The sequence below is a fragment of the Nycticebus coucang genome, chromosome 12 (genome assembly GCF_027406575.1).
Source record: "Nycticebus coucang isolate mNycCou1 chromosome 12, mNycCou1.pri, whole genome shotgun sequence".
NCBI classification, from domain to species: Eukaryota; Metazoa; Chordata; class Mammalia; order Primates; family Lorisidae; genus Nycticebus; species Nycticebus coucang.
Window position 1 is genome coordinate 105482969 of NC_069791.1, and position 72089 is coordinate 105555057.

A 72089-nucleotide genomic window follows, 5' to 3' on the forward strand; every position below is an offset into this window, starting at 1 on the left:
ACAGTTGCAAAAGGCTTTCATTAGCCTCATCAGTATAACTGGAATGGGATAGTAAGCCCAGAGTACCACCTGGGTCTCTTCTCTAGTTTGGGTTAGGATTGTGGGGTATCCTTTGGGTCAAGATCATAGAAAAATCCTTAGTATGACCAGGATCTGGGTAGAGTGTTTCCAGGAACTCTGGTCTTGAGGCACTCCAGGAGCCTGAGGAGGAGATTGCTGGTTTCTGACCTGATTTTCTAAAATGGCTGCATTCCTATCAGAGTTATGAGAATTCTTTTCCCACAACTCCCCACTTTTTATTTTAGGAAATGGGGGGACAGAAGATTTTCAAAACTGCTTCTTGCTGGATTCTAAAGGCATGAGAGTTACTGGGTTAGGAAGGTTTTGGTGTTGTCTTGAGTGAGCCTTTTTCAGAAGGAGGACTTGGGTGACATTGTTGGGTTAAGCCATGAATGGTGGCTTATGAATGACCTGGATGAATGACCAGGATTTCAGTTCGTGTAAGGAGCAGACCTAAGGAGACACAAAGTAATAAAAGAAGTAAAGGGGTGATTAGAGGTAAGACCCAGGGGAGCCAACTTTGTGAGTCAGACCATGATTACCAGCTGTTTTGTCTTTGCCTTCAGAGGTTAGAAGTCCATTCAGCTATTGTCTGCATCTTTGATTGAGTCCAGACTGGTTGACATACAAGCAGCATTCTTCGTGGAGGAACACAGACAAGTCCCTCTTTTCCACAGGGAGGTCAAAGCCACATCTATTTCAGAGAGTCATAGCCATTAAGGAATCTACTTAGTCTTGTAGATTAAAAATGCAGAGAAGACCCCATGTCCTGACCCCAATAGCTCTTCAGGGTGGTGAGGAGTGGGATGAAGATGGGGCTCTTTGGGGGCTTTTTGGGCCTGACATGTGTTTTTATTGGAATGGATCGAGATTGTTCAGGAGGAGCCATGTTGATACTAGGAGACAGACAAGCAAGAGTACAGGTTGGTGGGTAGGCAAGAATGTTTTGTTTCCTATACAATTTTAACATTTCAAATGAGCCTAATATGTCTCTTTTAGAATTTTAGTGGTGTTAATATTTTAAAAATTAGTTTGTGGCCAAGAAGATTTAATTTCACAAGATTTTTAAGGGCAAAACAGGAGGTTATAGGGGTACAAACTTTAACTTTTTTACTGAAAAGGTGAAAAAAAAAACTCCTGTAATGTGACTTTTTTTAATTAAAGGGAAACAAGTAACCAAATTTTATACATCATCAATAAACCCCCCCAACCTCAAAAATGGAAGAGCAGTGGCCCTGAAAAATCAAGCAGTACCAAGAATGTGGTCTCCAAGTACAAGAAGGACATTCTCTTACTGGCAACCAAAAGACAAACCCAAGGCTCTGTGAGATGACAGCAGTGGAGGCCTGATAGCCTGGACCCCTTCAGTCTTCAGTAGCTAGTCCCAGGAGTTCAGGAGGCTCAAATCCCCGCTCAGTCACTGTCTTGAAAAGGGTGGCTCCAGGCCCTGCAGCCCACAGACACTCATCCTTCCAGTGACCCTGAACACCACAGACCAGGGAGGGTCAGTGCTCAAGGTTAAGGCAATAGCAGGCCCAATGTCCCCATTTGGCACTCTTGTAGCAAGGACCTGGAGGCTGTGATGAACGAGACAGATATTTATGTTGCCTGGTGGAGCCCTTCCTCTCTGTCCCTGGAGGGCAGTGGCTCTGGTACCTAGCCTGCTTATCCTTGGGCATCTATGATTTCACAAGTTTCTTCCATATTTCTACTGTTCTGAAGATTTTCATGCCCTTGATATCCTCAAACAAATACTCAAAATGATTATAATGTTGTGCCCAGGAGTTCCACAAAGACCACACTGCCAAACAGGTCCTTGGGGAGATGCCTCTGAATGTTTCATAAAATTTACAACAGAGTCCTTTTATTGAAGAGCCAGCCAGCGACTGCCTCAACCTGGGGTTTCTGAGAGCAGCCCCAAGTCCTTAAGGGGTCAAGTTTTTAAGGCTTGGTCTGCATGGAGGCTGTCAGGTGCATTTGGGTGGGGTAGCAAGCAAGCATGGTACAGAATTTTGCAGTTAGTTAGCTATACGTCGTATATCTTTATTTTAATAGTTTCCTCTATGCATCTCAGTTTTAGTACTTATCCTCCATCTTCATCTCACCTGTTGTTGTCCAAAGGTTAGTCCAGGGAGAGTTGGTTTGTTTCCCCGGGGAGTTAGCTAAGCAAGAAACTGGGAGTGAACTAGAAGCAAGAAATCAATTAGTACTTTTTCATTTATCTTGGGGGTGAACTAGACTTATTTCATTTTTTTCTTAAAGCTTGCAGTCTGGAAATTTTCCAGGAGTTAATTGGTATTTTTCCATGATAGCCTAGGCCTAATAATAAGAGCATAAATGTTCAGAAATATGTACAATTTGGCATGATGTTTAAAATGGATTGTGTATCCATTATAGGATTTCTCGATTCATTTCAAAGTAAATGAATGCATATGATTTGCACTGGCTCTACTTGTCACCTGTCCTCACATGTAAACATTTATAAATGAAGAACCAGGACCTTCAAGTGGTCACTCTAACTGGAGAGACAGAAGGTACAGACAATGGCCAGATACGTACATAGAAATACAATTCCAACCCACAACCTGCATCAGCCAACCCAGAAAACTAACCCATTATCTGCAGTAAGGAGCCCAGGGAGCCTGCTAATCTCTGGAAGTGAGACCACTTATCTAGCAACAGGTTAGGGAAGCCACAGCCACCCGTGTCAGGTCCCTCTGGAGGAGGATGCCCCCTGGTCCTTGGCTCCCACTGACAAGAATGAGCACTGGTGCCTATCCCACGAGGGAGTAATCACAAACAGAGCACTCACCATCAACACGCACTTATTAGAGAACACGGCACACAAACTACATGAAAAATACATCTCAAGAGCGAAATGGGTCCCTCCGCAGGCTCCGCCAAGAGCCCGCCTCTGTGCACGCAACGTCTCTAATAGGCTAAGCCGCCTAGGGTGTCCCGCCTCTCCCCTGGCAGGATTGGCTTTTGGAATAATTGACAGGTTGGTGTTATATAACAAACCTCTTTAAATGCACGTGTTTTCCCCAGGAATCTTCCAGAAGAACCTGGGGGGGGGGGGGAGGTGAAATTTACAAGTTTAATTACATGATAATGAGTCTGGTAGGTCTGAACCCTTTATTATGGGCAGGTCACCAGGGGCTCCTCACTATCTCTTCCGACTGGGAACAGTCCGCAGTCAGTACCTTGGTTCCTATCCCTGCCCCAGCCACCCTGCTCAGTCCTGTCCTGTCCAGCAGAGAAGCTCCCTGGCCCAGCCTCTCCTGCCCTACCTGTCAGGGAGAGAAGCTGAGGGCCTAGACGGCATGTAAAGCAAAAAGAGGGAAGCCGGGGGCCAAGGCTGTGTGCTGCCATGACTGGCTGTGGTGGTGGCAGCCGCACTGGCTGGAGCTGCAGGCTGCTGAAGCCCCCTCCCTCACTGACTGCAGAGCCACCTCCAGGGTCGCCCCACAAGCCGAGGCCGGCGAGGGAGGCGCCTTTACAGGCTGCCTGCGCCCTGGAGACGTGGGCCTGCTCTGTGTGACCCTGGCAGGGATCTGGGGCCTAAGGCCCCTGCCACCATAAGCCCCAAACGGCTAGGACTCAATTGATAACTGACAGCGTCCCTAATTTTTGGCCCCTGTTTCCAACTTGGGATTAACCAGACAAAGCTAAGTAGGTCCCCAGAGCCAGTCACGTAGGATGACCACTTCTAATCATCCCCCCACATTTCCTTATGCCAACGCCTCCCATCAGAGCAGACCTGGAGCCTTCCCTTTTCATTCACTGTAAAGCTTTCCCTCTGCTCCACCTATCCGTGAGTCTCTATTCAAGTGATGCTGGTGGCCTCCCCTGGGGCCAGAAGCTCTGAATAAAAAGCTTTTGCTTGTGCTCATTTGGTCGGTTGTTTGTTTTCAAAACTAGCTAGGAAAACAGGGGAAAACCACATCTCACAGGTGCTCAGGTCCTCGGGGAGATGCTTCTGAGCGTTTCATAAAAGGCATTTTTGTACAAGATCCATTAGCATGTTGGGCCCATCTGTATGTAATGGTTCTTTTGTCTATGTGCTCTCAGGCTCCTTCTCATAATTCTGGGGCAGGATCCTGTGGTCTCAGTGATGGCAATTAGTGCTGGGGACAAAGGGCGATCGTCAGGGAATTTTTGAGCTGAGATATGTCATGATTTGTGCATTAAAAACATCACCCCCTCATGCCTGTAATTCTTGCAGTCTAGGAGGCTGAGGCAGGAGGATCACTTGAGCTCAGGAGTTTGAGACCAGCCTGAGCAAGATCCTGTCTTTAAAAATAGCCTGGGTGTTGTGACAGGTAACTTGTAGTCCCAGCTATTAGGGAGGCTGAGGCAGGAGGATCACTTGAACCCAGAAACTTGAGGCTGCAGTGAGCTATGATGATGCCACAGCACTTTAGCATGGGTGACAGAGAGAGACCCTGTGTCACAATAAACAAAACGTAAAAAAAAAAAAAAGACATCAGTGTGGTAGAAGATGTGCAGTGAGGAAGCAAAGGGTTCATCAATGAGTGTTTCTTTAAGAGAAAGCAAGGACTGTAACAACCTATACCCAGGAGGCCTTTCCTTGTCCTGAAATGCATTCCCACTGCCCCAAGGGAACCACATTTTCTTTTCCCAACACAAAAGATGGCATTGTTATCTTCCCAATCAAAAAGTAAAGTCATGGCAGGGCATTGGGCCATAATCAAGGTTATTTAATTAGCAGGATAGACTCTAGCCAGAAAGCCAAGGGGCAAGTTCACAGCTGAGAAGCCCTTCTTAATTGCTGGGCTTGGAAAGCCCCCCATTCCTTCAGGAGGCCTGCCGCTTGCTCTTTTGACCTCCAGCATCTGGATTTGCTGGGGCTCTGGAAATGATTCCCAGTCTGGGTGATAGGAATCCCAGGAAAAAGACTCTGGCCAAAACATTCAGCCAGAACTTTGTTAATTTCAGGAAGAAAGAAAAAAATGCAGGTTTCTTACTCCCAGAGCTGTTGCAAGCAAAACCCCTCAAAAAGCCTGATCTTCAAATGAGTTAATCAGATGCCCTGCATTTGAATCCAAGCCCCAGCCCTTAGTTAACGGTGGGACCCTGCCAGAGCAAGCACCTTTGGCATCTATGCCCCTGACTTTCTCACTTGTGAGAACATGAAACAAACACCTGCCTCCCAGGGTTGCTGTGAAACAATGCAGCTCAAGGGCTTGGCAGCGTCCCTGACATGGAGTAAACTCTCAAAATTATAACACATGCTTCCTGAGTTCTCGGTGGTGCTTCTACTGTTTCCTACAGTCAAGGTGAGTCCCAAATACCATAAGGATGGGCCGCTTTGCTTCCCAACCTTTTATTCAGTATCAGCTCCCTAAAGAGCTTTTTAAACTTTTTTTCCACCTAATCCCTGCCTCCCTACCCATGAAATTTTAATAGCACAGGTACACTGTGACCCTTTGAAGGGCCACAAACCATTGTAATATCCAAGATCGTTTTTACCCCTCTCAGAGCCAGATAAAATTTTATATGCATTTTTTTGTTCTTTTTCTTGACATGAGCTAAAAGTCACTGTGTACACACGTATATGAAAAATATACACACATATATGGAAAATGGTTAGTTTTCCTTTAATTAATGGGTATGACCGTGTGAAATTTTCATTTTCCTAGTCAGAGTAGGAACTAGTGTTGAAAGAAACAAAGCACCTCCTGATTTAAAAAATTAAAAAGACAGAGGAGAATGGGAGCTCCACCTGTCGCCTGTGTTAGGAACACATGAGATCTGAGTGAAACTGAGAAAAATAAGAAAGTCTACCTGTGTTTGTTTTAAAGTTCAACTTTTTACTCAGAGATACTATATTTCCCTTCAAGGGTATATGTTTGTGTGCATGAGATAGATGGTTACCACAGGAAATGGTAGTGATTAGTTCTTTTTGTTTCTTACCCAAAACATCTCACGAAACAGCCAAATACACCTCTATAAAGAAGGTAAAATAATGCTAGTATTGTGAATTATTCTTCTTCTTAGCTCACAGCAACCTCAAACTCCTGGATTCAGCTCCTCCTACCTCAGCCTCCCCAGTAGCTGGGACTACAGGCACCTGTCACCATGCCACCAGGTAATTTTTCTGTTTTTAGAGATGGGGTCTTGCTCTTGCTCAGGCTGATTTTCAGCTCCTGAGCTCAAGTGATTCTCCCACCTCATGCTCCCAGAATGCTAGGATTATAGGAGTGAGCCACCATGACCAGCCATGGTTAGCTTTTTTGTATGCTGGTGTGTGTGTGCGTGTGTGTGTCCAAGTGGCTGTTTAATGGATGGATGTACTCAGCATGATAAAAAAAAAAAAAAGTAGGTAACTAGTTCGGCACCCATAGCACAGTGGTTATGGTGTCGGCCACATGCACCAAGGCTGGTGGATTTGAACCCAGCCCGGGCCAGCTAAACAACAATGACAACTGCAACAAAATTATCCGGGTGTTGTGGCAGGCACCTGTAGTCCCCAGCTACTTGGAAGGCTGAGGCAAGAGAATCGCTAAACCCAAGAGTTCAAGGTTGCTGTGAGCTGTGACACCACAGCTCTCTACCAAGGGCGACAAAGTGAGACTCTGTCTCAAAAAAAAAAAAAGAAGGTAACCTTGAACCTCAGAATATTTTTTCTAATCTGGAGAATCTGAAACCAGGATCCTTTTAACACTCCCGATCTTGAGGCTCTGAAGTTTCACTCCCACTCACTCTCTCTCCTGGTGGCTGCTAGAGAGATTAGTCCTCGTCCTCACCCTGTGGTCTTAGCTACGCCCCAGGACACGATGTCCAGTGATGAGGGAACCAGAGTAGAAGCTTGAATAGGGCACCACTGGGCACCACTGTTCTGTAGCTCTCCCTGCTTTTGGCTCTCGGAGCTACAAGGATGGACAAGTGGAGGTTCTGACAGTCAGGAAACTCAAAGTCTAACAAGGGAGACTGAGCTCTCCCGCTGTCCTCACACTTACACCTCTCTTACTCTCCTGAGCACCCACTGTGCGTCTCCTGGGAAACGTCTCTCTCCAGCACTGGTGGATTTTTCTCTCCAAAGAGGGGATTTCTTAGAATTCTGGTAAAATTCTGCATGCTATTATACTTAAAATAATATTTAAAGTAAAAAACAAAAATGAAAAAGTCCAGGCCAACTTAAATGAGAATTGCATAAGAAAATGAAACTGGAGGATTTCACAGATAATCTCTTGGCACCAAACTCAGCTCCCTGGCAACCAAAGCAAAGAGAGAAACTTCATTGGCAATAAGATGACCAATAACTTTGGATTAAAACACACTAAAAGTTGACAAGTGACACTTCCTTTCTGTACCTGAGTTATGACAGAAATTCATCTTCTCAAGAACTCTGCCAGAGACTGAGTTTAGTAGCTCACTGTTATCCTAGCAGTCTGGGCGGCCAAGGTAGGAGGATTACTTGAGCTCAGAAGTTCAAGACCAGTCTGAACAAAATCAAGACCCTGTTTCTACTACTAATACAAAAACTGGCCAGGTGTGGTAGCAAGTGCCTATAGTCCCAGCTATTTAGGAAGCTGAGGCAAAAGGATGACTTAAGCCCAAGAGTGTGCGGTTGCTGTGAGCTGTGATGCCACCATACTCTACCAAGGGCAACGAAGTGAGACTCTGTCTCAATAATCAAATATATATAGTATATGTAGTGTGTATTAAATATATATTTATAAAGTATATATATATATATATACTTGGGAGGTTGAGGCGAGAGGATCGCTTGAGCCCAAGAGTTTGCAGTTGCTGTGAGCTATGATACTACGACGCTCTACTGAGGACAACAAAGTGAGAGTCTGTCTCTAAATAAATAAATAAATAAACAAAACTCTCATAAACTAGCACAATTGATATTATGGAAACATTTAAAACAGTGCCTTGAAATCAAATTCAGCTGTGAGTTCCTCAGGGGTGTCTTACTGAACCTTTGCATTGAAGGTCATGTACTATTCAGTGACAACAACAGACAACATTGTGTAAAGGCTGATAACCACTCAAAGGTCTTTCATTGGGTGGTGGTATAAGCAAACTGTTCTGCCTCTGAACCATGGAATACCACTCAGCAATGATAAAGAACAGACCACTGGTACACACTCAGGCAGGATGGATCTCAAAGGCACTATGTGAAGCCAAGAAAAGCCAATCTCAAAAAATCACATACTGTGTGATTCCATTTACATAAGATTTTCAAAATTTAACAAAACTCCAAAGATGGAAGACACTGGTCACCAGGGGTCCCGCCTGACTACCCAAGGGTAGCCCGAGGGAGCTCCTTCAAGGTGATAGGAAAGTTCTGTGTCTTGGTCCTGGTGGTATTACCAGCCGCTGTTCACCTGAATGGCCATCTCTTGCAGGGCGCTGCCGGCCAGGCCCTAGCAAGGCCAGATGAGCATTATGTGCCGACATCGGGAGATGGTTCATTCCCTTCCAAGGCCTGCTGTCCACTGTCAGAGAGAAGTAAGGGAACTGGACCTTACGATACTGATCAAGGACCCAGGGCACTCTGCGAACCCAGTCAAGTGTTCACTAACTATAGATTTAGGCTGTAAGAAAAATGCTTTGAAGATATAACCAACTTAAGACAGGAAGATAACGTGTAACTTTGTAACCGACGAGGGGGAATCTGCCGTGTACCGTGATTACATCGCTGATGTGCACTTGCGCTGTGATAATAAAAGGTAACAATCGGTGCCTGTGGCTCAGTGAGTAGGGTGCCGGCCCCATATACCGAGGGTGGTGGGTTCAAACCCAGCCCCGGCTGAACTGCAACCAAAAAATAGCCGGGCGTTGTGGCGTGCGCCTGTAGTCCCAGCTGCTCGGGAGGCTGAGGCAGGAGAATCGCGGAAGCCCAAGAGCTGGAGGTTGCTGTGAGTCCTGTGACATCATGGCACTCTACCGAGGGCAGTAAAGTGAGACTCTGTCTCTACAAAAAAAAAAAAAAAATTTAAAGAAAAAAAGGTAACAAACGGAAATGAGGGGGCAGAACAGCTCTTTGAGGAGATAACCCTCGCTGCTCTCTGGAATCCTGGCTTTTCTGGGAATAAAAGTGAAACTGTTAATCTCTCATCAGAGTCTTCACTGACTGGCTTGGGTGACAGAGGGACAGACTCTGTGGTAGTTCCACATATCTATCCATGGCAGAAATTTCTGCAGAACAGTACACACACACACACACACACACACACACAAAGATAAGATCTGCAGTTTAATTAGTAATATTGCAATGTAGATTTCCTGGCTCTGATTTTGCACTGTAGTTACATGGATGTCACCCTTGGGGAAATATGAATGAAGGATTCATAGGACTTTATGTACTGTATTTACCACTTCCTGTGGGGAAGGCTTGTCGAAAGATTGTTTCAAAATAAAGAGGAAAGACAGAGACAACAGCCGTTCTCATGGTCCTACCCGCTCCTGAGTGCTCTCACTCAGGGACTCCTGCCCCAGCCTCCAAGGTGAAGCTGTGCTGTCTCAGCACAACCCCACCGCAACCCTGGCCTTGATTTACAGGCTTACGCAGCTCCCAGGCCCACCCCCCAAGCTGTGATTCTGAAGTTCGCCTTTGATCGCTCACTTTAAGTCTCTTACCACTTAGGCTGCCTGAATTCAAACTCTCCCTGAGCGCTCTCCATCCTTTTGTCTGGGTCTTTTAATGGCTTCGTTCTGGTCACTTGCTAATCCAGCCAGGGTTCTTGCTTCCTGCCAGGTTTTTCTCTGCCTTCTCATCCTTCCCTTTGTTGCTGGCCCTTTGCTTGGCTGAGAGGCCAGGATGCAAATTCCACTAGGGAGAAAGCTTACAGGAGTGCTGACCACACCAGTACATCCTTCTGTTCTGAGAAACACAAAGCTGGCCCTGGAGCAGCAGCTCTGAGACTGTGCTTGCCAGACCAAGAATCAAAACCTGCACTTTAATGGGTGTTGTTTCATATGACTTTGAAATTGGACTTCTGGAAAATCTGGCAACAGGTGGTCCCTGTGGGTATCTGTGCCAGAGAACTCTTTCAGGAAGGAAAAGATCTTTACAATTCAAAGAATCAGAAGATGAGGATTCAAGTACATCTTTTTAACCAACAAGTCTCTTCCTCTGCTTGAGACAGAAACTACTGTCCTCTTTATCTCCCAGGCGCGCTGCAAGCATCTGATCTGATGAGATCAGCAAGTAGACTGGCAGATAAAATTAAAGTGTCGTTGCCCCATCTCCTCATCCTCATCCTCCTCCAAGAGCCCCTTCTGGGCTGCTTCAGTTGCCCTTCTGCCAACATAATCTGCCCTATGCCAGCCACCCTCTTCCCCCTGGGGACATCGTTTTGCCATCAATCCACTTGATTTTAGGTCCACTCCATGCAAGAAAATAGGAAATTGAGTAGATTTCTGGCTGCCAGCCTGGAAACCATCAGAAGACACCAATGAACGAGAGCCAACCGTCCAGAAAGGCCAGGGGATTCTGGAATTTCTGGGTGAACATCCCTTGAGCCCTGTGTAGAGTCCCCAGCAGCAGACTTTGAGCACCAGAAGTTTATTTGGGAGGTGGTTTGGAGAAGCTCCGGGTGGGAAGCAGAGATGCAAGACTCAGGCTCTACAGAGGGAGACAGAGGCTCAGAGGCCCTGGGCACCTCAGAGGAATCGTACGTGCACAACTAGGGTTGTCCCACCTGAAGACAAAGGAAATGGGGTACCGACTAGCCCCCTGGTGGGTCAAGAGCTACTTCCAGGGGTGCTAATTTTCCAGCACTTCCGGCCTGCCTAAGTATCAGCCAACAGACTGAGAGGTCGGAGAACACCCTCAGATGTTTGGGGTGGAAAAGGGAGGTGGTGAGGGCCTGCTGCAAACACACCATCCCACAGCATAACTGTCCCGTTTATCCAGTGCTGCCCCACAAACCACCCCAAAACCAGATGTCTTAACACGATGACCACGTTCAGTTTGCAAACAAATCTATAAGTAGGCAGAGTTTGGCACAGATGGTCTCTATCCCATCCCATGTCAGCTGATGCAGCTTGGAGGATATTTTCTGATTCCACCTGCTGAGCCATGTGCCCCCATCTGGCGGGGGCACCTCTTGCTAAATCATACAGGGTGCCATACGAGCTAGCAGTTGTCGTGTTTATATAAGCAAATATACTTTAGCGAAACTTAAAGGGATCCAGCAAGGAATCTAGAATCATCTTTTCTGTTTGTTTGTTTTTGCTCCTTTTACCATGTGATGGAATCATCTTAATGCTCACTCTCTCGCACATTGGTGGCTGCTGCTGGCTACTGGCTGGGAAAAGAGCTGGAACCCCTGCACACGGCCTCACCATGTAGCTGCTTGGGCTTCCTCACAGCGTGGTGGTTCTGTTCCAAGAGGAAGTTTTGAGAAAAAGAGAGAGAGCCAACCAGCAGAAGCTGTATTGCCTCTTATGAGCTAGCCTCAGAGGCCATGCAGTACCATTTTGCACTTCAAAGTAATTAGAAGCAAATCTCTAAGGCCAGCCCATATTTAAAAGAAAAGAAATTAGACCCCACATTTTCACAGGAAGAGTGTCAAAGACATGAAGACATGTTTCAAAACAACCACACTGTGCATTTCAATTAAATTTTACCAATATATTAACATTTCCTCTGAGCTAGGTACTTTGCTAGATACCAGAGAGACAGAACTGGGCAATGTATTTGGAAAGAGATTTAAAGAATGACTATAGGGAGGCGGCGCCTGTGGCTCAGTTGGTAAGGTGCCAGCCCCATATACCGAGGGTGGCGGGTTCAAACCCGGCCCCGGCCAAAATGCAAAACAACCAGAAAATAGCCGGGCGTTGTGGCGGGCGCCTGTAGTCCCAGCTACTTGGGAGGCTGAGGCAAGAGAATCGCTTAAGCCCATGAGTTGGAGGTTGCTGTGAGCTGTGTGAGGCCACAGCACTCTACCGAGGGCCATAAAGTGAGACTCTGTCTCTACAAAAAAAAAAAAGAATGACTATAGGGGCAAAGCGCCCTACCTTATCCTCACCATGATTGTATAATTTGCGTGAAGTTTACATGAACCTTTGATTAATACCTATTCTCTGAAAAGATTCAGAAATGCTTACATTACTCATGAATGGAACTGTGTACAGGGCCACCACATATGGTTGGGCAGGTTGGGCACTGCACAAGGGCACCTGTCTCCCAGGGGCTAAGGGAGGGATGAACTCTGAATTGCACCTGCTCTCAGACTGTGTACTCTGCACAAGGCTGGTTTGCAAAATGACATTTTCTGGTTCCAACTGCTAAGCCATGGGCCCCTACCTGGAGGAGGCACCTTTTGCTAATGTACACAGGTGTGCCATATGGCCCAGCAGTTTATATAAGCAGATACTTAGTAAAACTTAAAGATATGTTTGAGGATGGAAGGGGAGCACACAGATGCTAGAAGAATAAAGAAAAATTATCATCCAGTTACCTAACTCTGTGTGTATGTGTATGTATGTGTTTTTATTTCTAGAATAATTTAGTGGATATAAAGACTAGAAAGAAGTATACCAAAATATGGTCATTACCATGAGTGGTGGAATTACAGATTTTTAATCTTTCTTTTGCTTAAATATATTTCCTTTTGCCTACATAAATTTTCTTCAGTGAATATATCCAGAGAGTGCCAAAATATATGTACATATTTTAAGAAATTAAAAAAGTGTTAAAATTGTAATACTCAAGTCACATTTTATTTCTGTAACTATAAGGAATACAAGATACAACGTATACGATAACAAACGTTACTGGTAAACACTGTGTATTACAATTTTAATACGGTCTTTTCCTTCCTTAAAATGTGTATACATGTTTTGGCGCCTTCTGTATTATCATGAAGAAAAACTAATAATATGGTTATTATTATATTAAAAAGTAATAATATACTGGGTGGTCATAAAGTTTGTATACTATTTTAAATTGCACACAAACTTTATGGCCACCTGTACTATTGAAGTTCTCTGAAGCAATCTGGTAAGCTGAATCCGTCAAGGTGTCCAGCAGATAGGACAGGAAGCTCCCCCTGAGCTGGGATTTGGCCTGGTTCTGGTATTTATTAGCTTGATCTGTGGGACTGAACATATTATTTCTTTCTCTGTTTCTCAGTTTTCCGTCCATGAATGGCTGACCCACATCCCTTGCCCTGGATGAAAGGCTCCAGACAGATCTCGGAACTGAACTAGATTTGGAACCTTAAGATGTTGCAGAAATAGGAAGGGGATTTTCAACCCAAACGCAGCAAGAAAAAGGGGCAGATCCAGCAAAGATGAAGCAGGGTCTGAACTAGGCTGCCGCCCACCCAGGCACCCAATTTAACTGAGTGTCCCCAGACTCAGCCTGCAGATAAGTAATATGTACTGAAATGCTTTGTTAGAAATCGAAGTAATGCCCCCAGATCTGTGATGGGTGGAATATTAAATGTTTTTAAATAAAGATGGGACCTGATCCTGCATTTCCACAACACTGACTCACGGTTCTTACCCTGAGGCCTGGGCCCAAACCTCTAGGCCTTTAACCAGGAGTTGCTTCTATCCCACTGAGGGGTCATGGGCCTAGGGAGAAGGTCCTTCAGGGTGTGTTTTCTCACATGTGTCTCCCTGGGCTCCCGCTGTGAATATACACATCACCCACCTGCACCATCAGACTGTTTTCTCCCAGGAAAGCAGGGAGACATGGGAAACCCCTTAAACTCTGCCCCTGTCTTCCCGCCCCCCTTCCCCACATTTGGGGTTCTCGGTATTTCAAACCAAACCTGAACTTCAGGGAACTGGGCCCCTTTCAGTAGGAAGAACAGTGCCTAAGACTTGGTCCTAGGAATCCTTCCTCCAGAACAATAAGGATGTGCTGGAGAGGGCTTCTGTCCTTTGATTTTTTCCCTCTATCGAATGCCTGGGCCCTGCAAATAGCTATGGTGATGTGGTACAAAGAAGAGACCCCACAGCTGGGCTGAGAAAGGGTCTCCATCTCCATCTCTCATTCTAGCACTTGTCACCATTTGGAATCATGTGTATGACCTTTGATTGGTATCTGTGTCCCCCACCCCACCCCAACCGTGCTTCCTGTGGAGGGGGGTCTGCTCCACCCCCAGGGTCTGGCGTAGTGTCTGCTGATGCACAAATATTGGCTGAATGTAAGATGGACAGAGTTAATTAAGCACATGGAGCGAGGGCTTAATTGTGAAAGGCCTGGAAATGAGCCTAATAATAATAATAATAATAATGGCAGCTAACACTAATTGAGCATTTACAAATGAGAAGCCCCATTGCAAGCACTTTGCACGCTTTGACCCATGTCCTCACCACCACGACCCTGAAGGTAGGTCCTGACGCTGGTGGATGCCCTACAAACATGGAAGTGCTTAGCAACCCGCCCATGGCACCCCAGTGGGGCATGTGACCGTCCACACAGCCTGTACCCTGAGCCCCATGTTCCTTTAAAAGTAAAAGTGGAAAAGCGGGGCTCGTGGACTTCTAGGGCTTTCCCTGGTGCATCTAACCAAGGGCAATTGTGCCCCCCAGGGGACACTTGGCAATGTCCAGAGACAATTTGGGTGACTAGAAGAGGGTGCAATCGGCAGCAACTCTCCTGAACACCTTACAATGCACGAGACATCCAAACACACACAACAGAGGATGGAGCCTCAAAGGCCACTGGTGCCAAGGAAACCTGGTTAACCCAACCCTCTGTCCTAAGAAATAGTTTCAACCACTCCCTGGATGTGTCCACATGGCTGTGCCCCAGCATCTCAACCTCCATCCTCCAAGATGAACTCATTATATCTACTCCCCATCCCCAGTACCGCCAGTCCACCTGCCTGGGCGTTTCCAGCTCTATAAATCAGTCCGACCACACTCACGTTTCATCGGGAAGCCTGGTCCCTGCTGCTCACACCAATCACTCATCTAGTCCATCGATTCCACCTCACAAGTGCCAAGTCCACAGTCCTGGCTCCTTCCCGCCATCTCTGTCCACACACAGCAGCCTCTCCAGACACCCCTGCAGCCCGGCGAGAGGCAGAGATTCTTCTAGAACACAGATGAGCCACCCCCTCCATAGCACTCGCCACTTTTCCTTTTGACTGGGTGAAGATGTTCTGGATCTAGACAGTACTAAATGTGTGAAGTACCCTGAGCTGTGCACTTTAAAATGGTTTAAAGGTAAATTTTACGCTGTGTTTTTTTAACACAATTTTTTTTAAACCTCCACATTGGTCCAAATTATCCTCCCAGTGACCTTCAATGATGTGGACCCTGCCCGCCAGTCCAGCCTCTTTTCTTGCTAGGAACTCAAATAAATCATTGTATTTTTCTGAGGCCCAGGGCTCAGGGTGGCTGAGATCCTGGAGGTAGGGAACCGTGAGTCAGTGAGACCTGAGAACACAGTCTCCTCCTGGAGAGGGGGGCAGGCTGCACTTTCTACAGGCAGCTCCCGCCCCACCTCCCATCCCTCACCAGGCCCCTTCTTATAAGATGAACTGGATACTCCTCCCAAGGAGGCTGGGGTTTATGTCCCCTCCCTGTGAATCAAGACAGGCTTGTGACCACGGCAGAAGTGATGCTGTAGAATTCTGAAACTCAGCCACAAAAGGCAGTGCAGCTTCTGCCTTGTCCATTGAAGGACTCGCCCTGGAACCCTGAGCTGTCCTATAGGCCTCTACCAGCCCTGATGCCGCTGTATTGTGGAGGAAGCCCCGTGCAGCCCATGTGAAGAGAAAACGGGAGACCTGGAGCTGACGTGAAGAGAAGCACTCAGCCTGCTGACCCCGTGGTACTCTGCCCACTGCTATGACAGATGGAATCAGAACCACCCAGCTGGGCCCTTCCAGAATTCCTGACTGTCAAAGGCCATGGTGACACACAGGGGTCGTTGCTGGCTCTACCCACTACATTTTGGGTGATTGGTCTTGCAGCAGCAAAGAAAACAGACAGGTGTGGCTTTCAAGAACACGGGAGCTGGTCGGGAACATAGGTCCGTTTCTAAGACCCACCCTGCCTGGGGCATGAATTTGGGTGATTATTTCCCCCTTACCAAGCCTCAGTTTCCTCATTGTGTTAAAGATAACAGCAGCACCTGCTTCTCAAACATCGTAGGAAGACTGAAGAAGATAAAATATAAGCAGCATGTGACACATACTTAGGAATGTGGCTGTTGTTAGGACTTTGAGCCTTAAAATAAGCTCATGTTATGGTGAGTGTAGTAATTGCCTAGGGCTGCCCTAATGAATTGTCACCAATGATGTGGCTTAAAACAGTAGAAATTTATTCTTGCACAGTTCTGGAGACCAAAATTTCAAAATCAAGGTGAGCCATGCTACCTCTAAAGATTCCACTGAAGGGTTTTTTTTTCCCTCTTCCAGCCCCTGGTGGTGACCAGTGTTACTTGGCTTGTGGAAGCCTCACTCCCATCTCTGCACCTGTCTTCCCGTGGCTGTCTCCTCTCTGTGTCTCTCTTTATCTTCACATGGGTTTCTATAAAGGCACTGGTCGTTGGATTTAGGACCACCCTGTCCAGTATGACTTTGTCCTAATGCAGCAACCACGTCTGTAAAAGCTCTTTTTCCAAATAAGGTCACAAGTACCAGAGTTTCAGTTTCAGCCTATCTTTTTGGAGAACACACTTGAACCCTGACAGTTCCTTTTTTAAGAAAGCAGCCACACGAACCCCAAACGTGCTGCCCCTCTTACTGGAGGCCGGTCAGTGAAAGGTAGAAGAGCAGATGAGAGGATAATTCCACCCCACGCTGACACCAGCAGGTTCCGCAGGTCAAGTCAGGACTAAAGTCCCAGGTGTGGAGAAAAACCAATGGCTGCTCCAGGCGCTGCCGGTGAGTCCTCAATGACCTCTCCAGCTCCCCCAAGCCACTCCTTTCAGGTGGGACCCAACAATTCAACCAGAAGGAGCAAACCCCACAAAGGAGCAAGGTGGGAGGGACAGCGGAGCAAAGTCTGTCTCCATGCATAAATATTTTATTCGTTATCAAATGGTTGTTCCTCTTCTGGGGCTCTGAGCACTCCGTTAAATTAAGCATTTCTAATTGAGGAAATAGAAATTAATATGGAACAAATGTCATTTTCATACAGAAGCCCGAGGCCCTCCTCACAAAGAGCAGGTGCTGTGCATGGCGTAGAGATACTGCTGGTGAAAGAGCCTCAAGTGCATGACACCCGGGCATCCCCGTCTCGGACCTCACTGACCTTGTCCCTCAGTGGGGATGAGGGAGGACAGTGGTGAGGGTGGGATGGGGACTCAGACTTGCCCTGGGAACTCTACAGTATTCTGCGTGCTAAGGAAGGCTCACGTGCCATGGAAGCTCTTACTACACGGGGTTTCCTGGGGGCTTCTAGACAAGGCCAGTACAGATAACAAGGAAGGACTTGTGGCTGAGCTCAGAGGAGAGGCCTCCTGGAGATTCTGGAAGGCAGGTGATGGCAACAAGCTGGGGCCTCTGACTATTGGTGAAGTAGCATCATTTAGAGGCTCCATGTCTGTCCTCCCTGGCCATCTGTCCATCCTCCTGTACAGGTGAGAAACACAGACAGGCTCAAGTGGGAGGGAACTTCCCCAGGTCACCCCTCAGGGAAGCAGAAGAGCCAAGTCTGGGGGCACTCGGCTGCCCAACCCCACGCCCAGGCTCCCACCCCACTTTGGAACGTGTCTTTTCTTTCTCATCCTCTCAGCCAGCACCCTCTTACGCAAGATTGCAGTGGGGGTACTCTGGCCACCCTTGGACAGCAAGACAGAGATGTGCCACTCCCCTGAGCAAGACTGTCACATCCAAAATAGGGCCCCCAGAACAGCCTGTGTCCTGCCAAAGAAAGTGAGGCCCAGAGGGAAGCGGGGACGTCCCCAAAGCCATGCAGTTGAGCTGGAATCCCAAGAACAAGAAGCTCAAATAGCCAGGCATTGTGGCTGTGCCTATAGTCCCAGCTACTTGAGAGGCTGAGGCAAGAGGATTGCTGGAGCCCAGGAGTTTGAGGTTGCTATGAGCTGTGCTGCCACAGCACTCTGCTGAGGGCAACATAATAAGACTTTACCTCCAAAAAAAAAAAAAAGCTCAAGCTCATCAGGCTGTCCCCTTCCTTCCTCAGACCTTCCTGCCCTGACCTTTAATGGCTCCCAAGTTTCAGCCAGACTGAGATGCCATTTGGGGGATCCATCCTGTGCTAGAGGACGTTCTGTTATTCTCTAGGGCAGAGGTTGGTTGAACATGACTGACGAACAAATCAGGACTTCAGCTTCCCTTCCCCTCCAGCTGGGACAAACCAGATGCCCAGACCCTACCCAGCTCCATCTCCTCATGAAGGTGGAAGACACAGCCTGCATGACGCCAGCCCCTGCATGACACCAACCCCTGCTCCAGGCCAGCCCTGCATGATGCCAGCCCCTGAATGACACCAGCCCCTGCTCCAGGCCAGCCCCTGCATGACACCAGCCCCTGCTCCAGGCCAGCCCCTACATGACACCAGTCCCTGCATGACACCAGCCCCTGCATGACACCAGCCCCTGCATGACACCAGCCCCTGCTCCAGGCCAGCCCCTACATGACACCAGTCCCTGCATGACACCAGCCCCTGCATGACACCAGCCCCTGCTCCAGGCCAGACCCTGCCCACCCAGGATTTACACCTGCCACTGGAGACCCAGGGTCCCAGCATGCTGGCTCTGAGCACCATCTCTGGCCCCAGCGCCAGTAGCAAGCCCACCTAAAGGGTCTGCACAGGGCCATCTTTCCATCTCCCAGCCCTGCTGTCTCTGAGGGTCTCCTCTGCCACCTCATCCATTTCTCTCCCTCTCTTTGCTGTGTCTGTCTCAGACTCCATCCCTCTCTTTCTGCCTTTCCCCAAACCTCCTGCAGCCCTTTGTCCCCCTCTTGTCATTTCTGTTCTCTCTTCTTCTCTCCATGTACGAAGCTGTCTCCTCCCTTCTGTGTCCCCTCCACCGCCCCCACCACCCCCGTCTTCCCAGTTACATTCTCACTATATTTCTCCAGGTCTCTGCCTGCCCCTGTCTCTTGTTTTCCTCTTGTGTGATCCCCATCCCATTCTCTCTCGCTCTCACTGTCTCCCTGCCCCCTGCCCTGCATCCACCCTCCATGTGCTCCAGAGGGACCCTCCCTCATAACAGAGTCTGTTGTTGGACAAGGTGGGGACTGCAAGGCTGCCTCCACCCTTCACAGAGGCCCAACATCATCCGTGTCCCAGCTCTCGGGTGTCAGGTGCCGAGAAAATGATAAGTGGAAATTTACTGAGACGCGAAGCACAGACCACGATTGCTCCCCCTTTTTATTATAAATTAAATCAGAGCAGTTTCCTCCCTAGGAATGCAGGGAGCAGCCCGGGACAGCACAGGGAGGGAAGAGGGGTGAGGGGGCTGACCCCGGGCCTCTCACCTTCAGCCTCTCCCAGAGCAAGCCCTGCCCTTCTGCAGGCCGCGGGCTCCTGTGTGCCAGGCAGGGTGGCAGTGCCTGCTTTGCGAGTCCCTGGGGCCCCCCACTGTGTCAGGGATCCTGCGTCAGCCCAGCGGCTGCACCCAGGGCTGAGGCTAGTCTTCACTCTGCTCCCCACAGTCCAGTCCCAAGGAGAGGCAGCCCTACCACACCCATGGCCCTAAGGGAGGGCCAGAGAGACAGCAGGGAGCCAGGGAAGCAAAGTCAGGAGAGAGAGTGGCCAGTCCCTTTAGTGGGACGGGGCATTATGTTCACTGCACAGTTCACGCCCCACATGCTCTGCCCTGCCCCTTCTCCACCTGGTCAGGGAGCTTCTGACCAGGACACCTACTATATATGTCACCTGCGATAGGCATTATCTGTCTCACGCACGTACACACTTACATACACACCCCAGAGTGTCAGCTTCACAAGGGCAGATTCTTTTTGTCATTTTTGTTCACTGCTAAATCTCAGGTACTTCAAAAAGCACTTGGTACATCAGGCATTCATGTGTGGATTGGATGGGAAGATAAGGACATGAATGAGTGAGTGAGGGAATGAATAACTATATGAATGTATGAATGAATGGAATGAGTGAGTGAATGAACGAGTGAATGTATGAATGAGTGAGGGACTAACTATATGAATGCATGAATGGATAGTGACTAGAATGAGTGAATGAGTGAATATGTGAATGAGTGATGAACAAATGAGCGGAGCCATTGAATGAGCAAGTCAGTGAGCAAGTGTGTGTGAGTGAATGAGTGAATGCGTGAATCAGTGAGTGAGTGACAGAATGAACAAGTGAGTAACTGAATGAGTGAGTTGACTGTGTGAATGAGTAACCACTGAGTGAGTGAGCCGCTGGGTAGGTAATGTACGGGAGGCTGGATAGATAGATGAGTGAGTGAATTAATGAAAAACATATAAATGAATAAATGGGTGAGTGGGTGAACAAACGGCCCTTCCTTGCCAGGCAGAGCACCCTCACACCCTCTCTGAGGCCAGTGCTGTGCCCGAGGGTGCAGGCAGGTCTGAGCCTGAGGACTGGACTCCAGGCTGAGCTGAGCCTGCACAGCAGGGGAAAGCTGCTCCTCAGCCCCTCCCTCTTTATTTACTTTTACATGAGTAGAAACCTGGACCCGACCAGGCCTGCACCTGCTCGGAGCTCTTTGTCTCTCCCCTGGCTATGAAGCCCCTCCTGGACTTCCCACACCCACTCTCGACCCTGTGGTCTGTTCACACAACAGACCTAGGTCCCATATCAATGGCCTCCCCTCCCCTGCACAGCAGATCACCCCGGAATTTCCAGTGCCCAGTGCCTCGAAGCTTTGATTCCACAGGGTTCCACTGAAGCCCAAGTCTTAGAAATTGGTTGTTTTTTTTTAATAAGTCCCCCAGATGGTGCTTATGTGAAGGCAGAACAGAGAACCACTGTATTAAAGGCATTTTGATGCTCTCCAAATAGAAGCCAAACAGAACGGAATGATAAGAGAGGATAGGACAGGACAAGACAGGACCAAACAGAAAAGACCAGATCAGAACAGAACAGGTCAGATTAGAACAGAACATGCTAGAACAAAACAGAACAGCTCAGAACAGAACAGGTCAGATCAGAACAGAACAGAACACGTCCGATTAGAACAGAACAAGTTAGAACAGAACAGAACAGGTCAGATGAGAACTGCTCAGAACAAAACAGATCAGAATAGAACAGAACAAGTTGGAACAGAATAGAACAGGTCAGGTTAGAACAGAACAGATCATCAGCTCAGAATCTGTCAGATCAGAACAGTTCAGAACAGAACAGGTGAGATCAGAACAGAACAGAACAGAACAGATCAAAACAGAATTCTACCCCTGTTTAATCACCAGCACCTCCTTATCATGGGCATCACCCATCACCCCTTCCCCACCTTCTCTGCCTCTAACTTCACCCCCTCCTCCTCTCCCTCAACTCTCTTCTCTCTTCCCCTTAAACACGTTTCTGCCCCAGGGCTTTTGTACTTGCTGTCACTTGCCTGACCTTTTCCCCCCTGAAGGCTCCTCATTCAGGTCACCTCCTCTTCAAGGCCTTTCCATCTCAGACACCTTTCACCTTCTCACCTGTTTTGTTTTCTTCGCAACACTGACCCCATCTGAATCTACCACATATATTATCGGCCCATGTGTTTACCTCTGTTTCCATGTGAACTCATAAGGACAGAGATCTGTGGCCATCCCCACTAACAGTGCCTGGCACACAGCAGGTGTCTGGCAAACATGTTTTGAATGGACAAATGAGTAAATGAGAGTCTTCTCTCCTACGTTGTCAGTGCCTGGAGTACACACACATTTTATTTTGTTATTATTTGGCTTTGTTCCTCTAGCAGAGTGTCTCAACATCAGCACCACAGTGGGACCAGATGATTCTGTGCTGTGGGGCTCTCCTGAGCATACGGGGTGTTCAGCAGCATCCTGGCCTCTGCCCCCTAGATGCCAGTAGTGCACACAAACCCTACCGGCTGTAACAACCAAAACTGTCTCTAGACATTGCCAAATGTCAGCGAGATGGGAATAGAATCGCTACAGCTGAGAATCACCACCCGGCTAGTATTTCACCCAGCGCTGGGAGCTCAGAGAGCAGAAAACAAACATCTTTTGACTAATAATGTGAGAATCCAGCCCAGCCCCTGACGCAGTTCCATCATATGACCAGCAAGTGGCAGCAAAGACCGCCTTTAACAGCAAGCGTGGCCTCACTTTGCAAAAATGCTCTTTTCCCCAGACTGGTACTGATTTTGCCACTGTGTTCTCACTGGGAGGTGCTGATGATGGTTCCATGGGTTTGGGGACCACTCACCCCGCATGGCCTGATGAATAATCTGCTCCATTTGCACTTTTCCAGATGAAACAGGGAAGTCACAGCAAACCCTGAACCCAAGAGCAGACAGAAGGCTGAGTACTACTACACACTTTGGCAGGAATGGAGAGAATTGTCTCAGGATCAGGCCATTCTGAATTTTACTCCCAGTGTATTCTTTTCTCTCCTATACCAGTCTGTGCCTTCATTTCCTCGTCTGTACCCGGCTTTGCTTATCTCCATAGTCCTAACTACTTGCTATGTATTTCACCAGCCTCCCTCCTAAGTCATGGGTCAGCTCAGAGAGCAAGGGCTGGGAGTCACCACCCAGTTCCTAGAGCACAGCAGCTTTCCATCAGGAGTTGTTAACTGACTGGCACATAGAATAGCACAGGTGCGTGGTACAGACTCCCTGGGGTCAGCTGTGATGGTGATGATGTCAGCAGGAGGGTGATGTCATATTACTACGATGATGTCATGATGAGAATGATGATGTCCCGTGTGGAGAAGGATGTCATAACGATCATGGTGATGGCATTTTATTATCCACACCAGGGGTCCCCCAACCCACTGAACCATCGGCACCTCCCAGAGATTTTCTAAGCCTCCCCAGGCCCAGGTCCTCCCCCAGCATCTCATGACCCGGAATTGACCCCCTGGAACAAGAGTATCTCAACCTTGGCTGCATACTGGCATCATCAGGAGGGCTCTTTAAAAATGAGAGCCTGGTGGGTACCTGGTGGGTGCAGAGAGGAGGGAACATTTGTAGACTATTGGAGAAGTATGGAGAATCCTCAAAGAGCTAAAAGTAGACCTCCCATTGGATCCCACAACCCCATTGCTAGGCATCTACCCAGAAGAAAAAAATCATTTTGTCATAAGGACATTTGCACTAGAATGTTTACCACACTTCAATTCACAACTGCCAAGATGTGGAAACAACCCAACTGCCTATCAACTCAGGAATGGATTAACAAACTGTCGTATATGGATACCATGAAATACTGTTCACCCACAAAGAAAGATGGGGATTTTATGTCTTTGGTATTTATCTGGATGGATTTAGAGACCATCCGCCTAAGTAGCACAAGAACAGAAAAGCAAGTATGCAAAGTGCTCGATACTAATATGAAGCCAGTAGATGAACTAATACATGTCCACACGAGAGAAAAACAGAACCACAATCAAGGGGAGGAGGGAGGGGAGAGGGGGGAGGATGAAGGAGAGTGGTCGGGAGGGAGGAGTAAAAGGGGAGGCGGATTGGTGAGCTCTCACCGAAGGGGCACCTCCTGGGTGAAGGGCTCTACTACAACTTAGACTACCTAATAAACGTAAACTATGTAACCTAACTGTTCCTACTGTTATTTCGATCTGAATTTTTTTAAAAAAACGCCATGCTAAGAAAAAAAATACCAATGTCTGGACTCCATCCCTACAGACCATCAGATCAAGGATGTGGCCCAGGCATCAAGAATTTTAACAGTTGCCCAGGTGACTCTCATGTGCACCAAGGTGACGGGCTTTCCCCATCAATTAATAAACTCCTCAGGTCAGCATTAGGGAAAGGGTCGGCCCAGAGCTGCGGCAGCTGCCTTACTGGAGCTGGTCAGAAGCGTGAGTTCTGAGGCCCCACGGAGACCTCCCCACTCAGACACGCAGAGGATAGCACCAGCCCCCTGGGCACCAACAAGCCCCAAAGAGCCTCGGGCTGGATGTGACCAGAATTGCCCCGGAGAGTCCTTTATTCTGGAAACCCACATCTCCATGAGCCAGAATCTCAGAATGAAGACAGGGATGGGTTTTTCTAGGGGAGGAAGGAAAAGCAGTGTTTAAGCCCTGAAGATTACCCCCAGGGAACCTCTCCACTTCCTATTTCAGGCCTAACCCCAACACCCCATAGTACAGAAAGCCAATGTCATATCCAGAGTTATTTTAGCCCAAAAGGTGCTCAGGCCACAGCTTCCCTGGAGAGGGCTCAATGCCAACACAGACCAGGGAGATGAGCACCCTCTCCCACCCAAACCCACCAAGGCCACACGGCTGAGAAAGGTACATCATCATTTCACGAAAGAACTTAACAGTGTGACCATAACTAAAAACACTGCTGCAAGCCGGGAGTAGCAGCTCACGCCTGCAATCCTAGCACTCTGGGAGGCTGAGGTGGGTGGACTGCTTGAGCTCAGGAGTTTGAGACCAGCCTGAGCAAGGGCAAGATATGTACTAAAAATAGAAAAAGTAGCTGGGCGTCACAGCGGATGCCTTCTCAGCTACTGGGGAGGCTGAGGTAGGAGGATGGCTTAAGCCCCAGAATTTGAGTTTGCTGTGAGCTATGATGATGCCATGGCACTCTACCCAGAGTAACAGCATAAGACTCTCTCAAAAATAAATAAATAAAAATAAAAACACTGCTGCATTGAAGGACACACAATCTCGTGTGTGTGTGTGTGTGTGTGTGTGTCTTTATAAATCCTCTCCACTCAGTTGACCCTCAGACCAGCAGCATTGCCCCCACGCAGGAGTCTATTAGCAATACAGAAGCCCAGGTCTCCCCGCTCACCTTGCCAGATCACAGGCTACATTTTAACGAGATCCCTGTGAATGTCTGAGAATAAACCAAACACCAGGCACGCCCCTCCTTAGACATTTATTGAATGTGACATCTTGCGGGGTTCAAATCACAGTGGGAAGCATGGCCCACTACACGCAGGCATCTGTTGGGTTCTGATCTAGCTCATTGCCCATCTCAGCCTGGAACTTTTTACAGCTCATCCTCCCCTTACCAGCCCCCGACATTATGATTTAATTGACCTGCGCTTGGGCCTGGGCAATTATTTAAATTCTTTAGGCAAGTCCAATGGGCACCCCAGGTGGAGGAGACCCACTCACATACTCAGCAAATGACTGCGTGTGGGTTTTCTTGTGGGTTTCAATCTTCCCAGGCTTGGACTTTACGCTGGAGAATGGAGCTTGGGCAGAAACCCTTTCATCGCAGGTTCGAGGGTGACTCAAGCTAACATTTAACACTTGGATTGAAGACTCAGTACAAAGGTGACAGCCAGGGAGTTTCCCATGGCATTTTCCAGGACTCTTTTCCCTACTGAGTGCGCAGATGAGTCTTCCCTTCCCCGGGACTGCTAATGGCCTTTCCCTACTAAGAGGGAGTTTGTTAATTCTTCTCTTCTTACAGAGATGTCCTGACAATTATGAAATGACTCATAAGGGGACCAGCACACTGACCACCTGAACGTTTGAGAAAATCTTTCAGCTCACAGATGACTCTGTGTAATGTCTAGAAAGAGAGCCCCTGATCGCCGAGAATCACTAACTGAGCCTTTCCCCTCCAGATCAGGTAGGCATGACCCTGCTAGAGCAACTCAGGTAGGAAGAAATTCTTCCACCAGCCTGGCGCTCAGAAACCCAGTTCTTTGCTGTCTCCTTTTTAGGGTTCCCCCAGTTGCCTTCCTAGGTAATCTAGGGTCATTTAAAGCATGAGGTAGTGACCAAGAGGGTGTGTACCTCACACCCAGTACCCACTGCGGCCAGCCGGCAGGGAGGCTGCGGAAAAAGCTATGGCAAAGGAGAGAGCCTGGTCTTGAAGCGAGGAGTATGCCATGAGTTCCCTGTGCACCTTTGCACAAGTTACCTAACCTCTCTGATCATCCTTAACATTGCTTCAACCCAGAAGAGCTGACCCAAAGGGCTCAGGTGAGAATGAAATGAAGCCAGAGGCGGCACAGGGACATTGCAATCTGTAAAGTTCTGTGTATGATTAGAGGCAGGTTGGCGCCCCACTCAGTGCTCCTCTGGGCCACATGGACAAACATGGTGAGTGCACGCACTGCCACACAGGGCCACAGACGGCACTGAGATGACAGCCAGGTCCCAGCTCAGTGCACAGGGCTAAGGGCTGGCCCCCTGGGCTTCCCCGATGGCCTTCAAGGAAGAGGACACTGCAGCTCACCATGGTGGGTCTACAAAGTGCCCCAGCCTCCCCCCACAAGCACCACCAGGCGTCTGGCTCAGATGGCCTGGTCCTGCCTCCGCCTCAGGCTGAGCACACGGGCTGCTGCCAGGAAGGCCGCCCCAGTGAGCAGCTCAGCGACGAAGCTGACCCAGCCCAGGGCCAGGGACCAGCCGAAGTGGATGTCCACCTGGTCCAGGAGGGCCTTCTCCTCCAGGAGGCACAGCGCCTGCCGAAAGGCAGCAGCTGAATAGGCGATGTAGATGCTGATCCCAGAGAGGGTCACTATGGCTGCAGGGAAGGCAAGGGAAGAGCAGGTGAGACCTAGCACCTCCCCCTCCCCTCCTCCTCTGTCCTCCTCCTGCTCCCCTCCTCCCCATCCTTCCCTTCCTCCCCCTTCTGCCCCTCCTTCTCATCCTTGCCTTGCCCAACTACAACAGCCAAGACCCAGAGTCCTCACTCCTTCCTACCACAGGACCCTTGCCCATGCTGGTCCCCTTGCCTGGGGTCCCCCCCCCAGTCTTCCAATCCTCTGTATCTCAGCTCCTATGCAGTGACCCCACGGCACCACACAGCTGTCTACCACCAGCCAGGGCACAGCTGCAATTCTGCACTCAGTTGTGTAATTATATAACTAATCACATCTACCTGCCTCTCCAGGCTATGAGCTCAGAGGGCAGGGGCCATGCCCGTCCAGCCCTTCTCAGTCCCCAGCACATGGTGGGTCTCCAGAGATAGCAGATTTGAGCTGCACTGACCAGTATGGTAGCCCCTGGACACATGTGGCTATTTAAGTCGATTCATATAAATTAAATTAACAATTCAGTCTCTCACTGGCACTCATTGCCCAAGCCTGGTTGGTGGCTCTCCCGGAACCAGAGGACAGAGAGCTTCTCCATCACAGAAACTTCTACGGGGTAGTGCTGGTTGCAAGACAGAGTCATTGGGTGAGCTATTCATGCCAATATTAACAATTGTGGGTGGTTGGAAGATTCAGAGCTTTGCAATATTTTCGCCTCCAGACATTCCTTTTGCTTTTTCTCTTCCTGGAGTCTAAGTGTGCACGTCGTCACTACCGGCTGTCCTTTCTCAGCGAGGATCCACCCCGAACACACAGAAGTGCAGGGAGCCGCAGAGCAGCAGCTGTGCACCAAATCCCACGTTTTGAAACCTCTCGTCTGCCCAGCAGTGGCTTCAATCCAGCCACCGTCTGCCACACCTATTGTTGTGGTTGGGCTTAGTGTTTCAATGACAAGTAAAAATTGTTAATTGATGGTGTATAACACATGATGTTTTGATCTCTGCATTAAAGAATGGCAAGATTGAGCTAATTAACAGATACGTTGCCTCACACATTTAGTTCTCCTAACTCTCAGTGATTTTCAAGAATACAACTGTTATTAACTGAAAGGACCATGATGTACAACATGTTTCTTGAATTTATCTCCCGTCGAACTAAAATTTTGTGTCCTTTGACCATCATCTTCGTGTCCTCCTCCTCCAGCCTCTAACACCCACCATTTTACCCTCTGTTTCTATGAGTAGTGTTTGTTTAGACCCCACATATAAGGGCGGTCAGGCGGTGTTTACCCTCTTGTGCGTGATACCGCCTGGTTTTTAATGGATATCTGCCAGAACATCTGGTCGGCCTGAGAGAGCGAGGGTGGCCGGAGTGAGGGCTCCTGGCCAGCCCACGGCCCTAGAGTTGGAAACTATTATGACTTTGGGCAAAGGTAAAGTACACAGCTCCTTAGGTAAGATAATGAAAGTGATTCTTGGAAGCTGCTGCCTCCCCACTGCTTCTGCCTTGGAACCAAAGGCCCAGGGATCCTGGGCTGGAAACTGCTTGTCACAAATGGAAACCCACAGAGGGGTCCTGTGCAGCACCCACCACCCATGTCCTCCCGAGCCCTGGACAGGGTGGGCACCTACCTCCAAAGAGGAAGAGAGTCCCAGTGAGCAGCAGGAGGAGATAGGCGCGGAGGAGGAAGCTCAGAAACCCCATCATCCCCCCGAAAACCATCAGGATCAGGCTGAGCGGCAGCAGAATCACGAACATCCCCTGCATGGCTGAGGGAGAACACCGGGCAGAACAGGGTTACTACCTTCTTTCAGTCAGCAAACATTTACAAGCACCCACTGCTGGCCACACCCCAAATGCGGGGGGTCCCACACTGCTGCCACCGCCCCCCACTCGTGACTATTACTACGAGTCTCTCTCTGATGATGGTGATGATGACGGTGACGGCAGCAGTGGGGACAGGGGCTCCTCCTCTGCAGCCTGTGCACTTGAAAAGCGTCATCTCACTTAACCCTCACTCGCCTATTTTCTCAGTTCAAACTCAAGGGCAAATAAACCAAGATCCCTACCCTCCTGGGGCCGGCATCTAGGGAGTAGGGTCAGCAGGAAACAAACAACAACAAAAAAGAACTAAGCAACTGGCAATGCTGAGAGATGGAGAAAAATATGGGGCCGAGGGGTGAAGCAGAGAGGGCACAGGGCTGGGGTGCAGGGAAGGACATGGAGCAAAGCCCTGGAGGAGGGGGCAGCAAGGAAGGGGCTTGGGGTGCAGAGCCTCACCCCCCCGTGTCTGGGGGAGGACAGGCAGAGTGAGACAAAGGAGAGGCCAGGGGAGTGTGAATGGGGCAGATTCAGTGGAGCAGGAGGGCCCTCTCTCTGAATGGGAGCCGCCAGACAGGGTGGGGCAGAACCAGGGGCTCTGGCTGCTATATCAGGAGTAGACAGCAGAGGGGTGTCGTGGATCGAATGGTGACTTCACCCAGACCTGCGGAGGTGATCTTATTTGGAAAAAGTTTCTCTGCAGAGGTGACAGAGTTAACCATCGTGAGATGAAATCATCCCTGATGGGAGTGGGCCCTACATCCAAGTGGTGTCCTGGGAAGAGATGAGGAAAGGACAGAGAGGAGAAAATGATATAAAGACAGGGAAAGAGATGGGAGCGACACAGCCACAGCTCAAGACCTGCCGCCGCAACCAGGAGCAGGAGGAGGGCATGGAATGGACTCTCCCTCAGAGCTTCTGGAAGGACCAACCCCTCCAATCCCCTAATTTTTGACTTCTGGTCTCTCTCTGTGAGAGAGTAAACTTCTGTTGTTTTACGACACCCACTTTGTGGTCATTTGTTATGGCAGCTTAAGGGGCAAGGCTGGAAGCATGGAGACCTCGGGGGATCTGCAACAGCCCTGGTACAGGGTGACAGTGACCCAGACCAGGATGGGAACAGGAAGCAGTGGGGTGGGGAGAAGTGGTCGGATTCCAGGTGCATCTTGAAGGTAAAGTAGGCTGTTGCCTTGACAAGGGTATAAGAGAGAGAGAGGCAAGAGGGTGAGGGTGAGATCCAGGGAGTTTCCACCTGCCGAGATGGGGGAGATAAGGGAGGAAGAGGCTGGGCAGGGAGAAGGAATCAGGACATGCTAAGTTTGAGACGGAGACAGCAGGCCAGAGCTCAGTCAAGGATGGGGCTGTGAACTGGGCAGCTGATGTACACAGATGGGGGTGTGAACTGGGCAGCTGATGGACACAGATGGGGCTGTGAACTGGGCAGCTGATGGACACAGATGGGGGTGTGAACTGGGCAGCTGATGGACACAGATGGGGCTGTGAGCTGGGCAGCTGATGGACACAGATGGGGCTGTGAGCTGGGCAGCTGATGGACACAGATGGGGGTGTGAACTTGGCAGCTGATGGACACAGATGAAGGTGTGAACTGGGAAGCTGATGGACACAGATGAAGGTGTGAACTGGGCAGCTGATGAACACAGATGGGGCTGTGAACTGGGCAGCTGATGGACACAGATGGGGCTATGAACTGGGCAGCTGATAGACACAGATGGGGGTGTGAACTGGGCAGCTGATGGACACAGATGAAGGTGTGAACAGGGCAGCTGATGTACACAGATGGGGGTGTGAACTGGGCAGCTGATGGACACAGATGAAGGTGTGAACAGGGCAGCTGATGGACACAGATGGGGGTGTGAACTGGGCAGCCGATGGACACAGATGGGGCTATGAACTGGGCAGCTGATGGACACAGATGGAGGTGTGAACTGGGCAGCTGATGGACACAGATGGGGCTGTGAACTGAGCAGCTGATGTACACAGACATGTTTAGAGGCTGAGACAAGGCGAGGTCTCAGGAGAGAGAACAGGGATAGAGAAGAGAAGTGGCAGAGGACTGAACTCAGGAAGCTGCAAAATGTACCCATCAAGGAGGAGGGGTTAGCCAGAGAGGTCAGAGGTCCAGGGAGCACTCTCCCCTCCTGGTGGGTGGCTCTGCACCTCTCCCAGTCCTCCTGCCAACACCAGCAGCTTCCAAGGATATGTGAAACTCAGTCCCCTGGGTGATCTGAGGACAGTGACAGGCAAAGGATGAGCAGGTGGCAAGGGGTGGAAGGACATCTCATAAAGCCTGTCACCAGCCTTCTGCCCCCAGGCCTAGCCCCCCAAATTGCGGGTATCCTGTGAGTCCAAGGTGCACTACTGATTTTCCCCTGGGAGACTCTAATCTCACCCCAATGTCCCAGAGGGAGCAACAAAACCCAAAATGTACCCATCAAGGAGTAAATGATCTTGATAACAAAATAATATTAATAAAATATTATTGTACTTCATATATAAATAAAAATAAAAGAATAATGGTCTTGAGAATAACAATGATAGCAAACTTTGATATGAGGTTTCTAGGCGCCAGGCCCTGTTTTCAGCATTTCCCAGGCCATAATTCATTTCTATCCTTGCAACAACCCTATGAGGTAAGAACTGTACACACTCCCATTTTACAGATGTAGAAACTGAGACATAAATACTTAAGGAACTTCCCCAAAACTGCCACAGCTAGAAAATGTCAACCCCAGGGTTTGAACCCAGGCAGAGAAGCCTCTTTTTGTTCAGTTGGGGTCCCTGGGTCGAGAAAGGGTATGTCTATATCTACGTAACACCAAAAGAGATGGACCCAATTTTCTACCTGCTGTTTTGTGTGTTAAAGATATGGCCAGAGAGGCCACTTTTATTTCTACTTGAGAAAAAATGCTGCACAGGAATCATTGAAGTGGCCAGTTTGCTCTCCTTCTAGCATCTTCCACCATTTCTTCTTTTAGGTCACGGCTATATTTCCTACACAGGGGACACATTTTCCAAGAAACTCAGGAAACGATATCACCGTCTGTCACCAATTTCTCCAAAGAAGAAATTCTATGACCTTGGTGGTACATAGAAAGACATTTGGTTTTTGTTCCCTGTCCCTAGTTCCTGGGACAGAGCTCCTAAAACTCTTGGAATGTCCTGAATGATAAAGATGATAGGAGCATCTTTTGCACTAACGAGGCAACTCTTGCTGCCCCCAGGTAGCTTCAAGATGAGGTTGGTCTCCAGAAAGACTAAGACACGATTCGATGGTTGGACACCACTGATAACTTGGGAGTAGAGATGGGCTGGAGATTGAGCTAATCACCAATGGCCAATGACTTAACCAATCCTGCCTACTTAATGGAGCCCCCATAGAAGCCCTAAACTATGGGGGTCTAAGAGCTTCCACATTGGAGACCACATCCAAGTCCAGGGAAGCTGGTGTGCCCAGAGAGAGCAGGAAAGCTCTGCTTACACACAAACCACCATACCTCGCCCTGCGAGTTTCTCCCATTCAGCTGTTCCTGAGTTGTATCCTTCTAATAAACTGGAAATGATAAGTGAAGTATTTCCAGTAGTTCTGTGAGCTATTATTGAACCTGGGGAGGGGGTCATGGGAAAGCCCCAGTTTATAGTTAGTTGGTGGCTGGGACTTGTGACCGGGGTCTGATGTCAGGGTAGTCTTGTGGGACTGAGCTCCTTGAATTCATGAGCTCTAACATTAATTCCAGGTGACTACTGTTAGAATTGAGTTGGATTGGATTGTTGGACACCAGTTTGTGTCAGAAAGTTAAGGAGGAACTTAGAAAGTTGCGGAGTTAGAGTGGAAAAGACACCAGGTATTTGGTGTCAGAAGTGTGAGAAAAACCACTACTCCACCCTCCAGGAGATCAAGGTTGCCATGACAAGAGTGAGGGCCATCTAGAGGGCAGGTCCCAGCACCAGCCCCATGAAGGGGCACTGGGTGGCCCCACCTCCACGAGATTGATCCATTAGCACCTTTGCTTGTCATTGTAGGATGAAGATCAGGGCATCCCGATTGTGGTATCCCAAGCCTCCCTCCTGCCTGTCCTTCCTCTTCCCTGACCACCCTTCAGCACCCAACTCCAACATCACCTCCTCCAGGACGCCTTCCCAGACAGCCCCCAGCAGAGTTCATCCTCCCTCCTCTGGGGTTTCTCATTAGGTTGAACAGAGATCCACAGTCACACTTTTCCTGCTTGGTTTGAATGTGTTTGCACATCTGTCTCCACAACTGGAAACTGAACTTCCTTGGCACCCCATAGAGCAGCAGAATGCTCAGCACGTAGCCATGTTGACCCTCAGTGAACGGTGAATGAACAAAACAACAAGATCAAGCAGGAAGGTGCCGAGGTCTGTCCAGATCTACCCACAGAGTCCGTGTATGCTGCCTCTGGTGGGACCAGACACAAATGCCCAGACACAAATGCCCCAAGGGGACATTCTTACCAGAGGGAAGCAGCCACAAAGCAGATGATCACACACATAGCTAACAATGAGTTACAACAGCTGGGTGTCAGGGAAAACACAGCACTGGGGGGTGGCTGGCCCTGGTTTGTGCTTTGGCTCTGCCATCATGATATGATACCTCAGAAAATCTGAAAACCACCCATGTGTGCTTCTGTTACTCCTTTCATGCTTTCTAACCAAAGTGAAGCTTGTAAGGTTGAGTATCCCTTGTCCAGAAGTGTTTCAGATTTTAAATTTTGTTCAGATCTTCGAATATTTGCATATACGTAATGAGATATTTTGGGGATGGGACCCCAGTCTAAATACATAATTTCATTTCTGTTTCATGTACCCCTTAGACACAGCCTGAAGGTAATTTTATACAATATTTTAAATAATGTCGTGCATAAAATAAAGTTTGTGTTAATCACTTGTATGTGGAATATTCCACCTGTAAAAAAAAAAAAAAAAACTCTGAAAACCACTGCAGTCTTCAGTGGGGCATTTGTGGGACAGCATTAACTGAGCATTTGGAAATCTCCATTATACAGAGGTTGCCTCGGGCCGGATGCGGTGGCTCATGCCTGTAATCCTAGCGCTCTGGGAGGCAGAGGCAGGTGGAATTCGAGACCAGCTTGAGCAAAAGCAGGATCCCATCTCTACTAGAAAAAAATAGAAAAAGTAGCCAGGCATGTAGTTCCTATAGTCCCGGCTACTCAGGAAGCTGAGGCAGGAGAATTGCTTGAACTCTGGAGTTTGAGGTTGCTGTGAGCTATGATGCCACGGCATTCTACCCAGGGCAACAGAACAAGACTGTGTCTCAGAAAAACAAAAGACAAACCAACAGAGGGTGGCTTTGCCCATGGAAGCACCACTTCTCTTTTCAAAAACACGTTTATCACCACAAGGAGGAGCCTCGTGCAAGCTTTTTGGATAGGACTCTGTGGGGCTTTATGGATGAAGGGCTTTGGACATCCAGAGAATGAAAAGAAAATGCCATTATTCTCAGGATGTGAAGACCATGTGATTTGTGGATAAACCAAAGCACAGTGAGAGAGATGTCGGTCCCCTGATAGCTGAACCAAAAGGATCACCTAGGGAACACAGTCTTATGTCAAATGTGTTCTTTATCTTGCTTCATCTCTAACAGGATCTGAGGCAGTTTCCAAGAGCTCCCAAGGCCAAACAAAAACTAAATACAACCTGCAAAATCAGAGTGGAAAGGATGAATGACATGAAAGTCAACCCAGGTTTGCAGGATGGGGCAGGGGGTGGGGGAGAAGTAGGAGGAGGGAAGAAGGTCTAAATACTTGCTACTACTTTGGCCCTGAGCTTCCCAGCAGCCAAAGCAAAAAGGGAAACCATTGCAAAGTTCTTTTCTACCCATTAGTCATTTACCAAATGTTTGTTGGTCGTTTACCATAAACTAGACATGGAGCCTCTTTAAATCCTCTTGGCAATAAGACAAGTATGAAAATAAATACTTTCCTCCCATTCTCAGGGCAACACTTTTTCTTCTGGGCAGTCTTCCCTTATGCTGAGTCTACCAGAATCCACAGTCAGCTGCCTTCCTCTCCACCCCTGCGGCTCCCTATGGAGACCCAACCCTGGCATTTATTACCTTGTGCTGATGGCATCTCAGTCACTTTTCTGTCTCACCTGTCAGGCCATGAGTTCCTTGACCACAAGGATCTTATCTTCTCAGGTACAATTTTATCCCTGAGCTCCTGGCAGAGGGATTAGGACATGGTAGGTACAACAGGTGTTTGTTGACCAATTGAATTAATGAATGAATAAGTGAATCAGGTCATTTTGAGTTAGACAACACGACTCTAAGGCAGAAAAAATAAGGCAGTTTCAAGAAAATAAGAAAAAACTCAGGAAGCTTTAGAGGTGACCTCGTGATGATTAAAAAATGGACTTTAGAGACAGATGATCTGCATTTGAATTCAGGCGCTGTGAGTGTAAGGCCCTAGGCATGGCACCTCAGAATCTCCATTTCCAAGATGGGGTAAGCACACACAGCTCACAGAATTATCCCACAAACACCATGTGTAGAGAAAACAGGGCAGCATGGGACCATATGCCACGCCCCACAGGGTGCACACCAAATAAATCGTAACTCTTCAACACTAAAGATGATGCTGATAACAGTAGTTCAGTCTGCAACCGCCACTATGACCCAGTCACTTTGACTTCAACCCCTCAAATGCCACTACCTTTGTGGAGTCAAAGAAACAAGACCCATTGTCCTCCCAGGGCTGTCACAGCATGAAATGTCATTACAGGGGACAAGACTCACGGTCTTCCCTTCTTTTTTTCCTGCCTTCCTTCTTTCTTTCTTTTTCAAGGAAACGATCTTGGGCAGAGAAGTAGAACAGCCAGTGTGAAAACCTGGTCCCTTAAGTTCCATCGCCCTGCACAGCGTCGCCTCCACACTACAGCTGAGAAATGAAATCAGTTCTCATTTAGAAATTAATGAGGTCTCCTGGAGCTGGCGCAGCCCTGGTGGCCCCACATGAGTTCCCCAGACAGGCTGCAAGCTGACTGGATATACGCATTCAATTAAATGTCTGGGTAAGAACAGGCGCCCCCTGGGAGAGTTGTAAAAATCGCCTGCTGAAATTTGGTTTGTCTTTCTTTGTGTGTGTGTGTGTGTGTGCCTTATTCTTTGCTTTCTATTTAATATATTTTTTTAATTTCCAGGATTGTGGTTTCCAGGATTAGAACATGAATATTGATTCCCAGTTCTGTGCTACTTGGAAATGTTCCCATCCCCAACCACATCTCTAAATATGCTTCCCTTTGGGATCTGGATATGACAAAGTAATCAATTTCTGGAGTGGGGATTCTTGGGAGGTGGTGTGTGTGCAGTTGGGGTTGGGGGAGGGGGACAATCAAAAGACCGCCTACTAAGAATCTGAGTCTGTGATATACAAGCTGTGTGACTTTGGATAAATGAACTAGACCACTCTGAGCCTCATCGACAAAATAAGAGTGAAATCCCTGCCTACTGATCCCTTAGAGCAGCGGTTCTCAACCTGTGGGTCACCCCCTTTGTAACAATGAAAATACATCGAGGCATTGGGAAGGTTGAGAACCACTGTGTTAGAACTTACTAAATTCAACAGACGTACAAAAGGCATCTGCTGTGAGTCCCAGCTCCATGCTTGGCAGTGTGGAGATAAAAAAACACAAATCACTGACAGTTCCTCTCCTACCACACTGATGGGGTACCTGTATGAGTTATAGTCTGAACCACAACTTTTGAGAGTCAAATAATCATCAAGAGTTGTTCAATTCTCTGCCATGACCACAGGTGTGTATGTACCAGGACCAGTCAGAGCAAAATAGGACCTCTCCACCATCAGCTCTGCCACCTGCCAGCTGAGTGGCCTTAGGCAAGTTATTATATAACTTTTCAAACCTTGGTTTTCTCATCTGCTAAATGGGGATACTAAAGTATCCACTTGACAAGACTTTGTGTTGAGGATGAAATAAAATAAAAAGCCAAACCTCTTAGAACAGTACCCATCAGGCAATAAGCCTGATATGAGTGTGGATTGTTATAGTTAGGGTTGGTTTTCTGGCTCAGTACTATGCCCCGTAGACAGAATGATGTGCAGTTATAAACCTTACAATAACATAGGAATCCTGTCCCAACCAAATTCAGATCTGAGTTCCCATTCAGCAACAAGCCTCTAACCAGCCCTTATCCTGGGGGGAAAGAAACCCCCCAATGTCTGGGAACTGACCTGGCACTCAGTGCTGGACCCCAGTGTTTAGATATGATCTCACGGACAAGGCTGAGACCACAAGACCAAGACCGAGCAAGGCCACATCACTGCACAGGCAAAAACAAACTCCAAACACCTGCTTCTGCCTCCTGATAGTATTTCCCATTTCCTTCTCAATCACAGCTTGAGCCGTGCTCTAGTCTGCCTCTCTATAACAAGATTGATAAAGATATGTGGTCAGGGCCAGGCCCAGTGGCTCATGCCTATGAACCTAGCACTCTGGGAGGCTGAGGCAGGAGCATCACTTGAGATCAGGAGTCCAAGGCCAGCCTGAGCAAGGGTGAGACCCATTTCTACAAACAATAAAAAAATAAGCCAGATGTGGTGGCACATGCCTGTACGCTCTGGAAGCAAAGGCAGGAAGTTTGCTTGAGCCCAGGAGTTTGAGGTGAGGTGGTGGTGAGCTGTGACATCACCACTGCACTTGACCCAGGGTGACAGAGTAAAACTCTGTCTTAAAAAAAAAATAAAGATCCAATTGCAGTCAGTTGTAACTGGCTTATTGTACCCTCAATGAATCCCCAACAATAAAAATAATAATAATAATAAAATAAATAAATAAATAAAGATGGGGGGGGTGCCTGTGGCTCAAGGAGTAGGGCGCCGGTCCCATATGCCGGAGGTGGCGGGTTCAAACCCAGCCCTGGCCAAAAACCAAAAAAAATAAAAAATAAAAAATAAAAAAATAAAGATATTCAATCAGAATTGTCTCTACTTCCTGACACTACCTAGTCCAGGGCAAATCACTGCTTCCTCAGAGCCTTTCCAAAATCGCCCAGTCAAAACTCAAATCTGTAACCGCCTCTTACTGAGATGCCCCACATTTCCCCCATGGTGTGGGGTCTCCTCTGTTGCAATGAACAATGAATTCCAACTTGCTCACGGTGTGTGCTCAATGTGCCACAGATGGTGGAAGGAAGGAAGGAAGGAACCGAGGAGGAAGTGAGGGCGGGGAAAATCGAACATTCATTGAGCATCTATTACATGCTCGATAGGGGATAGGTATTGTACAGGTACAAAGTTGAAACATGCATAAATCCTGCCTCCTTTGGAACTTACAATCTAAAAGTAAGGTCGAAATGGAGACGTACATTGCTAAATGGCAGGTGAAAGTGATGTCTTTTTTGTAAAGGAATATAAAACTATTTATTAGCCACTGTTCACCATTATTTACAATAAACAATATACAGTTGGATAACATTCTGATTATTATGAAGTTGTTTTGTTCTAAGCCTTCTGCTCAACCAGTAACCCAAATACTGAAAAGTTTGAGTCTACATATAAGGAATGAGTCGGGGTAAGGAAAAAACATGCAAGTCAATAGTTTAAATTGCAAAGTTTGTTCACACATCTAAGTCAGCAGGTCTGAAGCTGCCAACATTACCTGACCATTTGATTAGGTTTCTGTGAGCCAAGCCTAGGAATGGCTTATAGAGGAATCTTTAATGACCATTTAACTAAGTCTTACTTGTTTACCTCATTAGAACACACCAGGATTTGTCTAGTTTCCTCATCTGGGTGGGGGAAGTTCTGGATCTAGGAGTAGTAAATGGGAAGGTGGCGTATTTCCTGAGGTGGGAGGGGTTTACAGAGGTTGACAATGCTTGGGAACCTAATGGGAATTCAGATTGTCCAGAGTTAATTGAAGCATTGCTTAATTCTCAAAAAGCTGATCAAGAAAAATCTGGTAAAAAAGAAAATGTTTATCTGACGGTGAATCTGATGAAAGTGATGGCTTCAGAGATTCAGATGGCCGTGTGTGAATTCAGAGATGCCAGACTAAGTTAAAATGAGCACGGCCCCTCCGTGCGAGGCAGTGACAAGGGAAGAGCAGGGTTCTGGGAGCAGGCCTCAGTGCAGTTCTCACAGCAAGGTGACTTCAGGCAAGCTCCTCACTGAGCCTCAGTTTTCTCAGCTGAGAAACAAGGACAAACCATGTTCATCTATGTGTGACAATCACATCAGGTGACTTGGGCTCAGGCTCAGCCCTACCTGTGGGTCATTCCCTTTGCCCTAACCCTGCAGAGCTAATCACTTCCTTCTTCCCCCTGAGATCCCTGAAGCAGGATCCCCAACGGTGGCTCTGGAGAGTAAGGGTGCAGCGGCAGGGGCCGTGCTGAGCTCAGAAGCAAGCAAGCTTCCTGACTCCCGTCTCAGTTCTGTCACTCCCTGTTGGTGGTTTGGGGAGGAAAGGGTCCCGGGTCTGAGGCCACGTAGATGCTGCTTCACCTTGTGACCTCAAGTGAGCCCCTTTACTTCTGGGGGCTCCTGTGTTCTCATCCAGAAAAGGGGGATACCAAGGCCTTCCTGTGGCAATGTTTTCAAAAGCACCAGACACAACCCCAAGGGGCACACCTTCATTCAAAAACAGACACCTGTGGATCCCTGGAGGAGCCAGGGTAAATCACAGAACTCACAGTCTGGTACAGCAGACAGACCAGCCAGGAAGCAAGAAATCAAGGATCATTCCAGACTGTGCTGCTCACAAGGCAAACTGGCATGATTTTATAGAAAAACTGGTGGGTGGCAGGAGAGCCTTATTCTTGGATAAAAGGTCATTGTATCAGTTTCCTGCCAAAACAAATTATGACAAACTGGGTGGCTTAAAGGCAACAGAAATTAATCCTCTCACAGTTCTGGAGGCCAGAAGTTCAAGTTCAAGGCATCGGTCAGCAGCACCATGTTCCCTCGGAGGGTTCTGGGGGAATGCTTCCCAGCCCCCTCCCCTTCCTGGAGGCTGTGGACAGTCCACGATGTTTCCTGAATTGTGGTGGTGTCACTCCCAGCTCTGCCTCCGTCTTCACATGCCATCTCCTCTTCACTCCTCTGCTTCTTATGAGGACACTTGTCATAGGATTTCTGACACACCCATTAATCTAAAATGATTTCATTTTGAGATTCTTTTTTTTTTTTTCCGTAGAGACAGAGTTTCACTTTATTGCCCTCTGTAGAGTGCCGTGGCCTCACACAGCTCACAGCAACCTCCAACTCCTGGGCTTAGGCAATTCTCCTGCCTCAGCCTCCCGAGCAGCTGGGACTACAGGCGCCTGCCACAACGCCCGGCTATTTTTTTGTTGCAGTTTGGCTGGGGCTGGGTTTGAACCCGCCACCCTCCGCATATGGGGCCGGCACCCTACTCACTGAGCCACAGGCACCTTGAGATTCTTAATTGTATCTACGAAGATGCTTCTTCTAAATAAAGTTACATTCACTGGTACTGGGACATAGGACAGGGATATATCTTTTGGGGGTGACATCGTTCAACACACTACTATGTCTTGGATGGCACACAGTAGGAACTTAATAGATGGTAGTTACGACTATTACATAGGATCAATAATATTATAAAAATGTTGACATATCATCATCTCATCAAGGGTAAATGCGTGTGCCCAAAGGTAAAAGATATTTTAGATTCAAAAATGTTTAATCACAAGTAAAGGGAAAAGCAAACCCAGAAAGATGCGGCAAAGATGTTCATGCCAAAAGAAAGAAAAGTTGTTTTGTTTTGTTTTGTTTTTTGCAGTTTTTGGCCGGGGCTGGGTTTGAACCCTCCACCTCCAGCATATAGAGCTGGCGCCCTACTTGTTTGAGCCACAGGCACCGCTCTTTTGTTGTGATTTTTCCATTATTGCACTGTTCAAAGAACTGCTTAATGAGAAAACCAGGCTTCCACAGGGCTGCAAGGTCAGGAAGCCCTGGGGTGGTTAGTGCTCTGAAACAGAGCAGGGGTACACAACAGCAGAAGCTCTGGCAGAAGGAAGTCTCAGGAGTCATTTACCAGGGGCAAATGTCACTACCTTTCTTTTTAAACATCATCAGTGTGACTTTGCAACTCCAGGAAGGACTCAGAGATATTTAGTCCTGTATGCTTGGTAAGAAAGTAGTTTTTTAAAAAAAATCTTTGTAAAAATGTGTCCTTGAGCCTGTCCTTGATGGGAAGGGCTGTACCTGAGCTATTCTCATGGTCTCCAAGATGTGTTGCTGTGACATGGGAAGAAGAGAGGTCTGCAAGCAAAGACCTGGGTTCAAATCCTGACTCTGCCTCTTACCAAGCAAATATCATCACATGGTATTGTCATTCAAAAGCCTCAGTTTCCTCACCTTGGCAGTTGGATTGTGGACTGTGACCTTGAAGAGCTGTGCTGAGCACTGAATCTGAGAATAACTTTTTTTTTTTTTTTTGGAGACAGAGTCTGATTTTGTTGCCCTCAGTAGAGTGCCATGGCATCATAACTCACAGCAACCTCCTATTCTTGAGCCCAAGTGATTCTCTTGCTTCAGCCTCCCGAGTAGCTAGGACTATAGGCACTTTCCACAGTGCCCAGCTATTATTTAGAGACAGGGTCTCACTCTTGCTCAGGCTGGTCTCGAACCTGTGAGCTCAGGCAATCCACCTGCCTCGGCCTCCCACAGTGTTAGGATTATAGGCGTGAGCCACCACGCCTGGCCTTAACTGTTTCTTTCTTGTCTTCAAGTACCCTAGGCTTTACTGGTAGGCATTTTTAATCCCCATTTCACAGATGGGAAAACTGAGGTTCAAGGAACTTATGTCAGTTGCCCCAGATCAAACAGCTATGAAGTGTTAGAGCGGGACAGGATAACAAAGGAGGTTGACAGAGGGGTCATGGGAAGGCAGGGGCGGGCACTTACCCCAGCCTAAGAAGTGAGGAACGGCTTCCTGAAGGGGTGAGGTCTCAGCTGAGACCTGGAGGTAAGAAGGGAAGCTGTTAACTGGGCTAAGAGGAGGGGTGGGGGGTGTTCTCAAAAGAGGAGACAGAAAGCGACAACATCCACAAGCAGGAGATATGTGACGAAACACACATCCCAGCTCTCGCAGTTGGAACGGTGAGCCAGGGGCCCAGTCAGTCCCATGAGCCACACACCAGGGAAATCAACACCTCTAGGGCTTGTCTAATAGCAACACCTGCTAACATTCTTCTTGGAAAAAATGAAAACAAGACCCATTTGTCCAACATGTCAACCCTCTCTGCTCCTTCCTTTCCCTCCCAGAGTGACCCTCTGTGAATAACTTGAAGCACATCCTTCCATGCTTTTTTCCATGTGTTTATATATGTTTCCATATATTTACATATTTCTCCAATTCTGTGACACACACTTGATCTGACAATAGGACATGTTTGACCACCGACAGCATCTCACAATATAATGGACAGTATATTTTTCTGTCTTAATAGCACATAAAGGAGCATCTTAAAATTGTGCTATATGCCCAGAGAAAAGGAGTAATATTGGGGGATTTCTTTAGGGAGGGATAACAAATGGCACCATACTGTCTGTAACACTCTGTAACTCGCTCCTTTAATTCCACAGTACATCTTGGTTTTCTACCCATATTAGTGTATTCTTTCTATAGCTATAAAATGTTCCATGAAATGGTTATATACATATAAATGACTAGCTGTTTCTCCATCCACGGGCACTGAGATGTACATATCTTTTTTTGTTTTATTTTTTTTTTTAAATGATAACTGTGTATTTTGATGCCTTTATGTGGTTCAGGGTACTGATTTGATATACAATGTGAAATGCTTACATTGAACTAAGTAACACAGCCATCATGATTATACTTTACATATCTTCTTTAATCACTGTTTCAAAAATGGTTCAGTGGCCAGGCACAGTGACTCACATCTGTAATCTCAGCAGTTTGGGAGGCCAGCGATCACTTTAGGCCAGGAGTTCAAGAGTAGCCTGTGCAAAATAGTGAGACTCTCATCCACAAATTTTTTTTTAATTGCACACCTATAATCCTAGCTCCTCAGGAGGCTGAAGCAGGAGGATCACTTGAGCCCAGGAGTCTGAGGCTATAGGTAGCTATTATTGGGCCACTGCAACTCCAGCCTGAGCAATTGAGTGAAATCTTATCTCTGAAAAAAGAAAGAAAGAGAAGGAAGGAAGGAAGGAAGGAAGGAAGGAAGGAAGGAAGGAAGGAAGGAAGGAAGGAAGGAAGGAAGGAAGGAAGGAAGGAAGGAAGGAAGGAAGGAAGGAAGGGAGTATGGTGGGCCTCTTCTCAGAAGCCTCACATAACAGATGCTAAAAAGTAAAGTAACTTTAAATATGAACTTTTTTTTAGTTTAAAATGTGGCTTTGACTTTCAGTGAGCACCCCAGAAAGACAACCTGAAGCCCAGGCCTTTGTGCCCCAGAGGAGCTGAGGCCCAAACACCTGCCTCCCTCCCTGCCTGCCTGCAACGCAGCTGGAGCATAAATACACTGACAATTCCCTCCCAGGCCCAGGCAGCTTTCTGTGTGTCCCCAATTCCTTCTGTTTCTGTCCCTCATCACCTCCACTCTTATCATTTGCACCAGGCATCGTGGGAGGGCTGGTTTTAATTTTCCACACCACTGTAACAGCTCAGCACCCAGAAAGACTAGAAACCCAATCTTCTGATTTTCCAAGTGTCCCTCTTTAAAGGACAGCCAGGCCAGACTGCTGGCCCTGGGTCCAGCTTCCGCCACTGGCATTCTGTGTGGTCAAGGCATCTGATCTTTCCGGTCTCTATCTGACTAGTCTGACTTTCCTCGTGGGCCCTTAGGAGATTCAGCTGAGGTAAAACAGAACAAAACCAGGAGGTACCCTAAGATACACTTTCTGCGCCACCCTCCAGGAGCTCCAGCTGTCGCGCTGTTTTTGGAACACACCAAGCTCAGGCCTGCCTGTGGCTTTGCACTTGCTGTTTCTTCCTGTAATACAGGCAAGAAGTAGTACAGGATGGCGGGACTCTGAACCCCAAAAAGCAGGCTAGGAGCTCCTCCTCTGGACTGCTATAGCCTCTTGTCTTATACAAACACTTTGTACTGAAATTATACTGTATTCTCAGGGTAACATTGTTCCAACAGGGTAGAAACTGTCAGGGTTCAAATCCCAGATATGGCAGTTACTGTGCAAACTTGGGTAACTCACCTGACCTCTCTGTGCCTCCATTCCCTCATCTGCAAAGTGAGGCTGATAATGACAGTGCCTGTTTCGTGGGACTGTTGTGAAGACTAAATGAGTTGATATATACAAAGAGCTCAGAATAGTATCCAGCAAAGAGCAACTGTCTCGTGTTCCATGCCAGGCATCTAGCCCAGTGCTGGGGGTAAAATAAACACACCCTAAGCAAATAAATGAGTCAGGTGGGTCTGCAATTATTAGCTCCACCCTACAGCAGAGCAGCTTCAGGCTCAGGGAGGCAATGTGAGTTAGTGCAGAAGAAGGAGACGTTAATCGGCCCTACTAAGTGCAGAATCTGAGACTGAGTGCTTTGTTTACATGACCTCCTTAGAACACCCTGTTCATGGATGTAGGTGACTCAGCAGAAGTTGTAGAGATGGTAAGAAGCACAGCCAGGATCCAAATCCCGGTGACACGGGCATCTGTGGTTTGCCTGGCCCTGCACCTGACAACTTCCCTTTGACCTATCCCTCCACTCCTTCCCCACTGCAGACCCCTGTCCGTGATGGATCATCCCAGCCTCACCCCGTGTTGTAAGTGACCATGTGACTCACCCTGGCCAATCAGCACATTCCATCCCCCTGGCTATGGTGATTGGCTGGGTACCAGGCAAGTGACCCAATCTGGCCCAATGGAAGATGGAGCTGGAAGTTGTGTGAGATTCTTGAGAACTAGAAAAATCTCCTTGCTTAGAGTTACTGAGACAGCAGAGAACTTAGCTGACTCAAGCAGAAGAAAGCAAAGTCCCAAGAGAAGATGAAAGAAACTGAGTCCCAGGGGGCTTGAGCTTGTCTATTACATGGACCACTAATAGCTTTTCTCATTGAAGTCAGTATGATTTGAGTTTCTGTCGCTTACTACCAAAAGATTGCTGTCGGACATAGCTAGCCATGGCCCTAGACCATGTCTCTTTAGTCCATGCCGTGTGGAATTTGATGACCTCCTTTCCAACAAAACTAATTCCGGCCCCTAGCCAAACAGCCAAACCCATGCTTTCCCCAGAGCTAATCTGGAAGAAAAAACACCCTAGGAAGGTGGATTTTGCTGACAAGGAAACCATTTGTTGAAAACTTCTGTCACCTGGCTGAAATAGTTGAGGCTGTGGTATGTTCCTGTTCATGAACTCAATGTTTCTGCTCAATTCCATCAAGCTGAGTGAGTAGAATCAAGGAGACCGGTAAGCTGATAGGACTTGCCTAACCGCTCTCTGTCTTCCAGGAGATTGCAGTTAGTTATCCAGCACTAAAGTGGTCTGCCTGCTTGGGTTTTCTCAGAGAATCATCATCATCATCATCAAGGCTCGTCACCTGTAGCTCAATGGCTAGGGCACTGGCCACATACACCAGGGCTGGTGGGCCTAACAACTACAACCAAAAAATAGCCGGGTGTTGTGGTGGGTGCCTGTAGTCCCAGCTACTTGGGAGGCTGAGGCAAGAGAATCACCTAAGCCCAAGAGCTGGCGGTTGCTGTGAACTGTGATGCCACAGCACTCTAACCTAGGGTGATAAAGCGAAACTCTGTCTCAAAAAAAAAAAAATCCAGGTTTCTTCCTGTACTCCCTCACTAGAATTTGTTACAAGCATGACTCAAAACATGCAGCTTACTCACTGGCTCAGACCAAATTCAAAATTCATTTTGGGAAATTAAAAGCCCTTTCTGGGGGTGATTTGCAATGAGCATACACTCTGCAGAGGCAGCTTGCCCCTTTTCCTGGATGACATAATAATAATAATACATATTATTATTAATATGTGGTGGGTACCTGTGTTCCACCTATCAGGAAAAGCTGAGGCAGAAGAATCACTTAAGCCCAGGAGTTTGAGGTTGCAGTGAGCTGTGATGACACCACTCTAGCCAAGGTGACAGAACAAGAAACTATCTCCCCAAAAATACTGTATTAATAGCAGCTTCAGCCATGGCACATTTATGAAGGTCAGGAACTGAGATAGATTCTTTCAATACATTCTCCCAATTTACCTGACAATTATATTAGAAACAGGAAATGGAGACTTTACATCCTTCGTATTAACCTGGATGGAAGTGGAAGACATTATTCTTAGTAAAGCATCACAAGAACGGAGAAGCATGAATCCTATGTACTCAATTTTGATATGAGGACAATTAATGACAATTAAGGTTATGTGGGGGGGAGCAGAAAGAGGGACAGAGGGAGGGGGTGGGGCCTTGGTGTATGTCACACTTTATGGGGGCAAGACATGATTGCAAGAGGGACTTTACCTAACAATTGCAATCAGTGTAACCTGGCTTATTGTACCCTCAGTGAATCCCCAACAATAAAAAAAAAAAAAGAAAAGAAACAGGGACTGGCCAGATACAGTGGCTCATGCCTGTAATCCTAGCACTCTGGGAGGCTAAGGCAGGTGGATTGCTTGAGCTCAGAAGTTCAAGATCAGCCTGTGCAAGAGTGAGACCCTGTCTCTACTAAAAATAGAAAAACTAGCTGGGCATTATGGCAGGTGTCTGTAGTCCCAGCTACTGGGGAGACTGAGGCAAGAAGCATCACTTGAGCCCAGGAGCTTGAGGTTGCTGTGAGCTATGACACCACAGCACTACTCAGGGTGACAAAATGAGACTCTATATCAAAAAAAAAATGAAAAAGGGACAATGGTGATATCCTCATTTTGCCCATGAGGGAAACCTGAGGCTCAGAGAGTATAAGGAAGACAGAGCTGTCTGGAGCCACCCACCCAGTTGGCAGCAAAGCTGGGGGTTAACCCCAGGTCTGTGGGTGAATAGATGAACTGACTCGGGATGGGGGTTCTGCCTCTGCCTGTTTCTCAAAATACTGGAACAAGCAGGGCTGTTGTATTATCAAGTTTCAAAAGGAAGCCATCCCAGGGCCTACTGTAGTTAGTCATCCAATCTCCCCATTGGTGTGATAAATCTACTGAACACCAGCACCCAGCCCAGCACAGGTCAGCACTCCATAGCTGTCACTACATCTAAAAAGAGGCTAGAAGGAATGGCCAAGGGGAGAGCTCATGCTTACAAGGATTCACTACATGTCTGGAAACTTCACATCAAGGCATTCATCTGCGCAACGTGGATCTCCCACAATTTCCAGGCACTGTGAGGTCCCATGTAAGGTCCATTTTCTCATCCATTTTTATTCTATTATGGTTGATAGATGTGGAAACTGAGGTTCAGAAAGATAGAGACACTTATCCCAGGATCACTGAGAGCCTTGGTAAGTGTCTCAGCTGAGATGTGATCCCCATCTTCCTTCTTTTTTTTTGGAGTTAGAGTCTTACTCTGTCACCCTGGGTAGAGTGCCATGGCATCATCATGACTCTATGCAATCTCAAACTCATAACCTCAGGCAATACTCTGGTCTCAGCCTCTTGGAGTAACTGCAACTACAGATGCCCAGCTCAACACCCAGCTAGTTTTTCTATTTTTAGTACAGATGGGCATCTCACTCTTGCTCAGGCTGGTCTCAAATTGCTGGCAGTCCACCTGCCTTAGCCTCCCAGAGTGCTAGGATTACAGATGTGAGCCACTACGCCTGGCCCTTATCTTCCTTAATCCAAGAAAAGGTTTCTTTTCTTTTTTTTCTTTTTTTTGAGACAGAGTATCATTATGTCACCCTCAGTAGAGTGCTGTGCTGTCACAGCTCACAGCAACCTCATACTCTTGGGCTTAAGCAATTCTCTTGCCTCAGTCTCCCAAGTAGCTGGGACTACAGGCACCCACCACAATGCCTGGCTATTTTTTGGTTGTAGCTGTCATTGTTGTTTGGCAGGCCCGGGCTGGATTTGAACCTACCAGCTCCAATGTATATGGCTGGCGCCCTAGCCGCTGAGCTACAGGCACCGAGCTGAAAAGATTTCTTGATAATTCTTGAAATGACGCTTCAGCAATACCCACAGTTCCTCCCTGTGTGGCTTGGGGCTCAGGACAGAGTACTTGGCACCCCCACCCTTCCTCAGCTCCCGTGGACTCCGGTGTCTCAGGCTGGATGTCTCCGTTAGTGGGACTGCACACAGTGTTCTACTGTTGCTGCCTGGTGTCAGCTCACAAGAGCTGATTGAGATTTGAGAATTTTGTGAGCAGGGCAACATCATGTTGGCAGCTTGGAACTGACCACAGTGGAAATATTTACACACCAGAACTGGCAAATACTACAAATTGGGGCTTTTTAGAAATTTTCCCAGCAGTTCACTGGACTTTAGAGAAACTGTTGTGGTTCACTATATATCTCTACATTCATTCAATAAACATATACATTGAGCTCCCCTTTAATGGACTGTTAGGCCTAGGCTATGATGGAAAAATACCAGTTAACTCCTAGCAAATTTCCAGACTGTAAGCTTTCAAATGAAATGAAATAAGTCTAGTTCACTCCCAAGATAAATGAGAAAGTACTAATTGATTTTGTGCTTCTAGTTCATTCCCAGTTTCTTGCTTGGCTAAATCCCTGGGAAACAGACCAGGAAGTACCAACTATCCCCAGACTGACCTTTAAACAATATCAGGTAGAGAAATTACTGAAACTAAGATATATAGAAGGAAAATATTAAAACAAAAATGCATGACGTTTTGCTGATGACATGATCTTATACTTAGAGAACCCCAAAGACTCAACCATAAGACTCCTAGAAGTCATCAAAAAATACAGTAATGTTTCAGGATATAAAATCAATGTCCACAAGTCAGTAGCCTTTGTGTACACCAATAACAGTCAAGATGAGAAGCTAATTAAGGACACAACTCCCTTCACCACAGTCTCAAAGAAAATGAAATACCTAGGAATATACCTAACGAAGGAGGTGAAGGACCTCTATAAAGAAAACTATGAAATCCTCAGAAAGGAAATAGCAGAGGAAACTAACAAATGGAAGAACATACCATGCTCATGGATGGGAAGAATCAACATTGTTAAAATGTCTATACTTCCCAAAGCAATCTACCTATTCAATGCCATTCCTATCAAAATACCAACATCGTACTTTCAAGATTTGGAGAAAATGATTCTGCGTTTTGTATGGAACTGGAAAAAACCCCGTATAGCTAAGGCAGTTCTCTGTAACAAAAATAAAGCTGGGGGCATCAGCATACCAGATTTTAGTCTGTACTACAAAGCCATAGTGCTCAAGACAGCATGGTACTGGCACAAAAACAGAGACATAGACACTTGGAATCGAATTGAAAACCAAGAAATGAAACTAACATTTTACAACCACCTAATCTTTGATAAACCAAACAAGAACATACCTTGGGGGAAAGACTCCCTATTCAATAAATGGTGTTGGGAGAACTGGATGTCTACATGTAAAAGACTGAAACTGGACCCACACCTTTCCCCACTCACAAAAATTGATTCAAGATGGATAAAGGACTTAAACTTAAGGCATGAAACAATAAAAAAAACTCCAAGAAAGCGTAGGAAAAACACTGGAAGATATTGGCCTGGGGAAAGACTTCATGAAGAAGACTGCCATGGCAATTGCAACAACAAAAATAAACAAATGGGACTTCATTAAACTGAAAAGCTTCTGTACAGCTAAGGAGACAATAACCAAAGCAAAGAGACAACCTACACAATGGGAAAGGATATTTGCATATTTTCAATCAGACAAAAGCTTGATAACTAGGATCTATAGAGATCTCAAATTAATCCACATGAAAAAAGCCAACAATCCCTTATATCAATGGGCAAGAGATATGAATAGAACTTTCTCTAAAGACGACAGACAAATGGCTAACAAACACATGAAAAAATGTTCATCATCTCTATATATTAGAGAAATGCAAATCAAAACAACCCTGAGATATCATCTAACCCCAGTGAGAATGGCCCACATCACAAAATCTCAAAACTGCAGATGCTGGCGTGGATGTGGAGAGAAGGGAACACTTTTACACTGCTGGTGGGACTGCAAACTAGTACAACCTTTCTGGAAGGAAGTATGGAGAATCCTCAAAGCACTCAAGCTAGACCTCCCATTCGATCCTGCAATCCCATTACTGGGCATCTACCCAGAAGGAAAGAAATCCTTTTATCATAAGGACACTTGTACTAGACTGTTTATTGCAGCTCAATTTACAATCGCCAAAATGTGGAAACAGCCTAAATGCCCACCAACCCAGGAATGGATTAACAAGCTGTGGTATATGTATACCATGGAATACTATTCAGCCATTAAAAAAAATGGAGACTTTACATCCTTCGTATTAACCTGGATGGACGTGGAAGACATTATTCTTAGTAAAGCATCACAAGAATGGAGAAGCATGAATCCTATGTACTCAATTTTGATATGAGGACAATTAATGACAATTATGGTTATGGGGGGGAACAGAAAGAGGGACGGAGGGAGGTGGGTGGGGCCTTGGTGTGTGTCACACTTTACGGGGGCAAGACATGATTGCAAGAGGGACTTTACCTAACAATTGCAATCAGTGTAACCTGGCTTATTGTACCCTCAATGAATCCCCAACAATAAAAAAAAAAAAATGCATGATGTATGGCTAACTGCAAAATGCTGCTTCTGTACAATGCTTGCTTGCTACCCCCACCCAGATGCACCTGGACAGCCTGTGTGCCAACCAGGATGCAGATCAAGCCTTAAAAACCCGACCCCGTAAGCACTTGGGACTGCTCTCAGAATCCCCATGTTGAGACACAGAGGCAGTCGCCAGCCGGCTCTTCAATAAAAGGACTCTGCTGTAAATTTGGCTTGTTTAGCAGTGTGGTCTTTGTGGAACTCCTGGGCACAACAGGACTACACTTGGCATTCACTTTCCTACTTGTTCAGCAGACTTTGACTCATGGCTGATTATATCCCAGCTTCTATGTCAAATATTAAAAATTCATCAGTGGCGGGTGGCGCCTGTGGCTCAATGAGCAGGGCGCCGGCCCCATATACCAAGGGTGGCGGGTTCAAACCCAGCCCCGGCCAAACTGCAACAAAAAAATAGCCGGGCGTTGTGGTGGGCGCTGTAGTCCCAGCTACTCGGGAGGCTGAGCCAGGAGAATCGCCTAAGCCCAGGAGTTGGAGGTTGCTGTGAGCTGTGTGATGCCACGGCACTCTACCAAGGGCAATAAAGTGAAAACTCTGTCTCTACAAAAAAAAAAAAGAAAAAAAAATTCATCAGTGGCAATGTGACATAGTCTCTGCTCTCATGGAGCTGTTTCAGGAAAACCCCAGGACAGTGTAGAAAAACCATCCTCCAAAATGAGATGGTGCCAAGAGATCAAAGAAGTGACCCAGATCAATCCAGCTTGGCAACTTAGATAAGTTTATTAGAGGTTAATTACACAGGGCTCTCTTTCCTAGGCGGGCTCTCACTCCTGGACAGTGGCAAGAGTTCTTCGGAGAGCAAAATCCACACTGCCTTCCCATCTGTGGAGCCTTAAATTTCTTTCTAACAAGTGACACAGAGCTCTCTCTCTCTCCCTGTGTATTTACATACAATAAAAGTTAAGCAGCACAGTACTTCCCATTAGGTAAGGACGTCAATATTATAATTAACAAAAGGGTTCTAAGGCAACTAAGAAAGCTTAAAACAGTTTCAGCTGGTCTTAAGTCCTACGATCAACTACTGAAAAGGATCTTCTTAAGAATGCCCTCTGTGCTTTGTATTTCTTTCAGCTTTTTTTGTTTTGATCTCTCTCTCTAAATTCAAAAGTAACCTGCCCAAGTTCTGTTAAACACTAAAAACCAGTGGTGGGGAGCTTATATTTTTCCCTCTGAAGCTCACAGTCTGTGAAGGAGCCAGATTTTAACATTATCACCCAAAAGAAAATCTCAGCTAACAATGAGGAGTTAACTACGTCCAGGGGCAGGATGGACACAGGGTCTTCAGATACAGTATGTGCAAATTCCCTGTGGCAGGAGGAAGCTCAGCAGATTCCAGAGCCGAGTCAAAGCCAGCATGGCTGGGAAGAAAAGGGCAAAAGGGGAGGATGGGGTTAAAGAGAGACCCTGCCAGACCTGATGGTCACGCTAGGGACTGGTCTTTATCCTCAGAGTCCCACGCCCAGGCATCAGTAAATCTATCAAAAATAGCCCATGCTTTTCAAGGTCTATGGAATTCCATCCTGTTTCCTCAATAGATCCTTCCAGAATGCCTCTGTGGGCCTCGGTTTCCTCATTGCAAAATGCAGTAAACACAGAGATAATAGTGTCATAGGGTGGCTGTGGGCATCAAATGACATTAATAGCCCTTAGCTCCATGCCTGGCCCATTGCAAGCCTCAGCGAATTGACTGTTCTGCTCATTTCCCCCCCTTCCGCAAGGGTTCGTTCAGCCCATCTGCTTTGCACTTACTCTGGCACTGAGAACCGGGCATCCAGCGTGAGTTCCATGGCCCCTGGCAGAAAGGGCCCTGACTCCTAAGCCTGCCTCCAATCACTGCGCAAGGGTGTATTGCACCCCCGCTGCGACCAAGCGCTTGATGTAGGGGCACTAAGGACACGGAAGACGCTGCCTTTGGGGTCTGTGGGTGAGGCTCTATCCAACTCCCCAGACTGGATAAAGGTGCCAGTTCCAGCTTCCCACTGTCCCTCATGCTGCTGGCCTCTCTGAAATGTCACATGTCTCTCCTCAGCTACACCATAAGCTGGAGGACATGGCCTGGGCCTCAGTCATCACTGCAGGGTGCCTGGCACGTGGAAAGCCATTGGCCAAGGTTGGTTGAATGAATCTTAAAACGCACACATTACAAGTGGACCAAAAGGGGCCCCGCCTCTCACCTGTCCCAGGCCCCACCGTCAGAGGCCACCGCAGCCGCCCCTCCGCGGTGCCCGAGCCCGCTATTTGGGGAAGCGCTCCAGACTCGACGCCCACATCCAGAGCGCCCCCTCCACCCTCACCCTCCCCAGACTCACTGAGAAGTTGTCGGTTCGCGTCGCTGACCGTCACGTTCTCCTGCCAGAAGGGGTTCATCAGCGGTGTGCACCGGCTCTGCGCTGGAGGGGACGGAGGAGTCAGGGGGCTACCCTGGAGTTCCGACCTCTGGCTGGCGGTTCGCGCCCGCCTTCGCCCTAAATGCTCCACCCGGGGTGGGCATGGGGAGAACTAGAGCAGTTGCGGGGGAGCTGGGCACCCTCAGAAGGGCTTTTGCAGCCCCCACCCTCTGTCCCCCACCCCCACCCCTAGACCTTACATTCTGTGCTTGGGGTTTAGGGGAGGGGTGCGCGGCGAGCACCAGGTCCCAGGCGAGCAGGCACCGTGCCCCGGGCGTTGGCGGCCATAGCCCCGGCCCCCGGGCGCACCCTTACCCCGGCAGGTCCGCCAGAGGCCGGAGTGGGAGCTCAGAGGCTCTGGTTGGCTGCTGTTGGGGGAGCCCAGCGAGTTCTGCGCCCCGGGGCCGCTCCTCTCCAGCCGCTCCGTGTCAATGATGTACCAGAAGTCCGTGCCGATGGCGGCAGCCAGGAGCAGGAAGCCCAGCGCCCCGGTCAGCGCTGCCCCGCCGGCCAGCATGCCCAGGTGCACCTGCATCGCCCCGCCAGCCCCCAAGCCGTGGGTTCTTGAGGCCGAGGTGCGGTCTCTCCGACAGCCGCGGGTTCCCAGTTCACCCCCGGAGCCTCCGAGATCAGATGGAGAGCCTGCCCGGGACCACGGCTCTGACTGAGACTCTGGCTCCTCCCTGAGACTCGCACGCGCTGGGTCAGACCCGGCTTCCAGCTCCAGGTGCTGGCAGAGCCCTCACCTGCATACGGTACCTCCGGGCATCCGAGGGCCCCTCCGCACCTGCACTTAACCCACCACCTCCCCCGGACCCACCCGCAGCCTCCGCTCAGCCCTCTGCACCAGCTCTTCAAACTCCTCACTTTCCCTTCAGGCCCCACTCCCTCCTCTCCCTGCCTCACTGTCCACGACCCCCCCCCCCCGCGGCTCCCCTTCTGCTAGTCTCTCCCTTGCCGCCCCAGCCCCTCCTGTTCTCCCCACACTGCCTCGCCACCACCTTCCAGGGGCTCGGGGGTCTTCCTTCCCCGTCCTCCCCGCAGCTCCTGCTCCGCGAGTACATGCAGCCTGCACCCGGTGGCGCCCAGCTAGCTTGGGAGCCGTGGGGGTGGGTGTGAGAGGGAAGGTGGTCTTCAGACCCCCTGGGGCGTACAGAGGGAGCACAACGGGTCTCATGGTTCTGTCCGGGTTTGCGGGTGATCTACAATAGCCCCTCTCCCTCCGGATCCAAGTACTCTCTCCAAAATCCCCCTTCAAGTGATTGTTTCTGGGTTGATTGCAGAAATAAAGGAAGATTAGTTTTTTTGCGAAAGTTCTTTAAAGCATTGGGGTAGTCCAAGTCCTCCGAGTCTGTGACTTCTAACACCAGAGTCTTTCTCCTTCATAATAGCCACCACCATCATCTTCGCCATCAGTATGACTACCTTCACTGCCAGCACCATCACCTCCACCATTAGTACCACCATCACCACCGACGTAACACTGTCACCCTAACAATCACTACCATTATCCATCATCACCACCACCACTACCACCACCATCATCACCACCACCATTACTAGCACCACCACCACCCCTTCTCCTGCCATCACAGCCACCACCACCAGCACCCAGCACCACAATCTTTTTTATCATCACCATCACTCTTGTCAATTTCACCATCTTTTTCACCATCATAAAAACCTCTCCTTCCTTAAAGAAATACTTTTGGAGCACTCTGTGGACCTGACACTATAAAGTATGTTAAGAATATGGGCATGGGGCAGTGCCCGTAGCTCAGGCGGTAGGGCGCCAGACACATGCACCAGAGCTGGTGGGTTCGAACCCAACCCCAGCCTGCTAAAAACAAAAAATAGCCAGGCAGTGTGCCGGGTGCCTATATTCCCAGCTACTCTGGAGGTTGAGGCAAAAGAATCACTTAAGCCCAAGGGTTGAAGGTTGCTGTGAGCTGTGATGCCACAGCACTCTACCGAGGGCAACAAAGTGAGACTCTGTCTCAATAAAAAATATATATATAAACGGGCATGGTCGGTGCCTGTGTCTCAGTGATTAGGGTGTCAGCCACATGCACTGGGGCTGGTAGGTTCAAACCCAGCCCAGACCAGACCTGCTAACCAACAATGACAAAAACAACAACAGCAGCAGCAACAACAAATATCTGGGTGTTGTGGCCAGTGCCTATCGTCCCAGCTACGTGGGAGGCTGAGGCAAGAGAATTGCTTAAGCCCAAGAGTTTGAGGTTGCTGGGAGCTGTCACGCCACAGCACTCTACCAAGGGTGTCATAGTGAGAGTCTGCCTCAAAAAAAAAAAAAAAAGAAAAGAAGAAAGAAAGAAAGAATATGAGCACAAACAACCCACACATTACCCCTGCCCTTAAGAAATACATAATACAAGATTCCTAGCCTTTTTCAAAACATGGCACACAGAGAAAATACTAATCTTTGTATGGCACATAGGGGTATATGAAAGAGGCTTCTAGATGCAGGAAATGGCCAGCCCCTGAGGCTGCAGCTACCTAAGTTCTCCAAGATGGCCCATCTAACACCAGAGTCTTTCTCCATCATAATAGCCACCCTATTATGAGTCCTTGGCTGAGGACTCAAAATCTTGACCCCCTCGTGACACATTCTTAAGGAAACAAGTCCCAAAAGTTGATAAGGTCTGGTCAAGCTGGTGAGAGAATCATTAAAGAAAGTGCTTGGAACAGGATGCCACAAGGGAAAGCCATGGAGGGGAGATCTCATTTGGTCTTTCTGAGGAAGCGGAATTGAGGCTGAGACATGAAGGATATAAAAGCATCCCAGGCCTAGAGAATGGTTTATATGAAAGGCTGAGTACATTCTGTGGAGACCAGAAGGGCAATTAGACTAGAACATAGTAAAGGGGGCCAAGCAGAGGGAAAAGATATTGGATATAGAGGGAAGAGCCGGGTCACGTAGGTCTTGAGATCCACGAGAAAGGGTTTGGGTTTTAGTTCAAGCCACTGAATGGTTTTTAACTGGAAAGGGAAATGCTCTGACATTTTTTTGATTCCTACCCTCTCTCTCTCTCTCTTTTTTATTTTTATTTTTTTTTTGAGACAGAGTCTCAAGCTGTTGCCCTTGATAGAGTGCTGTGATATCATAGCTCACAGCAACCTCCAACTCTTGGGCTCAAGCGGTCCTCCTGCCTCAGTTTCTCTATTTTCAGTAGAGACAAGGTCTTTCTTTTGCTCAAGCTGGTCTTGAACCCATGAGTTCAAGCAATCCACCCACCTCGGCCTCTCAGAGGGCTAGTATTACAGGCGTGGTGAGCCACCACGCCCAGCCTTGAGAATACCTTTTAAAAGTTTATATTGTTTTTCTGAAGTCCACATTTAACTAGGTGTCATATTGTATCCAGCAAACCTACCTGACTCTCCAAGGGAAAACTAAGGCACAATCACCAGAACCAAGAGAAATGGCAATGGTGGATAAAAACAGCTGATGCTTCCTGCGCCCAGCACGGCAATGTCCCTTCACTGGGTCCCACATTACTCATCCACCTTCTTCCAGGCCCTTATGCAAAGGTAACCTTACAGGTCTTGTTTTCTCTGAGGATATGAATAGAATCCTGCTCAGTCACTGACGATTCTTATTGATTCTGGGAAGAAGAGAAACACATCAAAGATGAGGTAATGTCATCACTCAGCCAGTCACCTAAAAAGCCATGACTGAACCCGAAAGCTCCGAGGACCCACGCATACCCCAGCATTTCAGGTTAAGTGTGGAGAACCAAATCCAATACAACCTCACCTTACCAATTATACCTGCAAAGGAAAGGTCTAGGAAAGTCACATCCCAAGGTTCTGGGTGCACATGAATTTGGGGAGGACATTCTTCAACCCAGTCCAGCTGGCTGTGACCATGTTCTGGGATCTATGCACCAATGGTTACCACCCCACCCCTTTCCGACCAGTAATCCACCCCTTCCTTCCTCCCTGGATCTCAGGTGTTATTGAGACAGATATGTTTTTTTTTGCCCTCTCTTGGGCTTCAGCATTACCCTTTGCGTCTCTGGTTGTGTTCTCCCAGAAAGGAAAAGAGGTGCTTCTATCTACACCCTTAGAACCAGGAAAATCCATCTATTACTAATTAGATAAACACAATCTTGTACCTGAGAACAAAATCAAAATCCTGGGGGCAATCTACCAGCCCTCCCTAGCCAGAGCCACTTCCTAGCACAGCCCCAGGGGCCCCTTCCGCATTGAAGCCTGGCTTGTCTCGTCAACCTCACACACCCAGTCCCTCGGTTCCTTGAACAAGTGGAGTTCTTTGCCACGTCTGCGTCTTCAGGCTGTTCCCTATGACTAGAACACCCTCATTCCCACTTTTTTTTTTCTTTGCCTCAACTTAAAAATTACTTCTTCAGGAAGGGCTTGGATTAAGGCTCTTATGATAGGCTGATTCAGACGTGGCCGGTGACTACAGGAGCCCTGTGAGCCCTCAGCTTCCTACTGCCCACACCTGCTCTCCACCTAGGGACCTTCCTCCCCAGGTGAGAAGCCTGGAATAACCAGAGAATGAAGGCCCAGGAGTGGCCCTCAGCCAGGGATAAATGGAGTTGGAGGTTAAATAGTCCCCACGATCTCATCCCTTAGGGGAGGTGAAAGCTCTGAGGCTTGTTCTACTCCAATTCCTGGATGTTCCCAGTGAGACTGAGTCCCAGCTGCCTGCAGCGTGTCCTCCCTGCTTAGTGGCATATCTTTTCTGGTCTCTTTCCCTTCTCCCTCTTCATCACCCTCCAAATAAAATTACTCTCCTCAAATCCTTATATCAGGGTCTACTTAAAAAGAAAACCCTACCTAAGACATACACTATCTAAGCACTCACATCCTTCATAGAGACCTTCCTAATAGTAATTAATGAATTTTTAACAGTGGAATTATTTGCTATATATCTATCTGTTCTGTGACAGCAGGATGGGTCACTCCATGCCATTCTGATCCATCTGCCCCTTCACATTTCTAGATACCTTCCAGCTAGGGCTGGCCACACAACATAATTTTGACTGATTAGTTAGAGAGGGAGTTTGCTGGGAAGGGCTTCCCCAAGGAAAAAAGACAAAGCTGTAAGAAAAGAAGGCTTTCAGTCTGCCCGGAATGTGGATGTGATGCGTGGAAGTACAGCAGCTATTTTGCAATCATGAGAACAAACTGCCTGTGGATAGCAAAAGCAGAAAGATACAGTGACTTTGAGAACCCAATAGTATCATTGGACAGCTGCCCCATCCTTGAATTGCCTATCTTCAGAATTCCTGTTATAAGATAAAAATAAACCCCTATCTATGTAAGCCGCAACTGAGAGTTGTCTTTTATTTGCAACTGAATGCATCGTGAACTGATGCAGACAGGGGTTTTATTGGTCCTATCCAACAGGTATCATTGCTTTTTAGGTTAGTGTGTGACACACAGTAGGTGTGTATTAAAGATTTGTTGGTTTGGTCAATGAATAAATGAATCCTGCCAAAATGTCTCTTCATGCAAGCACAGCTTATTTTGTATGGCCAACTGTAAGGAACCAACTGAGGGCTTTAGAAATATAGCTAGGATGTCATACAGTTATTAAGATTGCTGCACTAGAAAGAAATGCCTCTGTTTATTAAGTTTCATGAGGTCATGATGTTCTACAGGCCAGTTGGCCTCCCAAGACCTGACCCCTGCATAACCACTTAAGTGTAAAGCCTCCATCTGTCCATTAGGGAAGTCTAAGAGGACTAGCTGTCACTTCCCATATCCTAGACTATGTAATCAGCTTGGAATGAAAAAGGTTCGGTAACCCACTGCTCTAATTTCCCCATTACTCACTGGGCGTAATGCCAAGAGATAAAGGCTGGGGCTGATCTCTGTTTTGGGAAACTTCTTCCCAAATTGGAATAAAAATCCCTCAGCCAGACAGAAGCTTCTTCCAAGGATCATGAATAGGAGGGGAAGAACTTGGACCAAGAACTAGCGTGGCCGGATTTCAGCACCAGCTCTGCCACTCGCCTGCAAAAACATCCCAATCTGGTTTCTTCTCCTCTCTGAGCCTCAGTTTCCTCATCTGTAAGAGAGGCTAGTAAAAGTCCTCTTCTGCGGTGGCACCTGTAGCTCAAGTGGCTAAGGCATCAGCCACATACACCAGAGCTGGCGGGTTCGAATCCAGCCGGGCCACCAAACAATAATGACAACTACAACCAAAAAATAACAAGGCGTCATGGCGGGCGCCTGTAGTCCCAGCTACTTGGGAGTCTGAGGCAAGAGAATCGCTTAAGCCCAGGAGTTTGAGGTTGCTGTGAGCTGTGATGCCACAGCACTCTACCCAAGACGGTAGCTTGAGGCTCTGTCTCAAAAAAAGAAAGAAAAAAAAATTCCTCTTCTGGGAATCTAACCCAGCGACAGCTAATATGCGCTGAATCATTACAACATTAGAGGTACATCAAGTACATTCCTTTTTAGATCTTCACATCAGTTGTATGAGAAAAGTGTGCTTAATACAACCATGTGACAGATGGGGGCGCTAAGGCTCAGAGAGGTTGAGTACTCGAATCAACATCACACAGCTACCAAGTAGAAGAGCCAAGATCCCAAACCCTAGTGTGTCTAACTCCAGAGCCACACTTTGAATGTGGGGTTGGTTTCGTGCATTTGAGTAACAAAAGCCTAAAGCAAGACTAATGTCTGAGAGACTCTCAGTCAATAATTATTACTTTCTATTGGCTGACAATAGCTGAATATGGGAGACGTAGTGGAAAGATTTATGAGAGACCTCACTTCAAATGTCACCTCCACCACTTACTAGCTGAGCGACATGAGCAAGTGTTTCAATTCTCTCAACTGCATTTTCTTCAGGAAAAAAGATGTCATGATACCAGACTCACACAGCTCACATCAGAATTGAATAAGATGATATGTGAGAAGGCTTTTATCCCAGAGCCTTATATATAGAAGCTGCTCAATAGATGTTAGCATCTCTGTCCACAGGGATTATCCAGGCCATTGTGTTTGCATTTTACGGGTGATTAATTGCACTGTGTCAGGTATTAGCCCCTAATTGTTTTGTGTGTATTCTGTGTATCTCTCCCTTCACTTTTCCTTAGCGTTCTTCTTAAGGGCTTGAGCCTGGAGAACATGCTTAGGCAGCACTGGTCCACAGTAGATTCCAATAGAGTCATGGGAGAGTTGTCTGATCTCAGGCACCTGCCAGCCTCCTCTCCTCACTCACAACCCAGGGTCAGTCCTTAAGGAGCCTGTTTACATTAATGTTGGCAATGAAGAAACTGAACCCTCAGGCACTTCTGGCAGGAACGCAAAATGGTGCAGCTCTCTGGACAACAGTGTGGCAATTCCCCAAAATGTTAAACCTAGAGTTACCCTGAGACCCAGCAATTCCACTTCTAGATTATCCAGTGATAATAATGTATACCCAAATGTATTGAAAACCTATGTTCAGTGCCAGGCACCATGGCTCGTGTATAATCCCAGCACTCTGGGCGGCCAAGGCAGGTGGATTGCCTGAGCTCAGGAGTTGGAAACAAGCCTGAGCAACAGCAAGAACCCAGTTCCACCAAAAATAGAAAAACTAGGCAGGTGTGATGATGGGTGCCTGTAGTCCCTGCTACTTGGGAGGCTGAGGCAAGAGGATCACTCGAGCCCAAGTGTTTGAGGTTGCTGTGAGCTGTGATGCCACAGCAACCTAGTGCTATGGAGTGAGACTCTGTCTCACAAAGAAAAAAGGAAACCAATTTCACACAAAGACTTACACACAGATGTGCATAGCCTTATTATTTCACAATAGCTGAAAGTGAATACAACCCAAAAACCTATCAACTGATGAATGGATACGCCGAATGCTGCACACCCACACAATGGAATATTATCCAGCGATTACCAAAAAACAGACGTTCCACCACGTGGATGAACCACAAAACCATTATGCTAAGTGAAAAAGTTCCTAACAAATGACCACATATTGTAGGATTCTGTTTATATTAAAGGTCTAGAAAAGACAAGAGACGGAATACTTGAGAGGCTGCATAGGGATGGGGGAAACCAGGAATGACCACAAATGGGCCCGAGGTTATTTGGGGGGTGATACAAATATTCTAAAATCATATTATGATAGTGGTCCCACAACTCTGTAAATATACTAAAAACCATTTAATTGCTTAAATATATATAAATAATTGTTAAAACCTCCATCTGTCTTACCTAGGCCTGAACAAGAGGAGACAGGACAGAGGGCTCAGGAATGAGGAGGAGGCGGATGACAGAGGAGGATGACAGTGATAATAATCACACAGCACCACTTTCTACTTTTTTCTTTGAGACAGAGTCTCACTATGTCACTCTCGGTAGAGTGCTGTGGTGTCACAGCTTACAGCAACCTCAAACACTTGAGCTTAAGCAATCTCAGCCTCCCAAGTAGCTGGGACTACAGGCGCCCACCACAACACCCAGCTATTTTTCTGTTGCAGTTGTCACTGCTGCTAAGCTGACCCAGGCTGGGTTTGGACCCGCCAGCCTCAGTGCATGTGGCTGGTGCCGTAGCCACTGTGCCAAGCCAGCAGGACCACTGTCTAAACGTGAATGCCTGCTCCATGTCAGACACTGTGGCATCCATCAATGTTAATTAACAAAACCCTTCTGGGAGGCAGATGTTGCGATTACAGAGGCTGTGGGGTCTACAGTCGGCACACAGGTTCTGGAGGCAGGCTGCACCTGTTCCCCTTCCTAGCCTGAGACCTCAGACAAGGTCCAAAGCCTCCTACAGAGCCTCCATTTCTCCATCTGTAGAGGAGGTATAAAGATGATCCTGACCTCAAGATTCTGAGAACATGACCCAGAATCTCTCTGCCCTGAGCAGAGTTCCAAGTAGCCCACAGAAAACAGCTGATAAATGTTAGCTCCAGTTATTTAGTGTGGGTCTCTGTTTTACAAAATAGAACTCAGCAGCTCAGAGTTTGACCGAGCAAGGTCACACAGCTCATAAGGCATGGACTTGGCATTCAAACTCAGGCCTGACTTCAGACTGAGGGCTATTGCCTCTGCCTGGGTACTAATCTGAACAATTAGGTCTGACATCTTCGCCTGCCCCAGCACCACAGACAGCAGACAGCCTGCCCCAACCCTCTCCCTTGAGCATTTGCAGTTCACAGGGAGTCAGCGTCTCTGCAGATTAATTCTGTTAATGCCAGAATTGCCACATCAGTGCCCAGTGCCAGCCTCCAGCCAGCTCCCCACAGCCCTCCGAAGCCGGGGCATATGAAGGCCGCACTAGAAATTCACTGGTAGAGATTCTGAACATCATAAGAGATGGTGGGCTGGGGGTGGTTGGTGGGTGGTGAGAGTAGTCAACTAGATCTCCCAGGTCATGTTGCCTTGAAACTGCTTGCCACTGGGGCCACTGAGACCCCTTCTCCAGCCAGGAGCTGCACTGAGAGCCCAGGGGAGACAGAGCTGAACCTTCCCTACATCTACTGGGTCTTGGGGCCAGGAGGACATCAGGGGAGGGGCAGGGGCACCAGAACTGTTCATCTGGGAGTGAACATAGCATGCAGCCATCATCTTACGGAGGAAGGTGAGACCTAGAGATGTCACTCACGCCTCATGGATGACAAGAGAAAGAGCATCTTGGTTCAGCTTATCAGGCACCAATTTATCAAGCAACTACTACATTCAAGGTACTAAGGCTACCACAGGACTAGGACAAGGTCCCCTGCCTCCTCCAAGGAGATCACCATGTCCTAGGGGTAACAGAAAAGGAAGGAAATATGTGTAACGCTGTGTAATACATGTAGTCCTAAAAATAGATCAAAAGAAGACTATGTGATGGCCGATCACAGTGGCTCACGCCTATAATTCCAACACTTGGGCAGCTGAGGAGGGTGGATTGCCCAGAGTTCACAGGTTCGAGACCAGCCTCAGCCAAAGCGAGACCTCATCTCTAAAAGTAGCCGGACACCTGTAGTCCCAGCTACTCGGGAGGCTGAGGCAAGAGAATTGCTTCAGCCCAAGAGTTTGAGGTTGCTATGATGAGGTTGCTATGAGTTTGAGCTATGACGCCACGGCACTCTACCAATGGTGACAAAGTGAGACTCTGTCTCAAAAAAAAAAAACAACTATTTGATGGATAACCACCATTTGTTGAATAATGTTATTCCCATGCTGGAATAACAAGCCTTCCCCACACCAGGCCATTCTCATGGCCCCTGTTCCTGCCTCCACCCCAATAATCTCCCCCATACCGTTGCCATGGTGATGAGATTTCACCTTCACAGCAACCCTCTATTGCTTTCCTAGGATTGCTTTGCCAAATTCTTGTGAATTTTATGGCCGAAAACAACACAAGTTTATCCTGGAGATCAGAAGTTGGACAGTCACTTTCCCCGGGCAGGCCTGTGCTCACTCCACAGGCTTAGGGAAGAATTTGTTTCCTTGCCTTTTCTGGCTTCTCAAGGCCACCCACCTCCTTGCCTTGTGGTTCCCACCTTCACCTACAGGGCCAGCACCTCAGCATCTCCTCCCTGACCTCTGCTTCCATCCTTCCATTTTCTCTTTCCAACCATTCTGCCTCCTTCTCGTAATTCTGGTGATTACATTGAGCCCATCCAGACAGTCTGGGGAAATGTCCCCCCTGTCAAGATCCTGAACTTTGTCACACCAGCCATCATGCTGCTACAGGAGGTCACACAGTCACAACTTTCAGGGATTCAGATGTGGACATCTTCATCAGGGCATGATTCTGCCCTCCACAAACCCTAAAGAGGAAGGAGCTCATGATCACGCCCATGTTACAGATGAGGAAACTGAGGCTTGGGAGGCAAAGCAACCCACAGAGGCACAATAGGAGAGTCCAGTCTTGTCTGACCCCTGACAGTAAGATTGGGTTCCACTGTGCTATGAAAGATGAAAGGCTAGTATTTCTAGATGGTGGGAATAAAGATTTTTGTAATATTGTTAAAAAAAAAAAAAAAGAAAGAAAGATGAAAGGCCAGTGAAAAGAGCTTCCCGGAAGAGGGGTCCCAAGACAAATTGCAAATTGCACAAGATAAACAGGGCTTTCTGGGGTTCAGCTGCAGGACACCTGGCTACCCCATCCACTCTGCTCCCTAGGGCAACGTGCGTCTGTGAACTGTCCCCAGAACACATCAGGCCAGTCTCCCCTATGGTCCCATATCTTTCAGGCAAAAATAGCAGCTTTGGTGGAGGCTTCAATACTTTGGCCGGTTATCTCCATTCCCTCCTCATTTGAATGTTTGAGATCTCTAAGGGCCTCTGTCTCCTGTCTGAAAAAAATGGGCATCACTATTGCCTATTAATGTGAGTGCATTAATCACCCTCCCCCACCTGCTTCCTTTCTTCTCCTGACCCTGGAGGTTTTGTTGTCATTTCATTGTTTGGTTGTTGTTGCTGTGTAGTACAGCAGTTTGGGGGTTCATGGCAAAACTGAGCAAGAGCTGCTGAGATTTCCCATGTACCTCCTACCCCTCCAAGTGCACAGCCTCCCCCCATGACCAACATCGCCCACCCGAGTGGCATGTTTGTCCCAGTGGATGAACCCACATTCACATACCATGATCAGCCAGAGCCGGGAGTTTCATTCAGAAACATTTTTCCAGTGTTAAAGAGTATCTTCTTTCTACAGCAGGTGAGGGAAATAAAGTGTCTAGACACAGGCCAGACAAGCCTGGCCTTATCCAACCTTGGCCATCACTTAAAGTCTCAATAGAATCCTCCAGAGAACACCACACAGAGGCTCCTGAGATCGTCCGGGCTGGGAAGGAGGAAAGATGTTTATTATAAAGATAGTACATACTTTTTAAAAAAAAAAAACTTGGGAAAAAGTAGAAAATAAAAGTCTCCTATTATTCACAGCCAGAGAAAACTCTGTTAACATGCCAGGTACATTTAATGTTTTTTCTATGAATAATATAACCATAATAGTTTCTACTGAGCTTTCTCAGGGTGCAAGGTCCTGTCCCAAGTGTTTCATATACATTGTCTCAATCCTCACTGTTACCTACAAGGCAGGGGCTGTTATCATCCCAGTTTAGAGGGGAGAATATGGAGGCACAGAGAGATGAAACTATAAAAGGATAAATGGATATAAATATGTATTAATGGGCTCAGCGCCCGTAGCACAGTGGTTACGGCGCCAGCCACATGCACTGAGGCTGGTGGGTTCGAGCCCGGCCCGGGCCAGCTAAACAATAAAGACAATTGCAGCAAGAAAATAGCCAGGCATTGTGGCAGGCACCTGTAGTCCCAGCTACTTGGGAGGCTGAGGTGGGAGAATTGCTTCAGCCCAAGAGTTTGAGGTTGCTGTGAGCTATGATGCGACAGCACTCTACTGAGGGTGACATAGTGAGACTCTGTCTCAAAAAAAAAAAAAGAAAGAAAGAAAGGCAGCACCTGTGGCTCAGTGGGTAGGGCATCACCCCCTATACCTAGGGTGACAGGTTCTAACTGGCCCTGGCCAAACTGCAACAAAAAAATAGCCAGGCATTGTGGCCGGCGCCTGTAGTCCCAGCTACTCAGGAGGCTGAGGCAAGAGAATCGCTTAAGCCCAAGAGCTGGAGGTTGCTGTGAGCTGTGATGCCATAGCACTCTACCGAGGGTGACAAAGTAAAACCCCGTCTCTTAAAAAAAAAAAAACATATGTATATAAATATATATATATAATATTGGAGGCTGGGTGCAGTGGCTCACACCTGCAATCCTAGCACTCAGGGAGGCTGAGGAGGTGGATTTCTTGAGCTCAGGAGTTTGAGACCAGCCTGAGGAAGAGTGAGACCCCATCTCTACTTAAAATAGAAGAACTAGCAGGGCATTGTGGCAGGTGCCTGTAGACCCAACCACTTGGCAGCTCAGGCAAGAGGATTATTTGAGACCAGAAATTTAAGGAACTGTGAGCTATTATGCCATAGCACTCAACTCAGGATGACAGAGTGAGAATCTCTCCAAAAAATAAATACACATATTAATACACATATTAATGGAAAGGGAAGCTAGATAAGAATATAGACTTTGGAAGCAGACCACTGGTGGTTCTTTTATTTTCCTCTATCTATTCCTTAGTTAGGTAAAATCAACACTAGTTATAAAATAAATAAGTTTTAAAAATTCAAAAGGTACAGAATGCTGTACCATGAAAGTCTCCTTTTCTCTCCTAAGCTCAAGTATCCAAGGGCAACCACACTTTACAATATCTTTGTATCAGAGATACTTTGTGTAAGCAAATGTAGCTTTTACACGTGTATCTGTCTGTCTGGGTGAGCATTCCTTTTTACACAAGTGACAGAGCCACCTACTCCTTGCTTTGTTAATTTAACAAAACATCTCATGGCTCATTACATGGGTTCATTACATGGGCTCAAGCATGGGTTCAGATGCAGAGCATTGAGATAATATTTAACTAGTTCCACCTCTATTGGGTCATTGTGAGAAGCAAATGAAATGATGCATATAAAACGCTTACCCAGAGCCTTACTGAGAGTACATGCTCACATGTAAGCTATTATCACTAAAATTTTAATCATTCTGAATGTAGAGTTTTCCATTCTGTGCTCTTTAACTAAAATTTCATTGCTCAATTGGATATCATATGCAAAACTAAAAATAAACCTTGATCCTTACCTTGCATCACATGAGGTCTGACAATCCAGTTTGCTAACCCATCTTAGAAAAAGTGCTATGTAGCTCATTACTGAGTATCATTATGGTCACATTTGAAGTACTCCCCTCAGCCACTGGCAACCATAGTGATATTCAACAATGAGGTATGTAGCACTTTTTCTAGGATAAGTTTACAATCTCATATACAAAAAATTAACTTGCTGGGTATTGTGGCTCACATCTATTATCTTAGCAATTTGGAAGACTGATGTGGGCAGATTGCTACATCCAGGAGTCAAGGCTAGACTGGACAATATAGCAAGACCCCATCTCTAAAGAAAAAAAAAAGGAAAAATGAGCTGGGTGTGATGGCATGTTCCTGTAATCCCAGCTACTCAGGTGGCTAAGGGAGAAGGATCACTTGAGCCCAGGAGTTACTTGCAGTGAGCCATTATGATGCCACTGCACTCTAGCCCAAGTGATAAAATGAGACCTGGCCAAAAAAAAACAAAGAAAAATGTAATTCTAAATGGATGCCATACAAAATGGCATTCTTTGTTAAGAACCAAAGTAATAGAACTAGATGAAAATATGAGAGAAAATCTTTGTGGCCTTGAGTTAACAAAAATTTCTTAGGACACAAAGAGCACAGCCCATAAAAGAACAAAGTGATGGTCCCCAGTGATCACCCCCTCTTTGCGCATGTGGCTGAACACTGTGGCTCGTTTCTAGCCTGTAAATGCAACAAAGTTGCTAAGATGTCATTTCTATGATTACATGAGCTGGTAATTTCCATCTTACTAGCAGTCTTTGTCTATAGGCTTTCTCAGCCTGCACACTTCATGTTGGATGGGCCAATGTTGGTAGAAACTGAGGCTGGCTACTGTCCAACACAGCAAGAAACTGAGAACTTCTAAGTATCCCTGAAATAAATGAGTTCTGCCAATAGTCTGAGTGAGCTTGGAAGCAAATCCTTCCCCAGTCAAACTTTCAAATGAGACTCCGACCCCAGCCAACAACTTGATTGCAGAAAACACAATCAGGTTATGGTCATTTTCCTGCCCCACAGAAATGATGAGATAATTAATGTGTGTTGTTTTAAGGTGCTAAGCTTGTGGTGATTTGCTACACAGCAACAGACAGTTAATAATTAATCAGCATATGTCTGGAAAGCAATTTGGGGCATGTCAGCTGCCTTTAACAAATGAATAGACTTCAATTCTGCAATTCCACTTTGGGAACTAAGCCTAAGGGAAAAAAAGAGGAAGTTGCACCTAAAAGTACATAAAAGCTATCCATCATGGAGTTCCCTAGTCAGAGAAATGTAGCTAACATTTAGTGAGAATTTATTATGTGCCAAGAGTTCTGTGTTCCTTATTTCACTCAAGCCTCATGACAATCTTATTCTTACAAGATTATTCCCATTTTACACGCCAGCAAATGAAGTCACCCAAGATTAATCAGACGATATTTATTAAACTCTTAGTACCATGTCTGGCACAAAGCAAACAGTCAATAAATGATATAGGGTTGGGAATCATTCAACGTCAAATGCAGAAACTTAACACAAAATATTTCAAGCCAAAAAGGTTCACAGCACTGAGTAGTTCAGCACTGCAGCTGGCTGCAGTCATGGCGGTAGCCAGGAGCTGAAAGGATAGCCTCAGGGCTCTGTCTCATATACCAATCTTTTAGCTCTGCTTACTTACGTTTTTCCAGCTTTCAGCACACCACAGACAAATGTCCACAGACTTATTTCCTACAAGCCTGGGAGAACGAAAACATCCCTCTCCCAAAATCCACAGTCTAATCCCAGAGAAGATTCTGATTGGCCTTGACTGGGTCACGTGACCTTTTCTGAAATTCTGTCACCAGGCTCTCTGAAGGCTCTCTGAATGGCCATTCTAGAGTACATAACACTCTTTCAGGGTGTTATAAATGATTGTCATAAATGACAGTCCCTCCCTGTACCACAGGGAGCAGGGTGGTTCCCACAGGAAGGGGTGCGGCAGACAGAAACACCACGCCGCCGCCCCCCCCCCCCCACACACACACACAGTGATTATTATTCTAGCATGGGTACTGAGAGGTGAAAGCTGCAGTCAGACTGGGACCGTCCGGCTCTGGAGGTCATGCCCTTTCCACTGCACACACTTCATCTCCCACCTCCCTGCTCTAACCTTCTCAAACTTCAGGGCAGCTCAGAGATGAGAACTGAAGACTGTTGTCCACAGGCTTGGAAAACAACTCTTCCACTTGACAGCATGCAGTAAAAAGCAGCTTGTAAGAGAGCCTCCCTCAGTGAAGGCAAGCCAGCTGGATGCAAAGGTCAGAGCCAAGAGCAGCTGACATGCCCCTGTGTCCTCGCACACGGGGGCTCAAGCACTGCCAACACTGTCAGGAACATGGCAAGCCCAGGAGAGGCTCTTGAGAAGGCTGTGGGGGCCAGCAGCTTCTCCCTGGCCCCACTGAGATAGTGAAACGATTATAAAAATGGCACATGTTTATCAAGTACGTCTCCCACATACCAGGCCCTGTTCTAAACACATTGACTCATAACTGCACAAAATCACATCAAGAATAAGCAATCACTATTTTCATTTTATAGATGGGGAAACCAAAGCACACAAGCAGATGAAGTAACTTGCCCCAAGGCACGTATTTTAACTTGAGATTTAAGCCCAGACTATCTTGCTCCAAAGGGAGATTTTCTTTTTGATTTTTTTATTTTTATTTATTTTTTTTATTTTTATTTTTTTGCAGATTTTGGCCGGGGCTGGGTTTGAACCCGCCACCTCTGGCATATGGGGCTGGCGCCCTACTCCGTTAGAGAAAATATCTCATTCTGTCACATGGGCTGCAGTGCATTAGCACATCATAGCTCATGGCAACCTCCAATTCCTGGGCTCAAACTATCTTCCTGCCTCAGCCTCCCAAGTGGTTGGGACTATAATGCCACTATACACCCTGCTAATTTTTTTTTTTTTTTTTGTAGATATGGGGGTCTTGCTTTATTGTCCAGGCTAGCCTTGAACTCCTGGACTCAAGCAGTCATCCTGCCTCAGCCTCCCAAAGTTCTGGGCTTACAAGCATAAGCTACCATGCCCAGACTGAGACTGTGATATTATATTAATCATTAGCCACATGGGACCAACATGAACCTGCCCATTTCAGACTCTCTGAGTTCCAACCTGGGCTCCACCCCTAAGACTGGGCACTTTTGAAAATCCCAAAGCTGCAGACACTGGCATGGATGCAGAGAGAGGGAAACTCTTTTTTCACTATTGGTGGGACTGCAAACTAATACAGCCTCCATGTAAAGAAGTATGAGATGAGGAAAGGGCCAAGGAAGGGGAAGGGAGGGGGGAGGTTAGGGTGGAGGGAGGGTAATAGGTGGGGCCACACCTACGGTGCATCTTAGAATGAGTACAGGCGAAACTTACTAAAGGCAGAATACAAATGTCTACATACAATAACTAAGAATGCCATGAAGGCTATGTTGAACAGTTTGATGAGAATATTTCAGATTGTGTATGAAACCAGCACATTGTACTGGTTGCACTAATGTACACAGCTATGATTTGACAATAAAAATAATAAAGAAAGAAAAAAATAAAAAATAAAATAAAAGAAGTATGGGGAATTCTCAAAGAATTAAAAGTAGACCTTCCATTTGATCCTGCAAACCCCTTGCTAAGTATCTACCCAGAAGAAAAACCTAATTTTACCACAAAGATATTTGCACCAGAATATTTATAGCAGTTCAATTCATAATTGCCAAGATGTGGAATCAACCCGAGTGCCCCTCCTCAACTAGCAAATGGATTAACAAGCTGTGGTATATGTATACCATGGAATACTATTCAGCCATGAAAAGATGGAGACTGTACGTCTTTAGTACTTCCTCGGATGGAGTTGAAACACATTCTTCTTAGTGAAATATCACAAGGATGGAAAAACAAGTATCCAATGTACTTAAAACTAATATGGAACCAATATGTAAACAACTACCTGCCCACACAAAAGAAAAATACAAGAATATTCAAGTAAGTGGGAGGAGGAAAAGGGGAGGAGGGAGGGAGATTGGCAAGTTGTCACCTAATGTGCACAACGTAAGGTTATACAGCCCTGGGTGAAGGGCTCAGCTACAACTTGCACCTTTACCTTAGAAACAAAAGCAATGTAACCTAAACATTTATACCCTCTTTTTAATTTGAAATTAAAAAAAAGAAAAGGCTGAACGCTATTGAGATAAAACTCACAGGGAAGGAATGCAGACTGTTCCCTCCCTTCCCTACGATCTCAGGTTAGGGTCAGATCCCATCTGCAGACCCCACTTTCCCCACCAAGGTGACTTCCTGACCCACACTCAGGAATTAGTGATGCATGAAACCTCCTTGAGCACTGGTGGCATCCTAGAGATACCCCCCTCAACACGTGCCAGGCACTGTGCTAAGCACCCTCACAACTCCCATTTAACTTCCGCAGCTCCCTGTCCTAGAGGCACTGTTACTATGACGTCATTTTTAAGATGAAAAATTGGGGAGGAGCGAGGGAGATTGGTGTGCTCCCATTTAATGGGCACAATGTAAGGGCATATGGCACACCTCTTGGGTACAGGACACAACTGCAAGAGGGACTCTGCCTAACAAATGAAAATATTGTAGTCTAGTTATTTGTACCCTCACATTAACTGGAAATTAAAAAAAAAAAGAAGAGATGAAAAATTGAAGCTAAACACCACACATTTAAGACCACACAACTGATAAGAGATTGTACAAAGTTTCCCAACCAGTCCGGCACTCTGCCCTTTGCATTCAAGAACTGAGGTGCTATAGGGTGCTGGTTGAGCCCTAGACCCTGGCCCCAAACTGGTTAGCTTTGAATCCCAAATCTACCCTTTAGTAGCTGTGTTGAGCAAACTCTCAGGTGGTCTCAAGATCCCTTGCCTCCTGCTATCAAGCCTTTGTGTAGTCCCATCTTGTTGAGCAAGGATGTGACTCATGGCTTGCTTTTAGCTAATACAGCTGCAGCCTCACAGCCTCAATGAAATGAATTCTGCCAACAACTATGTGAGCTGAAAACAGTTCCTTCCCCAGTTGAGCCTCAGATAATACCGCAGCCCTGGCCAACACCTTAAACACAGCCTGATGACACCCAGGTGGACCAGGCTCACCCTCCTGGTTCACAGAAACTGTGAGATAATAAATGCACTCTTTGAAGCTGCTCAGTTTTTAGTGACTTTGTTACATAGCTGTGGGAAACTAACACAGTAGCTGCGTGACTCTGAATAACTTCTTTGACCTCTCTGTGGCTCAGTTGTCTCATCTGTAAAATGGGGGTGATGGTGATAATGAAATACCTGCCTTATGGAATTGTTTGGTGGATTCAGTAAACTAACCTGTGAGAAGTGCTTGGCACATAGTATGCCCTATGCAAGGGTTGATTACTACTACTTATAAAGTGCCTACTACATGGATATGCCAAGCAGCCCTCGGGTCTCTCCATAGATCTGAATTCCAGTGTTGTCATTTTGGGTTATTGTGTTTCTTGTCATCTTAATCAAGAGGGTTTTTTTCACCTAGAAGGGACATTTAAGATCACTGGCTCCAGCCCTTTTATTTCCCAGATGGGAAAACCAAGGCTCATACTGAGAAAGGGCCCTCCCCAAAGTCACACAGTGAACAGCTGGAAGAGAAGAAAGGTCTTGAATTTGAGCCTCTTGAATGTTGGTTTGGGGAGGAGCAAGATAGGTCTTAGTTTGCATCATCTTAGAGAAAAGAATCCCACTCAATTCCCCCCGGTTTTGGGGGCCTCTCAATTCAAGCCCCCCAAAACCGGAAGCCTCCTCATTGTTTAAAGGGG

General features: G+C 47.3%; 1 protein-coding gene across 1 annotated transcript; it reads right to left on the reverse strand.

Annotated features, from left to right (window-relative positions):
• Window positions 1-26126: 26126 nt before the first annotated feature.
• Window positions 26127-53145, reverse strand: TMEM114 (transmembrane protein 114). Its single transcript, XM_053556560.1, has 4 exons — window positions 52926-53145; window positions 52533-52613; window positions 28238-28375; window positions 26127-26596 (listed from the first exon to the last, which is right to left on the reverse strand). Exons 1-4 carry the CDS (start codon window positions 53143-53145, stop codon window positions 26364-26366), a joined length of 672 nt encoding a protein of 223 aa, XP_053412535.1. The 3' UTR covers window positions 26127-26363.
• Between the last annotated feature and the right edge of the window lie 18944 nt (window positions 53146-72089).

Excerpts from the sequence above, each read along its gene's own strand:
- TMEM114 (XM_053556560.1), bottom strand. The coding sequence starts at position 53,145 with ATGCAGGTGCACCTGGGCATGCTGGCCGGCGGGGCAGCGCTGACCGGG. Across the intron at positions 52,614-52,925 it reads CCTCTGGCGGACCTGCCGGG|CGCAGAGCCGGTGCACACCG; the intron begins GTAAGGGTGCGC and ends CGTCCCCTCCAG. Across the intron at positions 28,376-52,532 it reads CGCGAACCGACAACTTCTCA|CCATGCAGGGGATGTTCGTG; the intron begins GTGAGTCTGGGG and ends GTTCTCCCTCAG.